This window comes from Taudactylus pleione, unplaced genomic scaffold, assembly GCF_031769625.1.
Source record: "Taudactylus pleione unplaced genomic scaffold, aTauple2 ptg000462l, whole genome shotgun sequence".
NCBI classification, from domain to species: domain Eukaryota; kingdom Metazoa; phylum Chordata; class Amphibia; order Anura; family Myobatrachidae; genus Taudactylus; species Taudactylus pleione.
Window position 1 is genome coordinate 246037 of NW_028284864.1, and position 72089 is coordinate 318125.

Sequence of the window (72089 nt, forward strand, 5' to 3'; positions counted from 1 at the left end):
GGGGGGGGGGTGAGGGGACTAACCTTTTACCATACCCTTTTGTGAGGTTCAGATTTTCAAAACCGGTGCTTTCCCCTAAAGGGGTTGCACGTACCAGTTACCTGTATTACACACAACTGCTTTTGATGATGATCAGACCAGGATAGACTTCAGAGAACTCCTTACTTGGGATTGTCTTACGGCTAATTGTGAGATCGCTGTCCAAAAACAGCAGCCAGAATTGACCACAAGGTTTTTGTACTTTACCAATCGGGGTTTTCTGATTGCAAAAACGGAATCCGTATGCATTTATGGGTTTAGAAGTGGGACAGGCTCAGCTGTTTCTGTGTATATATACTGTATGCTTCTTTAAGTCCAGCCTAAATAAATATGGCAGTTTTTTTTTTTTTTAATTCTTGTGTGTACTAACAATGTTGGGTGTTCTGTAGGTGTCACAAGTGGAGACGGGGCGAAACCACAATTTATTTATTTTATTAACAATTCTTTATATAGGGCACATAGTCCACAGCGGGTTACAGACAATATATTCATTCAAATCGGTCTCTAATTGCAGACCCTGTTACCTGCCTCACCTGGGAGGAGGCAGGCAGGTCGGCACTGCAGGGTCAGAGCGGGTCTGGGGCGGCAATGGTAGGCAAGTATACATCCATATATATATATATTATATATATATATATATATATATATATATATATTACCAGCGCAGCTCTTATAGAGTATTTTTGTATGTCCATATAATGAAGTGTAAATACCATAGGAAATGTAATACAATTTATTAAAATGATAATGAGTTAAATGACATTAAATGCATGGGTCCCAGCATAAAAAATATATATGAAATAGCATAACCAATATGTGTATATAAACAATAAATACACAATAATAGTCACAAAAGAATAAGAGACCCTTTTTAAAAACTCCAAGGGTTAGGTTTATTTACTATTTATTAACAGTTTCTTATATAGCGCAGCATATTCTGTTGCGCTTTACAGTTGTAAACATTAGAACAAACTGGGTAATAGATATATAGGTAGGAAGGCTAGGGGAAGGGGGGCACCCCTGGGGGTAGGTTAGGGTTAGGCACCCCCCGGGGAGGCTTGGGTTTAGGCTGCGGGGAAGGGGGGGGGTTAGGTTTAGGCACTAGGGAGGGAGGTTAGGGTTAGGCACCCCTAAAGGAGGGTTAGGGGGTAGGGGGGGAGTAGGGTTAGTAAATACTTACCTTTTGCAGCTGTGGGGATCTTCACTGCTGCCTGTCTCCCGGCATCAGGTTTTGAACATAGGTCCCGTTCCAATATAAGTATGTGGGGATACAGAGTTAGTGGATGTGCATTCCAGGTAGCTTACCCCGATACTTGTAATGTGGTGATCACTCGGCTCTCTTCCGTCTCCTCATTGTCTTAAGGACTTGTGCTGTCTCCGGGGTCCAAGTATAACGTGGGCGTCTCTGTCTGTTCACTTGGATGAGACTGCCGTCTCTATCCTGTTGGAGCAGGTGAATGCCAAGTAAGCACGTATTCCACCAGAGTTCCCGACACGGGAAACTGATAAGGTCCATAGCACAGTGGGCTAGACGGTTAGAAGATGTAAGAGCTTGTATGTATCATGGTGAATCCACTTAGTGCAGGCTTCCTGGGTCCCCGTAGTCTGTAGCCAAGTAGTACGATTTCACAGTATTGAAGGGCTGCTGAGCTAGGTGTACGCGTTTCTTTACACCTGGTAACTTCATCAGAGGATGCATCAGTCCCTGCCCCCACTGGATCTTAAGATAGATACCCACCTGAAAGATTTCACTCACAATCTATGACATTGAGAGATGAAACAATATGTCTGGCAGATCATATACAATGTGCAGGATTAATGTTTGTTGTTTCTCACAAATGTCATGTACCAGACCCAATCAGCAGATACAACTGTTTTAAATGATGTTTCGGTACTTGTGTATTTTACGGACTCATTGCAGAGAGAACCCAAATGTCCTACACTCATTATTATTATCCATCATGGTAATGTCTAAATCCCCTTCACGGAGAGGACCCTGACGTCATTCCCAGTGTCCAGCGTCATTCCCTACCAGCCAAGTGGGCATAGAGGGGGAATATAACCTTGTAGAGAGCCACTGAGCCCGAAGCGCAGCGAGCCCGCGAGGGGACAACTTTTGGTGCTTACCATTTAAAACATTCATTGGGTTCTCTCTGCAATGAGTCCGTAAAGTACACAAGTACCAATGTTTTTGAATGATAATTCACCCATGGTACTGTGTACACACTCTGGGACTAATCTGATAGGGATGGACATTGGAAGCCGATGGTTAGCAACCATCGATGTTTCAGGTTTGATGGAAATACTATTTCCATCAAATACCGGGAATTCTATGGTAGTCAGCCATCCGATGCAACATTCCGATGCTTGGCTGTGGGAGCGCATACCGCTGCACAAGCAGCGGGAGAATTGAGGCCTCTGTGTAGGTGGAGCTTGGGGGCAGCCCAGCATCGCTGAGAGCGGGCAATGATCCTCTAGGGACATTGGGAGATCTGTCGGGGCCCAGTACTAGGTAGCTTGGCTCCGCTCCCTCAGTATCCATTGTTTTGGTTTTGTCTTATACCAGGTATGATCACGCTTTCTGTTCACTTGCATCCACCAGCTTGGAAGGAATATACAGTATTTCTAAACCATGAACTTGAAAAGAAAATGTGATATTCTTTAACCAGCAGAAAACAGATGCTCATTCACAAGCAGTTAGAAATAGTGGTGGGACCCCAAAATTGTTTGGGAACTTAAAGCTATTGGGGTCATTCGATATGTGATAAATATTTGTCAAATAATAAAAAAAAAATTGTGGATAAAATAATTATTGCTGTACTAACTAAATTGCTTAAATGGCTTCAATACGGGATTCTAATAACTCCATTCTTCAAATGACATGTAACTGGCAAGATAATAACTGTGCATTGATAATAGGTAGGAAAGTCATCCATAATTAGCTATGCATGAGGATCCAATATATTACTGAATAGATCACGTTATTTTCTGCTTCAATAGTCCATGGCAGTCCTTACAATGCGTTAGCTCCCTCCTAGATTAGGTAGAGGCAGGTGGGGGAAAATGCCCTCATGGTCTTTCCCTGGCTGTAGGTCAGACGGGCTGGTAGTGTTTTTTTTATTTCTGCTGCAAGGGCTTCCTTTCTCTGTAGGTGCCAGGGACTCCCCAATTCTGCTGAACCACAGTTGGGCTGGCACCCTGGGCACTGCCGTCTGCTTCTTCATGGGCATTTTCTTGTTAAAAAACTAAACGTGAAATTCCTGCTTTGGAGACTGTCGTCTGCGAATGAACATAAACCCGTCATGTCAACGCTGATAAATGGCCAACTGTAGTTTAAGAAGGAATAGTAACTGCTGTACAGTTCCACGTTCTCAGTGAGACACCTGCAGTGGAGTCGCAGCCAGAACCAGAGCCCAAACTGCTGAAAGCCTCCTCGTGTGCAGTAAACCCTTTAGTTAGGAAAACACTTTGGACCTGATTGGAAACACCTGCCGACCGATATTCTGATTCTATCGGAACCGCCAATCGGCTGCCATCGATGACCGCCAATCCATTGGGAAATCTGTGAAATTCTTCATGTTCAAAATCCCTGATTTGCCCAATGGTTAGCGTACATCTTGCATGTTTCTGGATTTGCGCATATGCAAAATGAGTCCTGCGATCACGTTTGCAGACACCCCCAAAGCCGCAACGTGTTTGGGGGGGGGGGGCTGAGCGCGGTCGTGGCCGTTCCCGGAAATGGGAGGGTGTCGCCCCTGTTTTCTGAGAGGGACGAGGCCAGGGTCTGCATCGGCGGACGCAGATTTCTGGCCTCTCAAGTGACCAAGGACCCCAGCCAGGCTCCGGGAAGCTTCAGCTCCCGCACTCTGACCATAGAAGCGACCATTGGTTGCGATGTTAATCCCAGGCTGCGGCCTCGATTGCAGCTCTAGGATCGTAAATGCAGCAAGAAGGTGTCTTGACACCACCTGCTGAATTTGCATTTTAGAGGGACAGAATTGCACAGCCGCTTGTGTGTGACACTGCTATTACATCCATCTCTGAATTAGGCCCATGGTTTGGTCGGGATCGGCATATCGGGGAATGCCCTGGCGTCTGGGGAGCAAGGAATTGGCCCTCTCCATCTGGTGTCTTAAGTTGGGAATAAATCAAGAGTAACTGCACGTGAACAAACCATGTTGCAATTCAAGGGGTGCAAATACATACATACATTGTTTTTGCATGCAGGGTAAATAAATACTGACACACCCCTCCAAAATGTAATTCTCTCTGCACATTTTAAGCCTGCTCCACCTACATCTTTTTTTTTTGTTTTGTTTTTTGCTCCCAACTCAGAATTAGCCCTTTAATGTGCATCATAGACAAAGGTGTTTAATAGGTAATTTTCTATAATATTGTTACGGGCCCTCCAGCATGCACAATATCTTTGCATAAAGTATGTGCTCCTCGGCCTAACCAAACAGTTCAGCCTCCAGAACAGTCATTGCTTGGAGGAAACTATCGTTTGATACGAGAAAGGCAAAAAATGCAAACAAGGGGTTAAACAATAGGCCTGTTCCGCAAGCTGACATGAAGCATAATAATTTTTGGAAAAGAGAAAAAGAAAAGACTCCTATCCGGGCACACTCCTGCACTGTATTGCTAGCTACAAATTAGTAATAGAGGATTGGACAAACAGGTGTAGAGGTCATTGTCACATGCGAAAATTACAATAGTGTCTCAATTGGCGGATAATCCACCATATATTAACCTATTGCTGTTGTTAATATATCAGAAATTGATGTATTAATAATGTTAAAACTCAAGTTTATTAGTATCTTTTAAAATTGAAACATAGGCACTCAGGATAAACCTATATAGACATGAACAGCATGAAAAAAATAATGAAACATAAATAGTGTATAATATACTAAATCTATTAACAGTGATCCACTGTGTTTATACCTATATAGCAATACTGAAGGTATTAATTGATAATATACACAATTGAAATAGACAATTCATCAATATACCACCCTAGATAGTATACGTATCTAAATACAATATCTCAATAGTAATGAACCATACATATGGTATATCTAGTGAAAAAGGTCCCTCAATGATCTACCAGAACCAGTGAATTGATTGAGGTAGAACTGACTCAACCTTCTAACATGGTATTGGTAATGGTGTAATACACGATTGTCTAGGATAAGATGTTCTGATATTAAGTGGATCAACCTGTACATTAAATATACAGATAACGTGTGAAGATAAAAACATATATCACAATTTACATATAAATGCAAAAAAGGAAACAAAAGGCGAAATAATAATAAACAAATACATAGAACATGAAAGAGGTATAATAATACCTCAATGTTAAAATGCTGAACACCACGGATACCACCTATATATGTAATATGGTGGTGTTTAGAGGCGTCCCTCTATTCCAGTCTGGGAGAGTACATATGGTACTAAATATTTTCCTGATGGAGATACAGGTATAGAGTGGTGTACTAATATGCCCGGGATCTGCTGTTGCCTGTCATATATATTAGAGGACAGGGAATGAGAGTCCTAGGAACTAGGAAGCAGCTTTCTATTTTCTGGTGCCAGTTCCTAGGACTCTCATTCCCTGTCCTCTAATATATATGACAGGCAACAGCAGATCCCGGGCATATTAGTACACCACTCTATACCTGTATCTCCATCAGGAAAATATTTAGTACCATATGTACTCTCCCTGATTGGAATAGAGGGACGCCTCTAAACACCACCATATTACATATATAGGTGGTATCCGTGGTGTTCAGCATTTTAACATTGAGGTATTATTATACCTCTTTCATGTTCTATGTATTTGTTTATTATTATTTCGCCTTTTGTTTCCTTTTTTGCATTTATATGTAAATTGTGATATATGTTTTTATCTTCACACGTTATCTGTATATTTAATGTACAGGTTGACCCACTTAATATCAGAACATCTTATCCTAGACAATCGTGTATTACACCATTACCAATACCATGTTAGAAGGTTGAGTCAGTTCTACCTCATTAATCAATTTACTGGTTCTGGTAGATCATTGAGGGACCTTTTTCACTAGATATACCATATGTATGGTTCATTACTATTGAGATATTGTATTTAGATACGTATACTATCTAGGGTGGTATATTGATGAATTGTCTATTTCAATTGTGTATATTATCAATTAATACCTTCAGTATTGCTATATAGGTATAAACACAGTGGATCACTGTTAATAGATTTAGTATATTATACACTATTTATGTTTCATTATTTTTTTCATGCTGTTCATGTCGACTCTATATAGGTTTATCCTGAGTGTCTATTTTTCAATTTTAAAAGATACTAATAAACTTGAGTTTTAACATTATTAATACATCAATTTCTGATATATTAACAACAGCAATAGGTTAATATATGGTGGATTGTCCGCCAATTGAGACACTATTGTAATTTTCGCATGTGACAATGACCTCTACACCTGTTTGTCCAATCCTCTATTACTAATTTGTAGCTAGCAATACAGTGCAGGAGTGTGCCCGGATAGGAGTCTTTTCTTTTTCTCTTTTCCAAGAACTATGACGATATATACTCCTGGGATGCACCTCCAGTTTTGAAATATACCTAGATATGTGTATCCAATTACATCATACTAATAATTAGATCATCTTATTAACTGTTTATTTCCTGTGCAATCATTCTTTTTCCAATCTTCCCCTTCCTCCTGTATGATGAAGCATAATAAAAAAGGTCACCTAGTAAGTTTGTTCTTGATAATGGAGACATTTTTTTATTTATGTAAATTTTATATATATATCTATATAATACATAAAATATTATTAGAGATTAGCACTATTCCAAATAGTGAGCCTGTTAGTAGTCCATTAGTAGAGTTAATATGAAGCACAGTCCAATACGATGAGAATGAAACGCCTTTATTGGTTTACGGGGTTGCCGGATTACCAACCAACTAAAGTGTCTTCCTTCATGTATTTCTAGAAATAGATGTGGAGAATAGCGCCATCTAGTGTATATAGGGTTGAATATTTAGCCGTATATTTACTAATGTTCGATTTTAGTGTGATTTGAAAGGCAAAATCAAATGTCAAAATCGAACATCTGAAAATCATCGGTACATTTATATAGACCAACATACAAATCCCACATTTACTAAGATTCATTTTGAAAAGGAACGCCAAATCGAACTTAAAATCTCCAAATAGACCTGCTTCATGCTGTAAATTTTAGCATGCGCAGGTATGAGACAGATGCATGCATAGATCATTGAGATTCATGCATGCATCTATGTGTAAAATGCTTGTAAAGTGTTAATTTAAAAAAAAAAAGGACATGGGGTACCCCCCTAAAATCACAACCAATCTAAGACTTTTTAGAGCCAGTCCTGGTTGTGGAAATACAGGGGACAAAAGACGTAGGGGTCCCCTTTATTTTGCACAACCAACACCGGACTCTTTCTGATAGGGATGTAGCCATCTGGGCTCAAGCATTGATATCCCCAAAACCTGGACTGCAATGGCAGAGCCTGGGAACCCCCGGCCAAAGCATTACCCTTGACCATTAGTCAGCCCAGGCTAGGGATCCCGGGGGGGGGGACCCCCTCCACAGGGCACCCCAGGCCTGGGCTATCCCAGGCAACCCTGGGCGGTGAGTGCCGGGTTGATTATGTAAAGTGTGGTGGAAAAATAGAAGTGATAACATTGTCTTTAACAGTAGATCTACAGGTCCCAGCAAGCCTTCCCCGCATGCTGGTACTTTAAAAAACCACAAGTACCAGCATGTGGGGGCCCGCTTGTACCTGTAGTTTACCTGTAAAGAACTGTTTAAATAAAGACAACACTCACACTGTGAAAGTAAGTTTATTACACACATACGTACTCACACATCTGGGCAGGTCCTCGTCTCCAAATAGGCATCCAGCTTCTTCTTAAAATAAAAAAACGAGCCCGAACCGCGAACTTTGTAACGTCCTCTAAGGAAAGTACTTCCCGAATGACAGGTCAGCTGCAGCATTTCTCTTAGAAATGCCAGGGCTGAGCGTTCATTGGCTGAGAGGCCAGCCTCCGCCTCTGCCAATGAACGGTTCCCACCATTGACTTCAATGGTGAGAACCACTAGGTTACCAAAGATTATCTAAGAGAAATTTAGTGGCTGAGACTGTCATTCGGGTTTTTGAGTGGGATTTGGTGTTCGATTTGTACATGGGCATGCAAAAATCGAACATCAAATCACTCTTCAAAATTCATTTCGATTTAGAAAAGGCTTCTAAAAATCAAATTTTAGTAAATGAATACATTCGATTTGAGGTGAGCTAAAATCGAACATCAAATCGAATGCAAAATCGAACTTTGATAAATATACCCCTTAGTGTACAAAAAAAAATCTTTAAAGTGCAAGCGTACCAGATAAAAGAAATCGTAAAAGTATTTGTATCTGTAGAATCCACATGTCATTTAGCAGGAAACAAACAATTGTTTAAGAAAAAAATTAATTATGGTTAGAAACTTACCTTTGTTAACTCTTTCTTCAAAGTCCATAGGGTCCACAGGGAGACCTTGGGGTGTAGGTGATGGAACTGAATCCGGGTACCACGCAGTTAAAGCTTTCAGCTCCCAGGATACACTGGGTCCACTCTCCCTAAACCCCACCCCCGAGGCACCTCAGTTCGTAATAAGCCAAAGGCCGGAGGAGGATAAGAGAGAAGGAAGACTGGTACACTCAAGAATCACATTCTCACACAGAAGGAGACGGAAAACCGGTGACCAGCAACATAGCCCATATGAAGCCAGGTGCATCAGAGTAGGTGCCCTGTGGACCCTATGGACTTAGAAGAAAGGGGGTTAACAAAGGTAAGTTCTTACCATAACTCATTTTCTTCTTCAGGGTCCATAGGCTCCACAGGGAGAACTTGGGGATGTCCCAAAGTAGTCCTTTTAAGGGTGCAGATGCTCCTGCACTGAGAGGAGAATCCGGTGCCCAAAGGAAGCATCCTGAGAGGCGAAAGTATCAAAGGCATAGAACCTTAGAAAGGTCTGGACAGAAGACCACGTGGTCGCCTTACACAGCTGAACAGTCGAGGCGCCACGGCGAGTTGCCCACGAGGGACCCACAGACCCGAGTAGAATGAGCATTAACAGAAAGCGGAACAGGCAGGCCAACCTGCATGGAAGTCTCTGAGAAAGTCATACGAAACCATCTAGCCAAAGTTTGCTTATTGACTGGCCATCCCGTCTTTTAAAATCCATAGAGCACAAACAAGGAGTCTGATTTCTGAAGGGAACTGGTACGGTCCACATAATCCTGAGGGCGCGGACCACATCCAAGGAGGCCTCACCTGCCGAGAGGTCGGGTTTTTGAAAGGCCGGGACTATAATTTCCTGATTATTATGGAAATTAGAAGCAACTTTAGGAAGGAACTCAGGTGAGTACGAAGCACAGCCCTGTCCTGGTGAAATATCAGGAAGGAGGAGCGACAGGAGAGCGCCCCAAACTCCTACACTCCTGGCCGATGCAATCGCCAGAAGAGAGTCTTAGCTGTAAACCACTTAAGGTCTATCGAATCTAGTGGTTCAAATGGAGGACCCTGGAGGTCCCGAAGAACTACTGCCAAATCCCATCCGGAGGACACCCTGGAGGAAGGTGTAAATATTCAGAAGAGGAGCAATTCTACTGTACGTTGGAACCATACTGACAGTGCAGAGATATGCACTTTCAGCGAGACCAGGGTCCAATCCCGCTTGAAGGAAGGCCGAAACACCTTGGGGTCGTAATTCCTAGGACGGCTCCTCTGGAAATATGTATGCCACACTTTGTGGTAGATCCTAGCAGAAGCCGGCTTACACGCTCTAAGCATCGTGTTGACGACAGCGAGAGAATCCTTTGAACCTTAGGAGGGATGTCTCAAGAGCCGTGCCATCAAAGACAGACAATCCAGATCCTAGTAAAGGCAAGTACCCTGACACAACAGGTCCAGACGTTGAGGCAATAGGAACAGTGTCAATGGAGAGACTCCGAAGATCTGAGTACCAATGACGCCTGGGCCAGGCCGGAGCCACCAGCAGGACAGTGCCTCCGTCTTGTTTGAACTTCCGAAGAACTCGAAAAAGGGAGACTGGAGGAAACAGGTACGCAAACTGGAAGGTCCACTTCACTGACAGAGCGGCATCTCTTGTTCTGGACCTGTACACTGGTAATTTGTGATTGTGTTGAGAGGCCAAGAGGTCCACCCCTAGGAGGCCCCATTTGTCCACTAGGAGTTGAAACCCCTCTTGGTGAAAAGACCATTCCCCTGGATGCACGTCATGATGGCTGAGGAAGTCCGCTTCCCAATTGAGAACTCCCGGGAATGAACACTGCTGAAACGGCCGAGGTGACACTCTGCCCATGTCAGAATGCGTGACACTTCTGTCATTGCTGCCTGACTTCGAGTACCTCCTTGATGGTTGATGTCTGAACCTGTACGGGTTTTCCGTGAAGTATGTGCTGTGCCATGTTGAGGGCCCTGTAGACAGTTCGAAGTTCCAAAATGTTGATTCGACCAATGTCCAACGGTCCTGAAAGGAGTGTGGAGCGGTCACTGCACCCCAGTCCCAAAAACTGGCATCTGTTGTTAGAATTACCCAGTCCGGGTTCCAAAAGAGGCGACCCTTGGTTAGATGATATGTCTGTAGCCCCCAAGAGAGACAGACGTACCACTGGAGAGAGCACCATCGTCTGAACGTTGATCCGATGGGGTAACCCATTCCACCTGGAGAGGATCATCCTTTGCAAAGGCCAGGAATGGAACTGAGCTTATTCCACCATGTCAAAGGTGGACAACATGGACCCCAGAACCTGCAATGCTGTGTGGATCAACACTCGGTGACTGTGGAGACATCTGCACACTCGTAGTTGAAGTGTGGAGATCTTGTCTGATGTCAGAAAGATTCTCTAATCCTGAGAATCCAGCAGGGCTCCCAAATTAATCATTCTTTGTGAGGGTTTCAGGGAGGACCTTTTCCAGTTGATTAACCATCTGTGCTTGTGCAGGAAAGCAATGGTTAACTGCAGATGCCGGTGAAGCACTTCTGGGGATTCTGCTAGGAGCAGGAGGTGGTCCAGATATGGTAACAGTCTGACACCCTGACCACGTAGGTGGGCCGCCATGATAGCTATAATTTTGGTAAACGCCTGTGGAGCTGTGGATAGTCCAAAGGACAGAGCCTGAAATTGGAAGTGTTGCTGTAGTATAGCAAACCGGAGATGATGTGAGGGCGCTATAGGTACGTGTCCTCAATATCCAGAGATACCATGAAGTCCCCAGGCTCCATAGCTAGGATGATGGAGCGTAGGGTTTCCATCCTGAACCTGGGCACCCTGAGGAATTTGTTCAAGGATTTAAAGTTGAGGATAGGCGGATGAGACCCATTCGCCTTCTGAACCAGAAAGAGAGTAGAATAATAACCAGTCTCTCGCTGAGATAGTGGGACTGGCACAATTACACCTGCTTGCAGCAAAGACTGTATGGCTTTCTGGATTTGTAAGGCCTTGTTCAGGTCTGAGGGAGGGCCTTTGTAGAAAAACTGGTGGGGAGGAAATGAAAGGGTGTACCCATAAGAGACCACTTCTCTTACCCAAACATCCGTGGTGATTTGACACCAGCACTGGGCGTACTGAAGAAGTCAGCCTCCCACTCTGGGAAATCCCAGAGGGAGGCCCGTCCCGCCAGGCTGAGGGTTTACCCTCGGGTTTTGAAGCAGGGCGTCTTGCTTGGTCCTGGGCTTGGCGGACCTAGTGGAAGCCTACTGCCTAGGAAAGGACTGACCTTTAGGTTTTTCCTGAGGACAAAGGACTTAAATAATGTAGTCCGAGGCCTAGTAGAAGTAGTTGCTGAAGGCAGAAATGCAGTTTTTGATGCTGCCAACGTGGTTACAATCTTGTCAAGGTCTGGGCCAAACAAGATCTCCCCATTGTAGGGTAACCCTTCTAGGCCTTTCTTAGAATCCGCCTCTGCCTTCCAGGAGCGTAGCCCCAGGCTACGGCGGGCAGACGCGGCCAAAAATCTGGAGGTTAGGAGACTAGCATCCAATGTCGCTTCTCCAATATAGGAAGCTGCATCTCGAATGTGAGCAACAAAAGACATCTGATCCCTAAAAGCATTTGAGGGAAAAAAAAAAAACTACAAGTGCGTCAGCCAAGCTCTCTATAGCTTTAGCCACCCATGCAATAGCCATGGTTGGACGGGCAACAGCCCCTGAAAGAGAGTACATCGATTTTGGGCAAGCTTCCACTTTCCTATCCGTAGGATCCTTCAAGGAAGTAACAACGTAGCGCTGTTAATTAAACGCGCAACATGTGAATCCACTGCAGGGGGTGTTTCCCATTTTGCACAAAGAGCCACAGGAAAAGGGTAACATGAGGTCAGACGTTTTTGTGGTTGAAACCTCTTACCATGCAGCCATGTGTTCAGCTAGCTGAGCCGATAGAGGAAAGTTTGCTGAAGACACTTTCTGTCGTTTAAACAGAGGGTGCTTAGATTTATGGGCTGGCTCATCATCTTCTAAGAATAAGATGGATCTGACGGCTCGTACCAAGGGAGGAATATTAATTTTTGACCGATTCTCATCCTCCTCTTGAGGGGAGTCAGGGTTAGAGAGATCAGCATCTTCTGCCTCCTTGGATGATAATTCAGAATCTGAGAGTTGCGTGGACTGTGACCACCCGCGCACACAGGGGGGGTTTCCGAGTCCCTGGAAACCCCCCCTGTCCGACCCGGCGAGCAGCGCTGCTTAACAAATGTTGTTTTTTTTTTTATTACACATACTGACACTGCCTGGGCTGGCTGTAGGGGGAGCTGCAGCGCGCAAGCCCCTCCCAGCCAGTTCCCAGGGCAGGCACCGTGACGTCAGTAGCGCCTCTCATGCCGCCCTGGACACTATCGGCGGCGTGCTGTGTGGACTGCGCCAGGCTCCGGAGCTGTTGAGTGCGGCCGCAAGAGGTAGGTGGCCGCCGGGTGCGGGGGGGATAATGTCTAACTGTTTGAGCTACTGCTGTGTCGGGGGGAGCGCCGGGAATCTTGCGGGCGGGCGGGCGGCGGGGCCTGGGAGTCCTAATAATATTTTTTTTGAATGGTGCCATTTTCTACTGCGGGGGGGGGGGGGGGGGCGGCGGCTTAGTGGTGTGGTGTGTAGCGGAGAGAGGAGAGGAGAGGCACGGGCGGCGGGGCAGCCAGGAGGGGTTCATGATATAATGTTTTAAACATTACATTCAACTGCTCCATGTATACGGTGGGGGGATGAAGGGGGGAGGATAATATTTATTACATTATGCCAGCTGTCCTCTGTATGTTATTCCAGGGGGGGTGGGGGAATGGGAATAGCAGACAGATGGCATAAACTCATAAATATTATCCTCCCACCCCCCCACCCCTGGGAATAGCTGACAGCCTGGCATAATCTAATAAATATTAACCCCCTGGCCCACCCCTGGGAATAGCATAACATATCAGGTCAGATCTGCAGCACAGATAATGTACAGGGACTGCCGACACTGACATAAGAAATGGGCAGGCAAATTGAAATGCCCGCCCAGTTCTGATGTCAGCACAGACATATACAGTATAGCAGCTGATTGGTAAGTGTGTATAGCTTACCAATCAGCGCTCTGACAGTGGATCGCTCTGTCGACCAAACCGTCATCTAAATGCGTTCCCAGCATTATTTTCATAGAATATAAGGGTGGGTTAGTAGAGTTTTACAACATGGATTTATTTTTTACATTAATCTACAACTTTTTATGCCTCTTTTTAATTCAACATATGTTATTAAATTTAAATATCTTGTACATTTCTATTTCTATTATTTATTTTATTTGCTCTGCACAGAAATTAAGCATTTGGAAACCCCCCTCTAGAATTCCTGCGTTTGCCCCTGACTGTGACGATAATACAGGACGCTTAGAGGGCTTACTAGGTAAGGGCATCTCACCTTGCAACATGGTTTGAAAGGCATTAGATGGAGCCATTAGACTCTGCACAGTATATCTACCCATGGTGGGGGCACAGGAGGTACCTGTATTACCCTGGTGTGGCAACCCCAAAGGAGGAATTACGGCCTGCTGTGATAACTCCATTAGGGGTAATGATGGCCGGAACCGCCAGGCTGTCCACAATAGTGGCCAGAACCTGAGAAAATGAAGCCATGGGGGGGTTCTAGTACAGGCGCTGGGTTGTCTGATGGGCCTGGTGGAGTATAACACTACTACATAACCCATCTAGTATCAAATCCTCCTCACTTAATCCTGCAGCACATAATTTGCATGATAGCAGTATGGGTGCAGATGCCTGTTTGTTACTTTTGCCTTTGCTAGACATAGCTACAGAGTAATGTGGCACACAATATGGCACTGGGTTTAAGGCAACCATCGTGTATGTAGGATACTAGTAAGAATGCAATAATACTGGTCCTGTCTTATGCTTGGGTAAGCTGCAGGTGCACACAGCCCAAATATAGCACAGTCCAACAAATATATGTGACAAACCTCACAAATCCTTAGTTCTATATATGTGAGGTACAGGAAAACCCCTGAATACACCTGTATGTTAGGGTAAAGTCAGAAAAAGGGAAAGATATATGCTGCCAGTAGAATAGAAAACAGGCAGCGCTAGCATTTGTCACATACAATGCAGAAAAAACAAATAACTGCAAACTGGCACTACAATCAACTACACAGACTAAGTGTTTGTAGCCAGACACTGACTCCAGGGAGAGGTATGTAGGGGGACCGGACCCTACATATCCCTGTGCCTTAGTGAAAATGGCCGCCGGAGACCTCAGGGGACGTGGTAAGAGGAGAACGGCTCAGGGAAGCGAGACCTCTATGGAATGGATGCCTGCCGAGATCCCCAGATCTGTACTAGTGTCGTGGCACCGGAACGGCAGCGCAGACGTCCCACGGACAGTCTGCTGCTGCGCACTCTAAGCTAGTAAAAAATAAATCATAAAATAAAAAGCTTTACGGCTGCCTAAGCAGGTGCCTCTGGGGTATAGGGAGAGTGGACCCAGTGCATCCTGGGAGCTGAAAGCTTTAACTGCATGGTGCCCAGATTCAGTTCCATCACCTACACCCCAAAGTCTCCCCGTGGAGGCTATGGACCCTGAAGAAATAAAAAATAAGTGTAATAATGATAACTCTTAAATACAGATAATATATTTCTTCTTCAGGGTCCATAGGCTCCACAGGGAGACCTTGGGGTGTAGGTTGGATCTGGATCCCGGGCACCACGCAGTTAAAACTTTGCTCCCAGGATGCACTGGTCCATCCTCCCTATACCCTGCCCCAGCCAGAGGCACCTCAGTTTGAGTAGGAGCCCGGCCGGAGTCAGGTCTGTTAACACAGATGGGCTACTTAGCAGCCCCTAAAGCTATTTTAATTTTATGATTTGGTAGTTTCTGAAGCGCAGGAACAGACTGTCCATTGGACGTCTGTGCTGCCGTTCCGTCACCCAGCCGGCGCCGCGATGCCAGTGCCGATCTGGGGATCTCTGTGGGACCCCAGGGTCCGTGCTAACTGGGCCCCGCGGACTTCCCAGACTGCAGACGGACGTATGGGGATAGGTAAGGCAGGTCACCCGCGTATTAGTAGTCCTTGCCTCCGGTCTCAGGGGACAGACCGGAGGGCGCTGAGGTGGACGCAGACCCCCCATACTCTGCGCTTCCACTAGACCACCAGGGACAGTATCGACGTGGGAAGCCAGCGTCGCAGGGGTTAATATTCAGCCAGGAGAGTCAGCCTTCCCTGTTGTAGCGGGCTCCTCCCCTCACAGCGCCTTTCCACTGCGGTCTGGCTTAGCTCCCTCCTACAGCCATGCCCCCTCTAAGGTCTCCGGTGGCCATTTTCTTGTATGGTGTATCACAGATCTCTTGGGATAGTGTTTTGGCCAGTCCCCCTGCGTAACTCTCCTTTGGATCAGTGTACACAGTGCTATAACCTTCTCAGACACTGAATCTGGGCAGTTGAATGTAGTGCAAGTTTTATATTTAATGTATATTTCTGCATTGTATGTGACTTATGCTAGCGCTGTCTGTGCCTTTTCATCTCAACTGTCAGTTTATATCTATCCCTTCACTTTACACCTGTATTAGGGCAGATTGTAGTTAGGTGCCCTAATATAGGTGTAGTTAGGGTGGTTCTTAGACCACGTGTGTGTGTGTGTGTGTGTGTGTGTGTGTGTGTGTGTGTGTGTGTGTGTGTGTGTGTGTATATATGGATGTCGAGTTCAATGCTGCACCCACTGTACTATCCTGCAAGCTATGTGCTGCTGGGTAAATAAGGAGAATTTATCTCCAGGATGGGTTATGTATGAGAAGCTATCAGTTCCCTATCCCCTCAAACCCCCAACTACGGGATAGGATCCCCCTTGGGCGGGGTTTTCTCAGGTACTGGCCTTCATTGTGGGCCACCTGGCGGTCCCGCCTATTTTACCCCATATGGGGTTTCCTCAACAAGCCATCCTTCCCCCTCAGGGTATCCTGCATTTTTTGCACTTTACTCCTGTGCCACAGACTGTCACTCCTTACCAGGGATTACCGCAGTACTTGCAATCTCCTCTGGTACCACAAGTCTGTCATTCCCTTCCAGGGACTGCCAATAACTGTACAGCCACACTGGGTGGACATTTTATCTAATTCAGTACAGAGTTTGGCAACTTCCTTCACGGCCTTTCAGACCATGTTGCAGAATGAAAAACCTGTATTGTCGTCTCAGTCTACATAACTGTCAGACAAAGATGTGTCATCAGTTGAAGGGAAGGTGATGCATCTGATTCCGATTCCCCTCCAAAGTAGGTGGACCCTGTGAGGATACGGGGTTCTCTCAATCACCCAGACACCGAGCAGATGAAACCAACGTGATGGTTTATTTTTCCACAGCACACAGCAACAGATAATATGTAAGGGCAAGGGGTAAATACAGAGAACAGGCAATAAACAGGTAGCAGTCCAGACAGAGGCAGTCCCAGTAGAGTACAATGTCCCAGAACAATTCCACGAAATAGCTAGAGACCCTCAGTCCTCACAGTAGAAACTATCACTGATCACACAGCAGTGAATAGTGCATAAGTCCACTCAATCGTTTCCAGGACCCCACACGTAGAAGCTAATCACAGAACACACAGCAATGAATAGCGTATTGGTCCTTGCAGAATTTCCAAAGTATAAATCCACAGAACTGGTGATGCGTTCCACTAGCACCTTAGCAGAGCGAGGCCTCTTAGCCAAAGTCAGCGACTAACATGTGGAGTTACCTTCAGTGACCTGTTATAAAATCTTCCAATTTCCCACGATATTGTGACCTCCCAGGGGGGGTTGCACCGTTTCCTGATTGGTGCGAGTCCCTTATGCTGTCACTTTCTCCTACCTCCTCTGGGTATTACTTCCCTGACGAACACCTGCTGGGATGGTTCCGGTGAGTCTACCAGGTTCACGTGAAGCACAAAACAGGCAAATGGAAGGAGGAGTAAATCCTGAGCGTCCCCTGGGGAGGTGGGAATTAACTTAGAGGGTCTTTTGTTTTGGGAGGTGTCACCTTGCTCTAACACAGACATATGGACCAGGCTAACATCAAGGCTTATCCAGTATTAAACATTTCAATAACTTACATTATTACAGTACATAATAGACATGCTAATGAAAATCCTGAGAATGATCACACATACACTAGGAGACGGATGGGGGACACAAAAGGACTAAAAAGTAAATTGATCTCTGCAATGACTGAGATGCTGCCAGTAAATTTGTAACACACATCCCATGTCCTCACAGACCCTAAATCAAGTATCAACATTCCTGCTTTGGTGCGGGCGGTCCGATCCATTCTAGTTATAGAAGAGGACGAGCCTGTCCCTAAATCCAAATACCCTTAGTTTAAACAAATAAAGTTGACTTCGGCAGTTTTCCTTCTCAATGACCAGCTGGTAGACCACATGGCGGAGGCCTGGCAATAGGTATCAGCCGCAAAAGTGTTTGGCCTCATGTTATCCATTCCCTGAGGGTCACTGCAAGAAGTGGGAATCACCGCCTGCGGTAGATTCTCATGTTACTCATTTGATAAAAAGTGCTACGTTACCTATGCCTTCCATTTCTTCCCTGTAGGATTCTACAGATAGGAAGGTGGAGATGTGCCTAAAATCAATTTACTCTCTCTCAGGAGCTGTTGCCCGTCCGTCCGTCCTTGGCTATCTCATGGGTGGCCAAGGCGCTAGAGAGCTGGGCAAATGTTCTGGAGGACACCTTCCCCGAAGAAGCTCCTGAGGCTCTGAGGTCTTTGGTGGGCCACATGAGAGATGTGGCTGCTTATATTGGTGAGGCCGCTTTGGATGCCAGTCTCCTGACCCCCAGTCTTGGCTGCGGCCGTGTCTGCTCGCCGCTCCCTGTGGCTACACTCCTGGAAGGCGGAGTACTGATTCCAAAAAGGGCCTAGAGGCCTTGCCCTTTAATGGGCAGATATTGTTTGGCCCGGACCTGGACAGAATTGTAGAGACACTGGCTAAGTCTGTCAGCTTTTCTGCCATCACCCTCTGTGCCTTCTAGGGCTAGAAACTCTTCCCTTCGTTCTCAAGGAAAGGCAAAAGGAGTCTTTTCCTAGACAATCGGCGGCCAAATCGACCTCCAAACCTAAGAAACAGGCCTGGAGCGCCAGACACCCTACTTCCAAGTCAGAGGATAGACCTTCTGCCTGATGGGACGGGCCTCCCTCTGGGGGATACTCTTCAGTTCGCCCAGTGCTGGTGTCACACCAAGGATGCTTAGGTAAAAGAAGTGGTCTCGCAGGGGTACGCCCTCTCATTCCATCGAAGACCTCTCCTCCAGTTTTTCTGCACAAGCCCTCCCTTGGACAAGACCTTGCAGATCCTGGAGGCCATATAGTCCTTGCTGAAAGCAGGGGTAATTCCACTGTCTCAACGCGAGACTGGTTACTATTCTACTGTTTCTGGTTGGTCTCATCGGCAAATCTCTGAACAAGTTCCTCAGGGTGCCCAGGTTCAGGATGGAAACTTTACAATCCATCATACTGGTTATGGAACCTGGGGATTACATGGTGTCCCTGGATATTCAGGATGCATACCTTCATGTCCCCATAGCGCCTTCTCACAATGTGTTGATTGCAGTTTGCTATTCTGCAACGACACGTCCAGTTTTGGGCGCTGCTCTTTGTCCTATCCACGGCTCCATAGGTCTTTACCAGAATTATGGCAGCCAATCTACGGAGTCAGGGTATACGACTCCTGCCTGGATGACCTCTTCTTTTGCTGGCGGGTTTTCCGATGGTACTTCAGCAACACCTGTACCTGACGATCGCTTGTCTACAAGCGCACGGGTGGTTGATCAATTAGAAAAAGTCCTCCCTAATTCCCTGATGGTTCACTTGGGAGCTTTCCTGGATTCTCATCAGCAGAGAATCTTTAACTCCAGAGAAGATCTCCTCCCTACAACGGCGAGTGCGCAGTTGCCTCCAGTCGACGTGTGTCAGTTGAACTCAGCGATGCAGGTTCTAGAATCCATGATGTCAACATTTGACATGGTGGAATATGCTCAGTTCCATTCAAGATCCCTGCAAGGCTGATCTTCTCCAGGTGGAATGGATTACCCCACCGGATCAGAACTCAGATGCTGGTGATTTTTCCAGAGGTGCACCTGTCTCTGTCTTGGTGGCTACAAACCGCTCATCTCAACAAGGGTCGTCCCTTTTGGATCCCGGACTGGGTACTCCTAACAACAGACGCCAGTCTCCAGGGGTGGGGCGCAGTGACCAGTCCTCACTCCTTTCAGGGCCGTTGGACAGCAGAAGCAATCCTTCCAATCAACATATTGGAACTTCCTCAGCCATCACGACGTGCATCCAGGGGAATGGTCTTTTCACCAAGAGGTGTTTCAGCTCCTAGTGGACAAATGGGGCCGCCCAGAGGTGGACCTCATGGCTTCCTGTCACAATCACAAATTGCGGGTGTACAGGTCCAGGACAAGAGGTGCCAAAGCAAGATTGTTGGACGCTGTTAGTGAAGTGGTACCTATTTCCTCCAGTATCCCTGCTTCCTCGGGTTCTTTGGAAGTTCAAGCAAGATGGAGGCACGGTCCTTTTGGTGGCTCCAGCTTGGCTCAGATGTCATTGGTACTCAGATCTACGGAGTCTCTCCATCGACACTCTATTCCTATTGCCTCAACGTCCGGACTTGTTGTCTCAAGGTCCTCACATTTACCCGGACCTGGAGCGTCTATCTTTGACGGCATGGCTCTTGAGACATCCCTCCTAAGGTAAAGTATTGGACCTCGGCCTACGACTGGCCTCATTGAAAGTACATGTCTCTGCACTGTCAGTGTGGTTCCAACAAAGGATAGCTCTGCTCCTGGATATCCACACCTTTCTACAAGGTGTTCTCCGTATTCAACTTCCCTTTGTACCCCCAGTGGCTCCTTGGGATTTGGTGGTTGTTCTTCTTCAGGCCCTCCAGGGTCCTCCATTTGAACCACTAGATTCAGTGGATCTCAAGTGGTTAACAGCTAAGACTCTCTTTCTCCTGGCTATTGCTTCTGCCAAGAGGGTGTCAGAATTGGGGGCGCTCTCCTGTCATCCTCCTTTTCTGATAATTCACCTGGACTCGCCCTGAGTTTCTTCCTAAAGTGGTTTCTAATTTCCATATTAACCAGGAAATTATTGTACCGGCCTTTCAGTTACCTGACCTCTCGGCAGGTGAGGCCTACTTGGATGTAGTCCGTGTTGCCAGGATTTATGTGGACCGGACCAGTTTCCTTCGGAAATCAGATTCCTTATTTGTGTTCTATGGATTTCACAAGAAAGGATGGCCGGCCAATAAACAAACATTGGCTAGATTCGTATGACTATCTCAGAGGCTTACACACAGGCAGGCTTGCCTGTTTTGGCTTCTGCTACTGCTCATTCTACTCGGTCTGTGGGTGCCTCGTGGGCAGCTCACCGTGGCGCCTAGGCTGTTCAGCTTTGTAAGGCGGCCACTTGGTCTTACATTCAGACCTTTCTAAGGTTCTATGCATTTGATACCTTCGCCTCTCTGGATGCTTCCTTTGGGCGCTGGATTCTCCTCTCAGCGCAGGAGTGTCCCCACCCTTAAAATAACTGCTTTGGGACATCCCCAAGGTCTCCCTGTGGAGCCTATGGACCCTGAAGAAAATGAGTTATGGTAAGAACTTACCTTTGTTAACTCTCTTTCTTCAAAGTCCATAGAGTCCAAAGGGCACCCACCCTGACTCACCTGGCTTCATATGGGCTATGTGGCTGGTCACCGGTTTCCCGTCTCCTCTGGGAGTGTGATTCTCGAGTGTTCCAGTCTTTCTCTTTTTCCTCCTCCGGCCTTTGGCTACTTACCAACTGAGGTGCCTCTGGCTCGGGGGTGGGGTATAGGGAGGATGGACCCGTGCATCCTGGGAGCAAAGCTTTATCTGCCTGGTGCCCAGGATCCAGATATAACCTACACAAAGGTAAGTTCTTACCATAACTCTCATTTTTAATACCAGAAAGTGCTAGTGCAAATCACCCTTAGGGTGGCTGTTAAATCACACTTCCAAGAATTGTGTCCACCAAAGGTCATGCAAAATAAACAAAGTGCTTTCCAATAAATATTACACTGACTGGTAAAACCCAGCCACCACAGGAGGCGTACCAAATATAGGGCCTGATTCAGCATGGATCGCAATTGCAAACACGTATGCAGATCAGCTGATGGTGCGTACTGGGTATGCACTGCGATCACGCACTCACAAATGAAGCCATTGCAGAGTGAGTGACGGGATGTCAGTGTTTGGAGGTGGTGACGAGGGAGTGGTTGGAAAAACACAGGCGTGCCAATTCGTTTGAATGCCGTTACATAAGCGTGCAGAAATTAGCCACTGCGACAGCATACGCAGCTTGAATACTCCCTGTATGTGAGGAGACTTGATGGGTCAGAGCTGCTGTAATTGTGCGTGATTGTCCGAAGTTACCGAAGTACATGCAGGAATGTGAGGTACACATTACGGATGTGCAGTTGCAAGCATTAGCAAATTTTTGTAGCAGAACTGTGTGCCATTACGTAGAGAATGGCCCAATAATGTAATGGTTTCATCAAATGTATTACACTCCATAAGATGAAAAAAAAACAGAGAAAGACTAGGTATTTCCCATACATTAAATATAAAACTTAGGAGCTGATTCAGACCCGCTCGCTATGATGCGATCGCTCGTAGCTGGCCGATATTTGCAATTTGCACATGCATCGTGTGTGAACCAGTGCGAGAGATCGGGATGCGTTCGCTCGCTGCGCATAGACTGCCCAGAAGAGTGAGTGACAGGAGAAGCCATTTGTGGGTGGTGACAGGGCTGACCACTAGAAACGGGGGAGTGGAGGTGCAAATGCAGGCGTGCCTGAGTGCTTCAGCGCTGTTTCAGAGGCGTGCATAATTAAAATGCAGCGTCATAGTACACGTCTCTGAAGTGATCGCAGTGCTTGCGGCAGGGTATAGTCAACCTCAAGCGCTGCGATCACATCCGATGGCGCTCGATGTACCAATGTTTTCATGCACTTCCAGGAGATGACGTGCACAAGTGGGCGTCTTATGAATGGCTGATGGGCGTTTGCATACACTAAGTGATCGCATGCCAAGATATAGTGGGCGTGCTAAGGCTTTGCCGTGTGATCGCCTGCCTTGCTGGGCATGTGCTGGATTTGCATACGCAGGGTGCGAGCGACCGCATCTAAATGAGCTCCTCACTGCTTGTCTGTCACCAATTCAGAATTTTCATGTGGTGCCAGAGAGAGGGTTACACAGGTCTCACAAACTTATCCATACACAGCAGTTTAAACTAAAAACCAAATAGGTTTACAAAGCTCAATATAACACTAAAGGTGCATACACACAATGATTTTTTTTATAGATATCGTTCAATCGTTGAAAAAATCGTTCACTTTCTGAGTTAAAACGATGAACGATACTTTTTCATATGCTATCCCCCCCCCCTATTTTCCAAAAACTGTGCCAGTGCTAAGTTGGATGTGCAGTTTCATCCCACAGGAGGACAGCATGCTACAGTACAGTGTGGCCTAACAGATGGAATGTGATGTGTTATACTCATCTTAGTTGTTGTTTTTGTCTCACACCTCTCCCCTGCTGCAGTCGGATAGTCTCCCTCTTGAATGGCACTTACATGGGGCAGACCTTGACTGACGGATCATATCCTTCTGCAACTATAGCTGCGGATAAAGAATTTACTGAAGACAAATTTAGGAAATAGTCCATACTCTGAGCACACAACCCATTGCCCGACCACTGATACATGTTACTCACCGAGCTACAATCCTGCCCAGCCAACAATCCATCTTGGGGGTCACGTCCTGGATTGGAAGGTTTCTCTGAAGTCCAGGAAACATCGGTACAGGCCCGATCTTTGGTCATTGCAAGCATCCTCCAGTTAGGTAGCCCTAAACAGATAAATAGGAACAAAAAAGGTAAACAGAAGGCAGCTGAGCATGACAGCACTCTACTGTAGTGGAACTACACATCCCAGCATGCCTTCTATTCAGTGTTGAGCAACTGTTGGTGGTCTTTGCTGCAATATAGTTTCACTACAGCCGGGGCTCTCAAGCTAAGGAATAGTGTGACCTAAATGGAAGACTGAGAGTGTGTCGTACTTTACCCTTGTTGTTGATCTTGGCAGTCGGATAGCCTCCCTCTTGAACGCACTCACATGGGGAAGACCGTAACTGATGGATCACATTCTTCTGGAACTGTAGCTGTGGATAAAGATTTAGGAAATAGTCCATACTCTGAGCACACAGACCATTCCGCAACCACTAACACACGTCACTCACCAAGCTACAATCCTGCCCACCCGTCAATTCCATCTTGAGGTCACGTCCAAGAAGGCACCTTCTCTGAAGTTCAGGAAACATTGGTGCAGGCCTGACCCTTGCAAACATCCTCCAGAAAGGTACCCCAAAACACATAAATAGGAAAAAAAGGTAAAAAAACAAGGCAACAGAGCAGGTCAGCACATCACAGCATGTCTTGCCTTCAGATGTCATTAACTGAGGCATGGCCTTGCTGGGCTGTGGAGTTTCTCTGCAGCAGAGGACTAACATGCTAATATAGTGTGCACTAAAGGGCATAGTGAGATTGAGTAATACTTCTCTTAGTGGTTGTTCTTTGCAGTCGCATCACCGTGGCTGCAGTCCGCATAACTTCCATCTTTTCAAGGGATTCTCAAGGGATAGACCTTAACTGATGTGTCATATCCAAACATAACTGTAGCTGTGGATATCTACTGTATGCAATAGGTTGAAGAAAAGGTAGAAAACAATTGTTAAGTTTCAGCACAGAAGCTTTCTCCAGCCACTGACATGTCGAACTCACCTTGCTACAAGCCCTTCCAGTTGCAAACCTTCTTGTTGTCATGTCCTGGCTGGACGGTAGAATGTCCAATGGAGAGTCTGCACTAAAAAGATAAACAGCAATAGAAAGGTCAGGACAAGGCAATTAAGCATGTCAGCCCCTGCTGTAGTGGAACTATACTTTCCAGCATGCCTTCCCTTCATATGTCATCAAGTGAGGCAGCGCGTTGCTGGGCTGTGGAGTTTCAATGCAGCAGAGGACTAACATTTTAAGAATAGTGTGTCCTAAAGGACCAAGGTTTTCATGGAGTATCGAGTGGAGGGATCCCGATGAGATGCCTATTGCTTTCTCTAACTGGGCCACAGTCACTCTGGTATCCACCTCAACTATGGTAGACGAAATCTGTATAGGATTGAGGATAGATAAGATTGATGGTTTCTGCAAGGTGTTTGGTATATGACAGCCTGTTTGCTGAGTGAATGGTTTGTGTCAGGTGGTCAGTTCATCCTATGGGCAGAGGGAAAGGAGGAGTTAAATTGAGGATATATAAGGCAGGGTTAGAGGGCAGCTCAGCCTCTTTTGCAGTGGAATTTCGTAAAGGCTGAGTATCTCTTGCATATTTATCCTATCAATTTATTACCTGCTGTCTCTTTCACCATGTCCCGTCCTCGTCGCGATGCCCCCCCTCCCTGCCGGCTGGCTGAATTTGCGTGCCCGCCCGCTTATCTCCCCCAACCTCCCCTTCCCAGTTTCATTTATCAACCCCGAGTGGCTCTGCCCCACTTGCCATCGGCTCCCCAGCGGCTGCTGGGTCCGCTCCCTCCTCTCCCCGCACTCTTTCCCCGGGCGCTTCAGCATCTGGCCCGGCTGCATCCCCACCACGCCCCGGCGCCAGCTCTTCTGGCATCATCGCGGACCCTGCTTCTCCGGCGCGTGACGCGTCTACACATCCCCGTCCACTCACCCCACTCCGGTCAGCGTCGCATCTCCTTTGGCGCCGCTGGGGTCCCCTTGCATACCTGCTTTGCCCGCGGCTCCTGCGGGGGCTCTCGGCGGCGTCGGGGACGTGCGCGCGGCGTTTTCCGCGGGTCTGCCCCGTTCAGTCAGCGGGGGTCACCTGACCTCAGCCCCGTCCTGGCCTTATGTTGGGTCCGGTGGGGTCGTGGCCACCGCGGCTGCGACCTCCGCCGCTTTGATTTCTGGTGGCCCCATGCTGCGGGCCCGGCGGCCATCTTGCCTCAGGCGGCCATTTTAGGTGCGGGTTCTCCCTATTTCCAAGGCACCTTTTCACATTTTTCGGGGGGTTTACCGCAGCGTTTAAGCTCCCCAACTTTGCCCGCGACTCAATTCGCTGGAGTATCATTTGGGCACATGGTGCCGGTTTCGATTCAACCCCCATGGTACACCCCAGCCGGCAGCCAGGCACCCTCCTTTAATGCGCCACCCCCCCTTTCTATGGCAGGCCCTTCTAGGGGTCAGACTTCTTGGAGCTCAGGTGTAGCTCCTCCGATTTTTACATCTTCTGTTGCTGTTCCTCCTGCCCCCTTTTATTCTCCCCATTTCACGGCCCCTCCTTCGGCATATCCTCCTGCTTTTCAGCATGCGCAATTTCAGTACCCTTACCTGCCAGCTTGGCAAGTTTACCCACCTGCCTCGGCCGCGCCCCCGCCTTTGCCCTCAGTTTCATCTTTCAGCACGCACTCTGGCCAAACTGCCTCTTCTTTGCCCCCGCCCAGTTTGTCGCCTTTTCCACGGGCGCCAGCCATTCCTCCTCCTAAGCCGGTCACCACGTCTCTTCCCGCGTCGGAGGTTTCCAGGTCTGTTTCTGCGGTGGCTCACACGTCTTCCTTAGTTCCAGGCCTAGAAGTATCTGATGGTCCAGGTGGTGAGGTGTCCGCAGTTCTTTCGTTGCCTGCTTCGGCACAGGAAGATTCGGCACCGGTATCCGAAGCTGTGGCGTCGTCAAGGGAGAAGTCTGCTGAAATGGGTCCGCTTCCATCTGGTTCCGGTGAGTATGAAACTCCTTTGTCTTCTTCTGACTCTTCTTCTTCTTCATCTCACTCTTCTGGTTCCCCCGCTCGCCCCTGTAAAATTGCTAGACTGGTTGCGCTGCGGCTGTCGAAAAAGTCAGGTAGCGAGACTAGGAAGTCTGATGAGTCAGGGGCAAAAGCGCAGGAGGCAGGGGCAGATACAGTGCATTGCGCGAATACTGCGGTGCTACGAGGCTTGCGGAAAAGTGTAAAAGGCAAGATTCGCAAAGGGAAATTTGTAGACCTTTTTGCACTCACAGATGACATGAAGAAAGGCTTGGCGCAGGCTAAAAAATCGGGAGGTATAGGAGAAGATGCTTTTTGCAGCTTTAATACTTGGTTGAAAGGCATGCTCATATTTGCGACATGTTATTTGGAGACCAGGGCGCAGGAGCACGTTAACATTCTCAGGTATCTATTTTTGGTGCTCGACATGTTCGTCAGGTCTCGTAACTTGGCATGGCGTGAATATGATTCACAATTTAGAAAAAAACATGACGGTTCTTCAGTTATTCCTTTCGGGGTTAAGGATGTGGAAGTATGGTTAGAGGTCTCACAACAGCGTCGGCCTCCCTTGGACGGTGCGCCTCCACGGAAAAGCTATGCTACCAACAGGCAGGGGTCGACAGGAGTGGGGAGAGGGAAATACTTTGCCTATAACGACTCCAAATGTACTAGGGGGTCGGGGTGTCGCATTCGCCACTCCTGTCGTCTCTGCGGAGGTGAGCATCCGGCCAAGGACTGTCGATGTGGGGCGGGAGGTATTTCCCAGGACCGTGCTGAGGGACTCAAGAGTGCTAGTTAAGGCTTGTTTTCCAGTTCGTTTAGATTCTCTTATTAGATGGTTACATTTATACCCATGTAGAGAGGATGCACTATTTCTTTTCGAGGGTTTTTCAGTAGGTTTTCGTTTACCCATTGACAGGCAGTTGATAGTTAGGGCGTCGCAGAATTTGCGCTCTGCCAGGGATTTTCCGGGGGAATTGAGGGATAAAGTGCATGCGGAGGTTTTGCTGGGGAGGATGGAGGGTCCTTTTCCTTGTCCTCCTTTGCAAAATCTCTGTATTTCTCCGGTGGGCGTGGATCCTAAAAAAGTGCCGGGCAAGTTTTGTTTGATTCAACATCTGTCGTATCCGCAGGGAGGTTCTGTTAATGATGCCATACCGGAGAATTGTCGTAGGGTCGTTTACCAATCATTTGACGATACCTTGAATTTAGTTCATAGTTTTGGTCATGGCGCTTTGTTGGCAAAATTAGATATAGAATCAGCGTTCCGTTTATTACCAATGCATCCTGAGGCCATGAGATTTATGGGTTTTAGGTTAGATTCGGGTTATTTTGTAGATAAGTGTTTACCTATGGGCTGCGCGGTTTCCTGTGCCTATTTTGAGAAATTCAGCTCCTTTCTGCAGTGGTGTCTACATGCCGGGACCGGACAAACGGGCATAGCACACTATTTAGATGATTTTCTCTTTATTGGTCCAGGAAGAAGTGACGTTTGTTCTGACCTCCTTTTTTCTGCGGTGTTCCCGTTGCTAATGAGAAGACAGAGGGTCCGTCTTTTTGTTCATCTTATTTGGGAATTGAGATAGACACGATGGAAGGCTGTTGTAGACTTCCCATTGATAAGGTCGAGAAACTGCGTGGTCTTATTGAGGTCTGCTTAGCAGAGGATTCGGTAAGGTGACGTAAAGTTCAGTCTCTCCTCGGCTCCTTAAATTCCCGTGGGTAGGGTTTTTTGCAGAATATTGGAGAGGGCAACAGCTGGAGTGGTTCGGCCGCATCACTACGTTCGCCTGTCCGCGGAGATAAAGGAGGATCTTCGTATGTGGAATAGGTTTTTGATGCATTTTAATGGCGAACGCATTTGGCCTTCACCTCCGTTAGCGAACAGCTCATTGCAACTTTTTACGGATGCGGCCGGATCGTCCGGTTTTGGGGCCTTTTTCAATGGGGGATGGTGCGCGGCTCCGTGGCCGATAGCTTGGCGCGAGGAGGGTTTGACGGACAACTTGTTGCTGCTGGAACTTTTTCCAATTGTCGTATCAGTTGAACTCTGGTCCGTGCGACTGAGCAACTGTCATGTAGTATTTTGGTGCGACAATTTGGGTGTGGTTCATGCAATCAACAACCAGCGTTCGTCTTCACATTTTGTTTTGCGTTTGCTCCGGCATTTAGTTTTGCGCTGCTTGGAGTTTAATATTAGATTCAGGGTGAAGCATGTGCCAGGTATGTGTAATGACATTGTCAACTTTAGTCAGAGATTACAGTTCACAAACAGACAGTGAGATTGTGTCTACTCTAGAGGGTCGTACACACTGAATGACAAAAGTGAACGATAACGATATAGTTCAAAGATATATCGTCCAGTGTGTATGCCCTGAACGATCAATGATGCCCACTCCGACGGGTCATTAACGATATCCCCAGTTGGCTGTACATGCAGCCAAATCTGGGGATATCATTAATGATGCCATGCTGTCCCCCCCCCCCCCCCCTGCCGAAAAAAAAAGTACAAAAAAAAAACATATTAAACCCCCCCCAAAAAATACCCACTAGAAACGCCAACGTGCACGTTTTCACTGTGTAAACAGCTTCATCTAGGCTGAACACTGCTGACTGCTGAAAAATAAAAGGAGGACCCTGGGAAACAGGCATTTACATTGAGAATATGAAATTTGGCATCACATACCATCTAAACGTTAAGAGTGGAAGTGCTTCAGATTACAAAATAATTCTTCTATTCTGGCCGGTGTTTTAAGTTTAGTGCAATCGATGGCACCAAGCACATATGGGAAATGCGCTAAAGCATAGAAATCTGATTTGAGAATGTGCCATTCTGCATCACTCTGGGCCTGATTCAGAGACGCTCGTAAGCGGACGCTCGTTCGCTCTGAGCGATGTTCGCACAACTGCGCATGCGTATGGGTCATAATGCGCATGCACAAACCAGTCAATGCGGTCGGAAATCGTGCGCTCGTAAAACAGCGCGGGGCTGTTATTTTGATTGACAGAATGTACCGTTTGTGGGTGGTAACAGGGGAAGGTGCTTGAAAACGGGGGAGTGGAGATCCGAACGCAGGCGTGCCAAACGGTCAAAACGGTGTTTAATGGGTGTGCATAATTAACAAAGCAGCGTCATCGACCATGTCACTTGGTTGTCTTTTAGCCTGAACTGCTCGCAGTGATAGCGGGAAGTAAATCCTACCACAAGCACTGCGAGCAGTTCAGATGCCTTTCGATGTTCCCGATTAATCTAATAAATACAGGAGATGACGTATGATGCGAACAGCAAAGGGGCGTCTTTACAAAATAGCGAGCGCATTTTTCGGACGCTCGCTCAGACATAGAGGCGTCCACAGACTGCAAAGAGTGAGCGCTCAATTTAAATATCCGGCCCCTTTTTCAGAACGACCGTCCGCAAATAGCGTCCGGCTCAGAATCAGGCCCACTGTTAGAAAGTTAATAAAAGTTGCAGAGTGCTTACGCATAGCCTTCAGACATAGCACGTCAAATTGTGGCTTGGGAATACCCAGCAATTAAGGCTAGCATAGACTGAAAAGTGCCTGATGCTAAAAAATACAAAACACATAGTAGCTCGGCTAGTCCAGGCACTGCTTAGTAGGGATGGACAACGATGGTCGATGTTTGCCGACCATCAATGTTTGTCTTTCTATGTTAGTGCTTTTACTATTTGATGGCAGCATTACGATGTTTGCTGCCATCGAATGGTAATCGTGTTCCGATGGTGACTTATTTTCATTAAATCCTAAAAGCTATGCCTCCCCTGGCTGCTGTGTGCTGTGTGTCTGCATGTGAAAAGCTTCATAGCTCATGCTGCTGGGATCGTTGGAGGCTGTCTCTCACTGCCTCAGATATGACCCTCAGTCCCTCCCCACTCCCTCTAGGCTGCTGCTAGGCAACTCAGGGCATATTGCTAGCTCTGATTGGCTTTCACTGTCTAAAGCTGGCCACACACAGCGATTTTTTTACCCGATTTGGACGATTTCGATGAATCGTGAGGACAAATTGTGTAAAATATGGGCAAATCGTGAAGTTCTACTCCTGATCCCAATGCGCGTCCCCGCTCGTTGTACCTCGCAACTTCAGATCTGGCGTGCTGTAGGCCAGATTTGCCAATCTAGGACACGATTTGATCCAAATTGTGAGGTTTTTTTTACTCACGATGTATCTCATGATTCATCGTACGTTGGGGAATTTGACGGACAGGACCCTGGACATGCCCAATCGCCATCTTGTGCAGCATCATGGATAGTGGAAGATGGAAAACACGATAGAGCCTGCAGGATTACCGCAGTTTGGTGAGTATTGGTACTGTATTTAATGCAACCCCACTGACCACCAACGTGTGCCAGCCACTTCTAAATGCATGAACCAGCCACCGTGGGTGGTGGCTGGGCCATACATTAACCTCCCACTGCCCACCAATGTGTGCCACCCACCTACTCACCAATGTGTGCCACCCACCTACCCACCAATGTCACATGACACCTATAAAATAACCTTGCATTAAAAAATCACTCAAATTTTTTTAATTGATTAAAAAAAATGTAGTTTAACAACAAATATTAAAAAATTACAATAACACAATACATATATAAAATTTGTTTTTGTTGCTGTGATACATTAGTTTGTGATGTTTGAATATACCACCATAAACAAATGTATGTCAACAACATAAACAAATACATTGCAACAACAAAAATAAAACGTATTACAAATCATATAAAAACGCAAAACATTCCTGTAAAAAAAACAATTACAATACCTATAAAAAAAAAACATAACATTCCTGTAAAAAAACAGATTACAATACCTATAAAAACACATAACATTCCTGTAAAAATATAATATATAAAAATTTGAAAAAGGTAAAAATATACATAAAAAAATTTACAAAACAATTCACATTTGTAGATTATTAAAATGTCCTTATTTTTTCCTCCTAGCAATGTCCGTGGATAGTGAACGGGAATTTGTTACCGGTTTCCTAGAGATCCTCCAGGAAAAGGAGTGTCTTTGGAGGATATCCTGTCGACAGTACCACCACAAGTCGGCAAAATTTGCAACTTTGAATGTCCTTTTGGAATATACAAAAAGGTTCATTGCGGATGCTGACCTTAAAGCAGTACGGCACACAATACGGAATCTGTGTACCGTGTGTATAAAAGAAAAGTGAAAATTGGATGAGTCCAAAAGTTCAGGGGCTAGCAGTGACGACGTGCACCACCCAACACTCTGGTACATGAGACCTTATAAGTTTCATAAGCGAACAAGAGCCACAACGCCAGTCATTGGTCCTGATGGGCGAGCGAGAGGGAGAACAGGAGGCGGCAGAAGTGATTGCACAGTCTGAGGATTTGTTGGTAGGTAGAGACACAGTTCATAAGTTTTTTTTGTTGCTCAATCACAGTTGTCTACTATAGTCATTTATCTCACAGACAGTCCTCCTGCCATGGCACCACACCTGGTCCGTTGAAATAGGCCATATACTCCTCCCTCACTTCTTTGGCACGTGCTGTTGATGTTGTTGCATTTGTTGGTGCAGACACTGATGTAAACTGGGCTATCTCCTCCGGAGGTCCTACATTTTCTGGTATAGCTGGGACTGGTTCTCGTTGTGTAGTTTCCCTTCGCAGAAAGTTATGTAGCACACAGCACGCCAACACGACCCAATCTATCTTCTCCACACGTAGGTTTATGGTGGTGTGGAAAATGCGGAACCGGTTGCTGAGTATTCCAAACGCATTTTCCACACTGCACCGTGACCGGGATAGACGATAGTTGTAGATCCTCTTCTCTCTGGTCAGGCCCCTGTGTGCAAATGGCTTCATCACAAGTTCATGTACTGCAAAAGCCTCGTCTGTGACAAAAACGTAATTCAGGCCGTGCTTTGTCTCGTCCAGTGATGGCAAGTGGAGGGTTTTGCTGGTGAGTCTCTGGTAGAAAGCAGTCTGTTTGAAGGACCCACCATCTGAAGCACAGCCATTCTTGCCGACATCCACAAACAAAAATTCATAGTTGGCATTCACCACTGCCATGAGAACGATGCTGAAGAAGCCTTTGTAGTTGTAGTAATATGATCCGGTGTTGGCAGGTGGGTTGATGCGGATGTGTTTTCCATCGATGGCTCCTCCGCAGTTAGGGAAATTCCAACGTTGTTCAAAATTTTCAGCGATGCTCTTCCACGGTGTTAGGTAACCTTAAAAATGTCCTCTGATCGGGGATAGCGAGGTGGAAAACTTCACCACAATGACCACACCCATTGAACCAGGAGCACCATCTTCCTCGGTACCACCCCAAAAAAAAAAAAAAAAGCAAAAGCACACAGAACAGGAGGAGTTGTTTCTACAAAAAGCAGAAGGCATCCTTCAAAAAGCCCCTGATGCTATTGACGACTTTACTGCTCACATTAATAGTCAGATGAGAAAAATGGGATGCGGTAACTTCCAAAAATTTCCATAGGCTCGTCTATGAGCTTCTCATTCGATTCCTCAACAGTAATTTACACGACTCCACCTATATTACTGACCCTATGCTTTATTCTCCTGCTCCAAATGCCTATGTCAGCCCCCCCCAGCCCAGTTGGAGATTACTCCCCCACCCAGCACCCCAACCACAAGCAGGACCGTTTACAATGCTTTGCTGGAGGCAGAGGAGGATTTGCCACGTTACTCTTAATGTTTCTTTTTTCTTATTCTTCTGTACCATCACCAAATTTCATCCCTCCCAATAGGTGCAGGCTGTATGCTATACGGTGGTGATGACACCAATTGGACAAGGTCACTACACACATGGCACAAGTACACATTGCTGGAAGCCCGGGGCCACAATCTGTATTTGTGCCATGTGTGTATTGGCCTGTTCAATCTGGTGTCTGACCCGCGTATAGCATACAGCAGGCTACCTATTGGGATTGATACAATTTGGTGATAATGCTGTTTTGTTCTGTTATACACATGTTTATGTAATATATTTAAATTTACATAGTCTTGTGTTCTTGCCAGACAAATGTTCATGACTGCTATGCAGCACAGTCTTGTTAATGCAGCCTTCTTGGCTGTCACAGTTATATAAAGAGTTAAATTGAACAAAAACAAAACAAAAAAAATAAAAATAAAAACTTTTTTTCTTTCACAAGAAACAAATGTGTAGTGTGTATTTTTTTTCTTACCTTGCAATACTGGTACTGCAGCACTTTAACGATAGCCTTGCAGGTCTCTGGAATGATGACGCCCAAGGGCTGAGGTGAGATGAGTGTCCCAAACTTCAGGTCTTCAATGACCTTCCTGTAGCCAGGTACCTCAGGGTAGCCACCAGCCTCTCTTCAGCAGGGATCGCCCTCCGCCACCTTGTATCTTGCCTCCGGATGTGGGGGGGTCACCAGATGCAGCAACTCCTGGAAAGTGGCGTCATCCATGCGCAGGTAGTTGCGGTAGTCGTCCGGGTTGTTGTCCTTGATCTCCATCAGCAGGGACATGTGAGAGCGGGTATCCCTTTGCTGCAGGCACTCTTTGGTCCAGCATGTTCTTCTCCTTCGCTGGGCCCTCTCCTGGATCAGCTGGACCCCAGCTTGGGCGACCACTTTATACTGATAGGGATGCATCAGCACAGAATTCAGGAAGAGGATAGAATGCAGTTGCACACACTTACAGGTAGATAACACACTTTGTAAAAGGTAAAAGCCAAATACAAAGCAGAGCACAGTAGCAATGTACAGGTTTCAGATGGTATACACCAAGCCTCACTAGTATCAGAGAAGAATGTGCACAGGGTTAAAATGGTGGCTGCTTTTTATACACCCTGGCTAGCCCCTCCCTTTGTTATTATTTAAATTTCCCACCAATCATGAAGAGCCTCTTCTCTTGTTTTGGGACAGTGAAGATGAAACTCACGATTCGTACGATCCGATGGATCGTGAGATTGGAAGACAAATTTGCAGGTTTTTGGACCAAATCGTGCTCACGACTGCCGGGGAGCTCCCGTGAAGAGTTCACGGGAAAACGTACACATCGGCTGATCGTCAGCACATCGCTATGTCTGTGGCCAGCTTAAGAGAGCCAATCAGTGTGCAGCTCTGGCCCTGCAGCAGCAGTCACTCACACAGAGACACACAGAGACACTAGAACCTATAAGGAAGCAAGCCAATTCTTTTATATATTAAGTGAACTATATTTGTTCTTTAAGTTATCAACAGAATTTTTACTTGTTTACAATGGCTCCTCTAAAAAGTAGCCTGTGGAAGTATTTGATCAAAATCCTGACAAATCAGGTACTTGTCATTTTTGTGGGAAAAGTATAAAAACTAGTGGCAACACTTCCAATTTAAAGTGCCATCTTGACAGTAAGCATGTGCTGCAGACTCCTGTTCCTGGCTCATCTGCTGGGAAAATTAGACTTCTGAGTAGTGCTAGCACCAGCCCCAAGGGCGCGGCCATGTCCACAGCCTTAGAAAGTTGTACATCAATCTACCTTTCAGATGAAGAAGCTTCTCCTACTGTAAGGGAACAACAGGCAGAGACAGGGCCAGTAGTACCATCAACACAGAGCCACGTCCACAAATTCAGCTGCCGCATTAAAATCCAACAATGCGCGCCTTTAAAAAAAAAGTCGTTTTAGTTTGGTGGTGACGACAACAGGAAATTGACGCAGTCAATTATTTATATTGTATGTAAAGATAGTCAGCCATTTCAAATAGTGGAGAACATTGGTTTCAATTTTTTTTTAAATACGTGGTTTCCCCATTACACCATTCCAAACAGAAGCACAATAAAAAGACAAGTAGCTGAAAAATATGACGACATCAGTCAATTCATTGAGGGAAAGACTACAACAAAACAAAAACTACACTTTTACAACCGATATTTGGACTGATAATCAGATGCAGAGCTATCTTAAGCTGGGTACACACCTATAATCGGGCTGTTCATCCAATATCGAGAGATCGGCCTTTGGATTGTCTAGGTGTGCACCCGATGCAGGATCATTAGCCGATAAACGGTCGGGATCGGGAGGTCGCATCATATGTACAGTTTAATATTCATCGGTTCGACCTCCCGATCCCATAGAAGTCGGCACACACTGTGCTATGTCTGCAGTGTGTATGAGACTCACAGGCAGCTGACAGGAATCACACTGGGGACAGACTGCGCGGCTGATCGGGACAGTCTTACCCGATCAGCCTGCAAACGTAAAAGTGTGTACCCAGCCTTAAGCTGGCCACACATCTAAAGATTTTCTGTCCAACCAGCCAACTAGTTGATTGGTTGGAATGAAAATCTGGTAAGGTATGAAAGCAAATGACAATCAGCAATTTGCTCCCAAACGCCGGAAAATGGACAAAAACTGTTGTTTGAACAAAATTGTTTAGATCAAACATTTAACAAATTTCTTTGAACGTCCATTTTCATCTGTTTTCTGGCATTTAGGAGAAAATGTACTCCCATACGTTACCAGATTTACATTCCGATCAACTAGTTGGCTGGTTGGACAGATAATCTTTAGATGTGTGGCCAGCTAAAGTCGAACAGCACATTTTTTTGTGTCACAATGAGCCAGATAAATTTTTTAGCGCTACTCTTGGGGTCTTACCTCTTGAGGAAAGACACACGATTAAGTATCTTGGTGAGCAGCTGCAAGCATTGTGTTTGGAATGGGGTATAACCCCACAATCAGAGGATGTAACTGCTATTGTTACAGACAACGATGCAAATATAAAAGTCGCCGTGGAAAAAGCGTTTGGCAAAAAACCCCACATCCTATGCTTCACCCACACTCTCAATTTAGTTGTCAAAAAATGTCTTCACATTGAGAGTGTCACGACTTCTTTCTAAAGCAAAATCACTTGTCACTTGGTTTAAACAAAGTGTCGTGGCCAGTGACGAACTCAGAAAGGAAACCGAATTAAAGCTAATCCAATCTGTCCCAATAAGGTGGAACTCAACATATTATATGTTGCAACGCCTTATAGAGCTTCGACTTCATATAAATGACATCACAAATAGACACAAGTGCACCACCTATGTTGACCATTCCGAATTACAGGATGTGACAGAATTGGTTAAAATGCTAGCACCATTTGAGGAGGCAACCGAACTGATGAGTGGCGAGCAGTACCTGACAAGCAGTATGGTGATCCCTCTTGTTTCTCTGATAACGGACAATCTTCAGAACCTCCACCCAAACAAGGAGATTGGAATTGCTGTTTTAAATGAAGCCTTGAAAGAGATGAAGAAATGATTTGGCCACTCAGAGGGTGTTTTCTTATTAGCAATTGCCACCCTATTAGATCCCTGCTTCAAGAAACAGTATTTTAAAGATCACTGCGCATTGGCGCAGCAAATAGCATACTTGAAACAGTTTCTGCTCAATTCAATGCAGAGTTCCAGAAGATATGACTCAGGTCCGCAATCAAAGACCAAAGGTAAGTTGCATCCTTTTATTATGTATGCCCAATTATTTTATATATATATATATATATATATATATATATCTCAGGGGTGTATCTAGAGGTCCAAGCACCCCTGACAAACTAAGGGACTGGCACCCCTATCCAATGACTGCTTCTGCTAAAAAAAAAATAACACACTCTGGGGGTAGTTTAATTCACACACATGAAGAAATAGGGAGAGTATAATTTTTATTTCTCTTTTTACTATATATATATATATTATAGAACTTACTCTATTGCAAACCACTATATATAAATTTATTTATGCAAAAAAAACACAGGAAAAGTTTGAAAACATTGAATCAAAACAAACAAAATGCATTATGGGTAACATAATTTACATATATTCAAATTGGGCTATATATACTGCATTACTTTTTAACAACTGATAACTACACTCCACCACTAATTTACTGTGATGATAAAAATCACAACCCTAACCCTATGAACCCCATGAATCTATTATATTATCCCACATAAGACAGAACACAGTCCATTTGGATCATGTCATATTTTCAAAACGGGGTTAACCACAACCTATAAAGCTCAGTCCCCCAAAACTAAGGAAAAGTTAAATTTATTACTCTGACACTGGAGGTAGTTCAATTAACATGCCTGTAGAAATAGGGAGACTATATATATATATATATATATATATATATATATTTATATATTTTTTTTTTCAGTAGTAACACTTACTACATGAAAAGCACTGTTTATTAATTTCTATATGTCAGCAACACAGAAAAAGAGGATAACAATAACAAACAAGATGCATTGTGGGCAAGATAATTTGCATATATGCAAATTACCTTGCGAATAGAGCTTTGTTATTGATGTGGTGCTTGCACTCTTTTCCTCCACAGTTGACATATTGGAATTAGTGAGTGGTGATTGGTATGTGTTGGGTATTGTGGGGGAAGAGATATATTAGGGATAAAAAAAAAAAAAAAAAAATTACTCTCCCTAATTTTAAATGTTTCTGATATTTACTAGCAATCAATGGAGAACACTGGTAAGAGCAGAGGAGACAGAAGGAGATTCGGGGTCTTTGGTGCAGATGACTGCGGGACACTGCTAAGAGCAGAAGAGAGAGGTCATGTGCTAGTGAAGTTGGGCTGGAACAGCGCCCCACCTCGGCCGGCGCCCCTGGCAAGGACCATCCAGGCCAATAGGAAGATACTTTTGTTGCATCTACTACTGCAAAATGATGGTAATGTAGCAGCTGATGAGATGACTAATGCAGAGCTCGACAAATCCCGGGGGCCAGGTCGCCATGGTGACTATACTTTGTTGCCTGGCGACCAGATTTTTCAGGGAGGGAGGATTGGAGGAAGCAGTGCCCCAGCGGAGATTCATGGGCTGCCATTTCACAGGAGTGCATGCGCTGACTCCTCTGCCTGCGGTGACACTGCTCTCTCCTCTTCCATCCCGGCTGTCCAGCTGCATAGACCTCCGGTAAGGTTCTATGCATGGCTGGGGATTGTGGCTGTGGAGGGTAGCGATGGGGGGGTGATTTGGTGGGGTAGTGGCACTGAAGGGGTTAACCTTCCCGTGCAGTGGCACCATATTCAAAGGGCGCTAGGCACCATGTTTTAAATGTATTAACGGCGCTAGGCGCCGGGTGTTTAAAAAAAAGTTTTATTGCTGCTGCGCACGGCCCTCTCTGTGGCCACAGCAGCACAGAGTGTTAACCCCCATCATCTCCAGTGGCTGTGGCAATGGGCGACCATGTGGCTGAGCCGCTGCAGCCGAGACAAATGTCCCGGACTGCAGGGCTAAGTGGTACACAGGGGGACCGGTTAGCCGGCTGCCTGTGTAGTGCTGGGAACCGGGAGCCTAGCTCCCGGCGCCCCCAGCTCCACAGCGCAGCGATGCAGAAGGGGGCTGTGAGCGGGCTGCTGGGGAGTGGGAGCTTAGCTCCCGGCGCCCCAGCATTAAAGGGCGGCCAATTGAGTGCCACACTGGGGGTGGGAACTGGGTGCACGAAGCCGCTCTGCGCTCCCAGCTGGGGACTGGGTCGGGAGCCTAGCTCCCGCGCCCTCAGCTCCACAGGGCTGGTTGTGCACACGCTGGGGGAAAGGGAGAGCCTGCTTCCCCGATCCCCAGTGTGGAAGGTGGCAGGAAACCGCTGCTGCTAGCACGAATGTCCCAGCACAGCAGGACTGAGAGCCGCACACAGGAAGACTGGACAAGCCGGCTTCCTGTGCGGTGAGGCAGGGGCTAGGTGCCTGCATGCCAGGGGACAGGGAGAGTCAGCTCCCTGTACCCCCAACACTAAGAAGGGGAAGCTGCTGGGAGTAAGGGTACAGCTACAGCAGCTGGGGCATGGTCCCAGGCTGCAGAGCTGAAAGCCCTATGCTGGGGACTGGGAGCTCGGCTCCCAGTGTCCCAGCACAGCAGGGCTGATTTAGTAAATGATTCACTTTTTTTTTTTTAGAACCGGTTGTCTGGCTCCTACACTTTCATCCTGGCTCCTAGATTGTAGACAAATTTGTCGAGCCCTGGACTAATGAGACACCCACCAGCTGCAGCTGTAATTCGCCGTGGTCCGCACAAAGGCATAACATTGAGCGGACATCGGTCGCACCAACTCTATGGTTGCTCAAAAATTCCTTTGGTATTTGGCTGCTGATGTCAGAGGAACTGCATCTTTCAACGCAGGAACTGACACTGGCACGGCTGCTGACTCATGCCACCCCCCGTCACCACCAAGGAACGCCTATCTTAACTGTATGGTTCTCCATGCAGTTCCAGTCTGCATCCACCATTGGGACATTCAATGTTTTACTTGTGTCTACCTCTGAATTAGGCTCATTATTAGCTATAAAGCTTAGATTGTTAAGCTCAATCAAAATAAACTCTAAAAATGTCAATATTATTATGTATTTCAGATTCTGAAATCCAACGATGAGTATGCAATTCGGCAAACAGCACAAAAGAGCACAGAAAGCATCTCAGCGACGCCAGATGTCTTTAAGTTCATCAGGGATACCTCAGGAAATGGTTATGTATTTTGGTAAGTCTTTTAAAAATATTTATATGAAGAAGTTAGGCAGCAAAGAAGTCTTGCAAGTGGCAAATCAAGGTTTCAAAACCTTGTTTCAGGTGCTCCGTTGGTGAACCTAATTGATAACCCCTTAGTTTTTGGAAAGAGCATGAAAGAATGTACTCTGCCTTATGCAAACTGGAGAAGAAACACCTATCAACCATGGCCACTTCAGCTCCATCAGAGCGGCTTTTCTCCAAGGCTGGAGAAATCAAAGCAAGACACGAAACAGATTGAGGGGAAGATGCTGTCCAAATTAATATTTTTACAGAATGCGGACGATAGAATTTGCATTCATTTTGATGTTACCACTGTCATACCGAATGGCCCTAAAGGTCAGTTTTCTTCCCCCACAATATTGATCAAGAGACCTCTTCTCTGGTCCTCTCTTCCCTACCACTTCAGTTTAAGTGCTCCCCCGTTGTTAATTGCACTTTGTTTAATGATTCCACTTTTTTTAAGATTGCACATCTATTATTATTCTTTTATATCTTATCAGGTTATTAATAATGTTATGTAAAAACAAAGAAACAAAGTTTTAAAGCATTTAATGTTTATTCATTCTTTCATCACTGTGCAAAGACTTTCTGAGAATATTATGTTATGACTATTGGAGGTGATGCAGAAAATACAGCCCAGGAGTTATGATGGGATAGTCGGCATCCCGGTGTGCGGGATGCCGACGGTCTTAATACCGGCGCCGAAGTCCCGCCATGTTGAGATCCGGGCACCAGTATCCCATCCGTCTGCATCCCCAAGGTAAGTATCAGGGTGTTAGGGGGAGGGTAGCGTTACCTAGTGGAGTTAGGCACCAGGGAGGGAGGGTTAGGTTTAGAGTGTGGGGCGGGGGAGGTTAGGTTTAGGCACTAGGGGGGGAGGTTAGGTTTAGGCATCGGGGAGGGGGTGTTAGGTTTAGGGTGCGGGGGAGGTTAGGTTTAGGCACTAGGGGGGGGAGGTTAGGTTTAGGCACCAGGGAGGGGGTGTTAGGTTTAGGCACTAGAGGGGGAGGTTAGAGTTAGGCACCGGGGAGGGTGGGTTAGGGTAGGGGTTAGAATAGTACTTACCATAGCATCCTATGGCTGTCGGTATTCAGGCTGTTGGAATGCCGCCGTCCGTATTACGAGCAGCAGCATCCCGACAGCCGGGATATCATACCCAACCCCTTATGACGTGTACATCTCTAATTCAATTGTCAAGGGGTGTGCCTACATCACCCCAACTGTATGCCACCACTGATCAGGGGGCATCATGTAGGAGGGCTATAAACAAAGACCTTGTTTGAGTATGTTATTGGACTGTGGGAGAAACCTAGATAAACACAAGGAGAACATACAGACTCCACACAGTCATCATCAGTAGCACTGAGCCAGCTGCCTCCAACTTTTTTTTTTCTATAAAGCTGCATCCTCATAAACATTACTTTTGGGTGTGGATAATTAAGTAAAGTCAGCAGAAAAATAGTGAACATTATACAATTTTTCCCTCATTTGTGTGTAATTTCACTTCCCTTAATATAGACATTTTCCTATAAAAAAATAAATAAATCATAAAGCATATATAAGTAAATATATATACTGTTCCAGCACCACTGGGAGCACCCTGTGTATATAGTACTTCATCACTGAGCATTGTGTTTGTATATAAATAAATATTGCACTGCAGGTACTCCCAATGATGGAGTAGTATATACAGAGGGTCCTCCCAGTGCTGGAGCAGTATATATAAACCATACGCGGTCTGCACTGTAAGCCAGCGCTTCTTTACATTATTTATCCTCCTTGTCCTAAGCGCGTTGCCTGCCTTCAAGCCCCTCCCCTTGAGTATTCATAAGAATAGTTTTTACCATCGAATTCTATCGATGTGATGGTTAGTTACCATCACATCAAAAGATTCAATGGTGGAAGCACTGCCATCTTTTGATGGTGGGCTTCCGATACCCATCCCTACTGCTTAGCTGCTAAGGTATTTTGCATGAAGATCCTCTTTTACAAGGCTACATAAAGCATAACCTGCAGAAGAGGATAGACTGTAACATTTTACTACTTGATCGTCTGGAATACCATCAAGCAAACGCCTTTCACAATAAAGGCGTGGCCTGGGGATTCAGCATACAGTAACTGGTGGAGCCATTTCCTGGGCACTGTTGGACCTGTCATCCACCTCTGCCGACTCCACACTTTGCATCCAATTGCTTCTGCTTTTTTCAGCACAAGCTGAAAACATGACCATCCACACAGTGGGCCTGATTCAGACCCGGTCGGAAGCTTTGAGCGCTTGCAACCGGGTCAATGGTGGCCCAGAGAGCATGCGCACGACAGAGTCGGCTCCATCATGCGCGAGACCCGGATAGCGACGGGCAGTCCGTCGCTGGTGGGTGGGCCGGCCAAACGGAGGCGTTCCTATGAGAACGCCTACCGTTTGGGGCCGGCCCCAGATGTCAGTGGAGAGATTCCGGATTTGTTAGAGCCGAAATCTCTCTGGGGCTTGCGGCAACGAGACCCTACCACAAGGGTCTTGTTGCAAGCCCGATGGTCGCGATGATCTTGACCACCGTGACCATCATCATGGCCGCTCGCTATAGCTGTGGGTGGTCTCCCACAGCTATGCAAGTGGCCAGGAGGCTGTTCCAAAAAAAAAAAAAAAGACCGGCCCTGATTCAGATCGAGCGCTCTGTCAGAACGACCAGCTCTGAATCAGGGCCAGTGTGTGGAAATGACTCATTTTTAAAATTAAAGACAAAAAAATATAGGGAACCCAGAAAAAAGAAGGCAGGTGATAGCCCAAACACAATCAAAGAGATTACCTTTAGCGATATTCCATGTCAGTGTCTATCGCTGATCCATGGTGCGCTTTGATTGCTGCCAAGTATTTGGACACAATGAAGATAACAATTTATAAATGTTCTCTTCATTGTGTCCAAATACCTGGCAGCAATCAAAGTGCACCACATATTAACAGATGAAGGACACATGATCGTTTGCATGCACAACACCATATAGTAGAATATTGCAGAAATTTGTGATAATCTTTATAATTGTATCATTGGAAGTAAAGCCTTTCTTCTTCAGGGTCCATAGGGAGACCTTGGGGGTGTAGGTGGTGGATGAGGACACCGGGCACCACGCAGTTAAAGCTTTAGCTCCCAGGATGCATCGGTCCATCCCCCTATACCCCACCTCAATTTCGTTGGTGCCCAGCCGGAGTCGGTCACCATTACGCGTTGGGCTGCTCAGGCAGCCCTAGAAGATATTTATTTTAAGTTACTCTTACTTTTTTTCTGTTAAGAGCGCGCAGCGACGTCTGCGCTGCCGCTCCGTCACCCCTCAGGTGCTGCAACGCCAGTTCAGGCTGGGGATTTCGACGGGCATCCCGGGGTCCCGCTAGCCGGCCCCGTGGACGGTCCAGACTGCAAGCCGGACGCCAGGGGACAGGTAAGAGTGGGTCATCGCTTGCGGTGACCCGCACTGCAGCAGTCATACTTCCAGTCTCAGGGGACAGACCGGAGGTGCAGAGTGTGGACGCTGGCTCCAGCCACCATGGTCCACTAGACCACCAGGGTACACATGGTGTGGGAGTAGATAATCGGCAAGGGGATGTCAGCTCATTAACACGGCCCCTTCCCTCAGGGCGCCATTCCACTAAGGTCTCGCTTCCCTGAGCTGTTCTCCGACCGACCACGCACCCTCTGAGGTCTTCGTCGGCCATTTTCTCTCAAGTGCACAGCCGCAGCTCTCTCAGGGATACGCAGGGTCCGGTCCCCTTACACACCTCTCCCTGGAGTCAGCCTTTGTAGTGCTATAGCCTACCAGACACTGAGTCTGTGTAGTTGATTGTAGTGCCATTTTGCAGGTATTTATTATTTCTGCTTTATATGTGACTTATGCTAGCGCTGCCTGTCTGTTTCTCTCATCTACTGTCAGCTTATATCTTTCCCTTTAATCGTAGTATGGGGGAGAAGAAGAAAACTCTCTTGTTGGGGGCACTCGAATGTAAAGGTTATAATAAGAATAATATATAAAAAATAACTTTTATTAGATATATTTTAAAATACCAAAAACAAGTCTGAGCCTGTTACTTATTGGCATTACTGTTGGAATAACAGCTATAAATTATCACAAGCAGAACACGAACATACATAGAACATAAGACAACATATAATACAATACTTATCACAATTATGTGAAGCTAAGTGAAATATTACAAATAGGTCTAGAATTCTCTGTCTCATACAATATTGAGACCTATATAAAACATATACTAGTTCAATGACCTCATAATGTCGTCATAGCACAATGGCTAATCAGAATTACGGCAGAAGCATACAAGGAAATCTTCTAGAAAAGAATGTGATAATAACCATACAATATTCAATATAGGTTACGTGAGATATTACAGCACAATAACACTGAACAGTAATCAGAGAAATACAATGATAAGGGGGTCAGATGAAATAATAGCTGACCCTGCAAATATCAAAATGAATATAAGTAAATCACAGGTTGTAATGAGAGGCAGATCACACGTAGGTCGCCTGTGATGCCACCCAGGTACTTGTAGACAGTAAGGTTATAGGAAAAAGTAAAGCTACTCCTTTATGTGGAGTTTACAAAATAGCAGCTGCTGCATGCCATTGTATAACCATTGAATGGCATGTGAGCGTACTATAAAGGTACTCCCAGGGTAGGGAATAAGTACAATGAGTATCTGCTGTTGGACTGCGTTAAAAAGAAGGTCCTGGTGTAAACATTGCAGGAACCTCTAATAGGCGCACCCCAATGAGAGTACTCATAGAGACAATAGTTATCGTAATGAAATAACACAGCATAGGTTTGCGATCTGTGCTGCTGCCAGTCATATACCAAAGGTAGTGGTGAGTGGTGGGAAACCCAGATCGCATATGCAGTGATAGGAAGAAAGAGTATGAGTGTAGCTGCACTATGGCTAGTACAGGACAAGTGGAGCTCTGTTGCCCTAAAGGTATTGCAGGGTCACAAACTTGTCTCTGTTAAATAAAGCCACTCAGTGCGCTAAAGAAAGTGTAGTATGAAAAGTACCTGAGCGCTCACCTCCAGGGAGCCGGTGTGTAGTATAGAAAATCTGCCACTAGAAGAGCCTGTCAGTATGCTGCCATGACGAATCCCGCCTGTACACAGCCGGATTCGCGGGTCTGAGACACGCGTTTCACTGTCGCTTCCTCAGTCAGTCAGTCTGTATGTTTGGTATTAGCATTTAAAAAAAAAAGTAGTATGGGGGAGAAGAAGAAAACTCTCTTGTTGGGGGCACTCGAATGTAAAGGTTATAATAAGAATAATATATAAAAAATAACTTTTATTAGATAGATTTTAAAATACCAAAAACAAGTCTGAGCCTGTTACTTATTGGCATTACTGTTGGAATAACAGCTATAAATTATCACAAGCAGAACACGAACATACATAGAACATAAGACAACATATAATACAATACTTATCACAATTATGTGAAGCTAAGTGAAATATTTCAAATAGGTCTAGAATTCTCTGTCTCATACAATATTGAGACCTATATAAAACATATACTAGTTCAATGACCTCATAATGTCGTCATAGCACAATGGCTAATCAGAATTACGGCAGAAGCATACAAGGAAATCTTCTAGAAAAGAATGTGATAATAACCATACAATATTCAATATAGGTTACGTGAGATATCACAGCACAATAACACTGAACAGTAATCAGAGAAATACAATGATAAGGGGGTCAGATGAAATAATAGCTGACCCTGCAAATATCAAAATGAATATAAGTAAATCACAGGTTGTTGGGTGTGTCATGCATCTGACTGAGGAAGCGACAGTGAAACGCGTGTCTCAGACCCGCGAATCCGGCTGTGTACAGGCGGGATTCGTCATGGCAGCATACTGACAGGCTCTTCTAGTGGCAGATTTTCTATACTACACACCGGCTCCCTGGAGGTGAGCGCTCAGGTACTTTTCATACTACACTTTCTTTAGCGCACTGAGTGGCTTTATTTAACAGAGACAAGTTTGTGACCCTGCAATACCTTTAGGGCAACAGAGCTCCACTTGTCCTGTACTAGCCATAGTGCAGCTACACTCATACTCTTTCTTCCTATCACTGCATATGCGATCTGGGTTTCCCACCACTCACCACTACCTTTGGTATATGACTGGCAGCAGCACAGATCGCAAACCTATGCTGTGTTATTTCATTACGATAACTATTGTCTCTATGAGTACTCTCATTGGGGTGTGCCTATTAGAGGTTCCTGCAATGTTTACACCAGGACCTTCTTTTTAACGCAGTCCAACAGCAGATACTCATTGTACTTATTCCCTACCCTGGGAGTACCTTTATAGTACGCTCACATGCCATTCAATGGTTATACAATGGCATGCAGCAGCTGCTATTTTGTAAACTCCACATAAAGGAGTAGCTTTACTTTTTCCTATAACCTTACTGTCTACAAGTACCTGGGTGGCATCACAGGTGACCTACGTGTGATCTGCCTCTCATTACAACCTGTGATTTACTTATATTCATTTTGATATTTGCAGGGTCAGCTATTATTTCATCTGACCCCCTTATCATTGTATTTCTCTGATTACTGTTCAGTGTTATTGTGCTGTGATATCTCACGTAACCTATATTGAATATTGTATGGTTATTATCACATTCTTTTCTAGAAGATTTCCTTGTATGCTTCTGCCGTAATTCTGATTAGCCATTGTGCTATGACGACATTATGAGGTCATTGAACTAGTATATGTTTTATATAGGTCTCAATATTGTATGAGACAGAGAATTATAGACCTATTTGTAATATTTCACTTAGCTTCACATAATTGTGATAAGTATTGTATTATATGTTGTCTTATGTTCTATGTATGTTCGTGTTCTGCTTGTGATAATTTATAGCTGTTATTCCAACAGTAATGCCAATAAGTAACAGGCTCAGACTTGTTTTTGGTATTTTAAAATATATCTAATAAAAGTTATTTTTTATATATTATTCTTATTATAACCTTTACATTCGAGTGCCCCCAACAAGAGAGTTTTCTTCTTCTCCCCCATACTACGTTTATCTATACTCTCATGGGGAGCACCTCCACACTTTACAATATTTTTGCTTGACACCTATACTAGGGTTTGATATTTATAATTGTGGATTTTCATTATTCTTTTGACTAATTATATCCAATATATTATATCCTGTGCTCAAACTATATCCCCCTATTCCCCCCTTCCCTGGTCATTTATATCTTTCCCTTTAATCTCTGACTATTGCCCTAACATACAGGTGTATTCAGGGGTTTTCCTGTACCTCACACCATAGAACTAAGTATTGAGGGTTGTCACATACAGTTGGTCGTTGCACTGTACCATATTTGGGCTGTGTGATCCTGGAGCTCCCAAGCATTAGACAGGGCCAGTATATTGCATTCCTACTAACATTCTACATACACAGTGGTTGCATTATACCCAGTGCCATATTGTGTGCCATATTACTCTGCAGCTATGTCTAGCAAAGGCAAGAGTAACAAGCAAGCACCTGCTCCCATACTGCTATCATGCAAGTTATGTGCTGCAGGCTTAAGTGAGGAGGATTTGATACAAGATGGATTATGTAGTAGTGTTATACTCCACCAGGCCCACCAGACAATGCAGTGCCTATACAAAAGCCCAACCCTCCCCCCATGGCTCAATTTCTCAGATGCTGGCCACTATTGCGGACCGCCTAGCGGTTCCGGCTGTAACTCCTCCTATGGGGTAATCGCAGCAGGCCGTAATGCCCCCTTTGGGGTTGCCACAACAGGTTCAGGCAATACAGGTACCACCTTTACCCCCACCATGGGTAGACGTACTCTATAACTCAGTGCAGTCTGGTGGCTACATCTAATGCCTTTCAAACCATGTTGCAAGGTGAGAAGCCCCTACCCAGTAAGCCCTTTAAGCATCCTGTGTTATCATCACAGTCCACGCAACTTTCAGATTCTGAGGTATCAACCGAGGAGGCAGAAGATGGTGATCTCTCTAACCCTGACTCCCCTCTGGAGGAGTTAGTCAAAAATTAATATTCCTGCCTTGGTGCGAGCTGTCAGATCAGTCTTACTAATAGAGGATGATAAGCCAGCCCCTAAATCCAAGCACCCTCTGTTTAAATGACAGAAAGTGGCTTCAGCAGAATTCCCTCTATCGGATCAACTAGCTGAACACATGGCTGCAGCCTGGCAATCGCCTGGTAAGAGGTTTCACCCACAAAAAAGTCTGACCTCATGTTACCCTTTTCCTGTGGCTCATTGTGCAAAATGGGAAACACCCCCTGCGGTGGATTTCCATATTATGCGTTTAATTAAAAGTGCTACGTTGCCTAGCCCTACAGGTACTTCCTAGACCTATGGATAGAAAGGTGGAAGCTTGCCTGCAATCGATATACTCCCTCCAACCATGGCTATTGCATGGGTGGCTAAAGCTACAGAGAGCTGGGCTGATACACTTGAAGACTCTTTTCCCTCAGAAGCTTCTAGGGTTCAGATTTCTTTTGTTGCTCACATTCAAGATCCAGCTTCCTATATTGGAGGAGCAACATTGGATGCCAGTCTCCTAACCTCCAGAGTTTCGGTCGCGGCTGTGTCTGCGCTCATGGAAGGCAGATGCGGATTCCAAGAAAGGCCATGAAGGGTTACCTTATAATGGGAAGATCTTGTTTGGCCCAGACCTTGCTAAGATCATAACCACATTGGCAGCATCAAAAACTGCTTTTCTGCCTGCTACTACATCTTTTAAATACTTTCATCCTCAAGGAAAGCCTAAAGGCCAGTCCTTTCCTAGGCAGTCGGCCTCCACGAGGGCTAACAGACCCAGGACAAAGCAGACCTGGAACACCAGACGCCCTGCTTTAAAACCTGATAAACCCTCAGCCTGACGGGACGGGCCTCCCTTTGGGGGATCCCAGAGTGGGAGGCCAACTTCTTCAGTTCGCCCAGTGCTGGTGTCAAACCACCACGGATGCTTGGGTAAGAGAAGTGTTCTCTCAGGAGTACGCCCTCTCATTTCTCAGCCGGCCTCACCACCAGTTTTTCTACACAGGCCCTCCTTCAGACCCGAACAGGGCCTTACAAATACAGTCCTTGCTGCAAGCATGGGTATTTGTGACAGTCCCACTATCTCAGGGAGGGACTGGTTATTATTCTACTCTCTTTCTGGTTCAGAAGCCGAATGGGTTTCATCGGCCTATCCTCAAATTCCTTAACAAATTCCTAAGGGTACCAAGGTTCAGGATGGAAACCCTACCCTCCATCATCCTAGCTATGGAGCCTGGGGACTTTATGTTAATCTCCGGTTTGCTATACTGCAGCAACACTTTCAGGCTCTACCCTTTGGACTGTCCACAGCTCCTCGGGTGTTTACCAAAATTACAGCTATCATGGCAGCCCACCTGCGTTGTCAGGGTGTCTGACTTACACCATATCTGGTTGACCTCCTGCTCTTAGCAGAATCCCCAGAGGTGCTTCAAAGCCATCTACAGCTAACCATTGCTTTCCTTCACAAGCACGAATGGTTAATCAACTGGAAAAAGTCCTCACTGAATCCCTCACAGAAATTGATTCATCTGGGAGCCCTGCTGGATTTTCAGGATCAGAGAATCTTTCTGACATCAGACAAGATCTCCACACTTCAACTACGAGTGCGCAGATGTCTCCACAGTCGCCAAAGGCTTATCCTCTCTAGATGGATCAGGTTAACCCATCGGATCAAAGCTCAGATGATGGTGCTCTCTTCGGAGATGCGTCTGTCTCTATCTTGGTGGCTACAGACATCTCCTCTAACCAAAGGTCCCCCCTTTTGGATCCCCAATTGGGGAATCCTAACAATGGACGCCAGTCTCCGGGGCTGGGGTGCAGTGACTGGTCCGCACTCCTTTCAGGGCCGTTGGACATCGGTTGTATCAACCCTGCCAATCAACATATTGGAACTTTGAGCTGTCTACAGGGACCTCAAATTGGCCCAGCACATACTACACGTAAAACCTGTACAGGTTGAATCCGACAATGCCACAACAGTGGCTTACATCAATCATCAAGGAGGCACTCGAAGTCGGGCAGCAATGACAGAACTGTCATGCATTCTGACATGGGCCGAGGGTCACCTCCCAGCCATCCCTGCAGCGTTCATTCTGGGAGTCCTCAATTGGGAAGCAGACTTCCTCAGCCGTCACAATGTGCATACCAGGGAATGGTCTCTTCAAGAGGTTTTTCAACTCCTAGTGAACAGATGGGGCCTCCCAGAGGTAGACCTCATGGCCTCCCAACACAATCACAAACTGCCAGTGTACGGGTCCAGAACAAGAGATTCACAAACTGCCAGTGTACGGGTCCAGAACAAGAGATGCGAGGCAACCTTTGTAGACGCATTATCAGTGATGTGGACCTCTCCCTTCTTCCTCGAGTTCTTCTGAAGTTCAAACAAGACGGAGGCACTGTCCTGCTGGTTGCTCCAGCTTGGCCCAAACGTCATTGGTACTCAGATATTTGGAGTCTCTCCATCGACACTCCATTCCTGCTGCCTCAATGACGGACCTGTTGTCTCAAGGTCCTTGCCTTTACCCGGACCAGGGTCGTCTGTCTTTTATGGCGTGGCTCTTGAAACATCCCTCCTGAGGTCCAAAGGATTCTCTAGCTCTGTAGTCAAAACTATGCTCAGAGCGCGTAAGCCAGCCTCTGCTCGGATCTACCAGAGTGTGGCACACATATTTTCAGTGGTGTTGTACCAGAAGCTACGACCCCCAGGTGTTTAGGATTTCCAGAGTACTGGCCTTCAAGCTGGATTGGACCTTGGACTCCGACTGGCCTCACTGAAAGTGCATGTCTCTGCTCTATCCATTTGGTTCCAGTGTAGACTTGCTCCACTACCGAATATCCACACCTTCCTTCAGGGTGTCCTCAAGATTCAACCTTCCTTTGACCCTCCAGTGGCTCCATGGGATTTGGCAGTAGTTCTTCGTGCACTCCAGGGTTCTCCATTCGAACCCCTGGATTCTGTGGAACTCAAGTGGCTGACAGCAAAAACTCTTTTTCTTCTGGCTATAGCATTCGCCAGAAGAGTGCCAGATTTATGGGCACTCTCCTGGATATTCCACCAGGACAGGGGTGTATTTCGGACTCGCCCTGGTGTCCTTACTAAAGTTGTTACTAGTTTCCACATCAATAAGGAAATTGTAGTCCCGGCCTTTCAATCACCAGACCTCTCGGCAGGTGAGGCCTCCTTGGATGTGGTTCGTTCCCTCAGGATATATGTGGGCTGTACCAGTTGCCTTCGGAAATCAGACTTCTTATTTGTGCTCTATGGATTTCACAAGAAGGGATGGCCAGCCAAGATGGCTTTGCATGACTATCTCACAGGCTTACACGCAGGCAGGCCTTCCTGTACAGGCTACTGTTACTGCTCATTCTATTGTTGTGGTTCCTTCATGGGCAGCTTGCCGTGGCACCTCAGCTAAACAGTTTTAAGGCGGCCACGTGATCCTCTGTCCAGACCTTTCTGATGCCTTTAATACCTTCACCTCTCAGGATGCTTCCTTTAGGCGCCGGATTCTCCTCTCAGTGCAGGAGTGTTCCCACCCTTAAATGACTGCTTTGGGTCATCCCCAAGGTCTCCCTGTGGAGCCCTATGGACCCTGAAGAAAATAAGAGTTATGGTAAAACTTACCTTTGTTAACTCTCTTTCTTTGAAGTCCATAGGGTCCACAGGACACCCGCCTTGACGCACCTGGCTTCATATGGATGATGTTTCTGGTCACTGGTTTCACGTCTCCTACTCCATAAGAGTGTGATTCTTGTGTGTACAAGTCTTCCTTCTCTCTTCTCCGGCCTTTGGCTTGTCACGAACTGAGGTGCCTCTGGCTCGGGGGCAGAATATAGGGGGAAGGACCGATGCATCCTGGGAGCTAAAGCTTTAATTGCGTGGTGCCCACTGTCCTCATCCTCCACCTACACCCCAAGGTCTCCCTGTGGACCCTATGGACTTTGAAGAAACTTAACAAAGGTAAGTTTTACCATAATTCTAATTTTTTACATCATCTCCTCTATCTGTTCATTCTTATTCTTAGCTACACACAGGGTTCTGATCACCCACCCACATCCAATATCCTATCATTTACCTCGCCCCACTCACAACCCACATAAGGGTCAGAGCGCAATAATTTATACCATTTACTCACTGCTAGGTGTCACAAACCTATCAGAAACCTCAGTACCAAACCCCACAACTTGCCTGTCAGGAGTATGTTCTGGCGTGTCAGGAGATATCAGCGTCTCCATTCATCATCCGCAGCCACAGCAGACCCCGCTGTTCCAAACCACTGGCTGTCACCAGCTGGAGCAGCAGCAAGTCTGAGCGCTGACCACCGCTGTCCCATGGATTGCATCATCCTGCTTCTCTCCACTGGCAGCCATGCTGCAGTTTCTTCGGTGTCCCACGTGGATTCTTTCCTGCTTTCTGTTCCCAATCAGGCGACTAACTCTCCACTAATGGACTCCTAATCTGCTCTCACCTGACTCCATCACCAAATCTCTGGCTAGCACAGGTTATTTAAGGAAGTTCCCAGGACTGTGCTGACAGATACCATCTAAGCTCCTGCAGAAATTTCTGTTACTCAGTGCAGATTCCCATCTCACTGCACCGCTGGACCCAGTTGCTATCCGGTTCCATTCCGGTAATCCTGTCCGGTTCTATCCCAGTGTTTCCAGTCCGGTTCCATTCCGGTGCATCCAGTCCGGTCCCATACCGGTGCATCCAGTCCAGTCCCATTTCGGTGCATCCAGTCTGGTCCCATTACGGTTGACACATACTCACAGCTATCCAGAGTCTTCTCATTGCTTCAACCACAACCCAGTATAGGGAAACCCAAACAGAGGACTACGACCTGCACGTTGGGTGCAGCCACTCCCAAATTCCATTGCGGGGGTCACTGGTGAACACCACCGGCGTGTAAGATTCCACACCTCTGACTTGGGTCTCAGCCAACTTCCCTAGTACTGGTCATCTGATTCTATCTCTCTGTTCCCAGTCCATGAGTCAAAACTACATCAAACCTCCAAGTTTCACTGTACGCACTCCCGAACCCTCACCTACCAGTGTCTACAGCTCGGGTTCACAAACAAACCACACAAGTGTGACACTAGGTCGGGCTCACCTATTATCAGCAGCACTACCCTAACCAATAGGTCTGACAAAAATTTCCCAACATATTAGAATGCTTTGCGGTACCTTCAACTGAAGCATAATTTTAAATGTAATGAAAGCGTGGTGCTATTTTTTTTCCCTTAAGATTCAAGTTTACTTTTCTTTTGCCCAGTGGACTGTTGAGAAGGGATGCTCTTTCGAAGACTGCTTTCATCATCCTCCTCCTCAGTACTACTGTTGGAAAACATAATTGTAAAATATATAAATTTAAAATGTTACATTTGTAATGTAACATAAAAATCAGAACTAATGAGGTGGCCAAGCTGCACAGAAGCATCTCACCACAGCTTCTGCAGCCATTTGCCATATTTTTGACAACAGTAGACTTTTCCATACTTTGGCATCACAGCCTTTAGATGGAATGTCTCTCCCCAGCCACCACTATCAAGTTTGGCTTCCATCTGACCAGGCCATGATCTCACTGCCTTACAAGCAGCTACAGGTGAGCCTGCTCCCTCTATACAGGTTTCCCTTTAAAGCCAGACAAGGGGCCTTAATCCAGCTCCCTTTGCGGCTCCCCACTGCTGTATTTTACTGCTCTGGCCCAATGAAATGTAACAGGGCAGATATCCTTCTATGCCGCAAACTACTCGTAATACTGGATTCCACAGTCACTGACAGCAATAGGTGCTATATTATCTTCACTGGCAAGCTGGGTCAGGTCGACGTTACTTTTGCTTTTCTCTATGCACCAAATTCTGACCAACCTTATTTTAACTTTCTTGACTCAATAAAACCTACAAGGGGTACTGGCTGGTAGGTGAGAACTCTAATGTTACAGGACAGTTCAACCATCCTCTCTCAAAGACAGTGTAATCTCTGAATATTATAACATGCAGAGATTACACTTTTTTTAATGCTCACATCAGACGTACTCAAGGTTTTCACAAGATTCTGGGCTGCAATCTCATTTCCCGTAATTGGACGATTTGTCCATCCACAGCAATCCCTGGTCAGACCACTTGCAGACCACCATGAAGGATGAACGAAACCCTCTTGAAACTCCCCCAATTTCAAGATATAATAAAATTAACACAATCTGACAACATTTCACATAGTGTACAGGACTCCACATGCTCGCCTCTGGTCTAAGAAGCCCATAAAGCCATCATCAGAGGACATGTAATTAATTACAAATTGCAATAAACAACAAAATCTAATGCTGGGCATACACTATACAATTATCTGTCAGATATCTGTCCTATCTGGCTGGTTGGAATGAAAACCTGGTAATTTATAGAAGCAAATGACAGTTGATCATATGGTCTTAAACACTGGAAAACAGACAAAAATGGTCGTTCAGACAAATTGGTTAAAAAACACGAATTTAACCAATTTGAACAATTGTTTTTTGTCCATTTTTGTCTGTTTTCCAGTGTTTGTGAGCAAATGGTCGATTGTCATTTGCTCCCGTATATTATCAGGTTTTAATTTCAACCAGCCAGATTGGGAGATATCTGACAGATAATTGTATAGTGTATGCCCAGCATAAGACACACGAATCTCATACAATCTGTTCACCTCCTGGAACAAACCCATACACAAAAATAAAACCCTACACCATTATGCCTCTTCTACTGGGCTAGCACAATGGTTACAGCAATTTCCTGCAATTATGGCTAAGGATCTGCCTACTGCACTTCACCCGTCTCGTAATATTCTTCTGTCTTCTGCTATGTACACGGAAATGTTTTTGAACATTTTCCATAGAGCATACCTGTGTCCACATAGAAGTTTTCTACTGGGGCATTCCCCTTTCCATTCTTGTTATTGGTGTGGGGAAAGTTATGCGGATCTATATCATTGCTTTTGGTTGTACCCTCTAGTTAGATTTTGGCTTCAAGTTAAACATTACACTGAGGCTCATCTGCTTAATTAAGTCCCTTTCACTGCGGAATGGGCTGTATTCGGTCTTGCGCCAACTAATGCGATGGTGAACAAAGGGGAAAGCTCTTAAGGTCCCTATACACGGCATGATTTTTTACACGATATGGCCATTTTCGATGTATCGTAATGACCAATCGTGTAAAAAGTGGTGTTTTCATACTCGATTATGATGCGCGTCCCGGCATTGTGTATCGTCATTGTAGATCAAATGGTTTTGCAGAAAGATTACGGCTGATCGTGTACGATGTGATACACATCATTCGCACTTTTGCTGATGTACGATGCGATGTACAATGCCCCTGGCTACTCCCCTCCTCCATTTTGTGATAGACAACATGGGAGAAGAGACCAGCAAGTAGCAGCGTGAAGATCATCTGTCTGGAGTTGTTTCTGATCTTGTGAAGTGAGTATATACATCCCTGCACCACCAATGTGTATTAACCCCTGCACCATCAATGCATACCACTGACCCACCAATGTGTATTAACTCCTGCACCACCAATGTGTATTGCCCCGTGCACCACCAATGCATACCACTGACCCACCAATGTGTATTGCCCCCTGCACCACCAATGCATACCACTGACCCACCAATGTGCATCAACCACTGCACCACCATTGCATACCATAGACCCACCAATGTGTATTAACCCCTGCACCACCAATGTGTATTAAATCCTGCACCACCAATGCATACCACTGACCCACCAATGTGCAATGTGTATTAACACCTGCACCACCAATGCATACCACTGACCCACCAATGTGTGTTAACCCCTGCACCACCAATGTACCTTACACCACCAATGTACAATGCCATCAATGTTTCAAATCCATAACACCCGCATTGTGCCCAAGCTGTTACGACAGTGTTAAACAATGCTTGTTATACCCATTTTATAAATGAAAAAAAAAAATGTAAGTACACTTCATGTATTTATTCAAACGCTAAAACATTCAAACTTAAGCATGGTTTAAAATGTATTATTTACACATTAAAACATATACAGTAAACTAATTAACATTTTTTCAAACACTAAAACATTCAAACTTATACATGATTTTACTGATTTTTTTTAAATCTGTTTTCCCAACAGGAATGACTAGTGCAAGAGAAAAGCAGTTTGTGTTTGAGTTAATGGAGCACTTCCACGCTCATGACTGTTTGTGGCGAGTAAAAAGTTCGGACAACCGGAATAAAATTAAGAGAGCTGCTGCAATCGAGATGCTTGTCCAGTTTGGCAAGCCCTTTCATGATGGGGCGTCTCCGGTTTGAGTGAAGACGAAAATCCAAAATCTAAAGAACTGTATATGTCAAGGAGAATAAGAAGCAGCAAGACTCGCGGGCATTCGGAGCGGGGGCAGATGACATATACTGCAGTACACTATGGTACTTTGACCTCCTGAAATTCCTGCATGAGCAGGAGCCACAGGGACCATCACAGGCTTTAATGGTGGAGAGTCTGCCAGAGGAGCCTGTAGTGGACAACCCAGACATGGAACAAGCGTCCTGTTCTGAAGCAGTAAGTTTAGTGGATACTGGGCCTGATTCAGACCCGCTCGCGAGCGCTATGCGCGAGACCCGGCTAGCAACGGCCGCTCTGTCTCTCCAGGTCTTGCACAAAAGGGGGCAGCTGTTGATTTTGATTGACAGCTGGCCCCGTTTTGGAGGCGGGCCGGGGGGGTGGCTGGCCAAACGGAGGCGTTCCCGAAGGAACGCCTGCCATTTGGGGGCGGCCCCACTGACATCATAAGGGTCTCATCACAAGCCCCGATGGTCAAGACCATTGCGACCATCTGGCCGCTCGCAATAGCTGTGGGTAGTCACCCACAGCTATGCGAGCGGCCAGAAGGCCGCACAAAAAAATAAACGCCCTGATTCAGAGCGAGCACTCTTTCAGAGCGTCCGGCTCTGAATCAGGCCCACTGTCCTCCTGCCATGATACTGCCCCACTCCGTTGAAGTAGGCCATATATTGCTCCCTGACCTCTTTAGCCCGCCCAGTCCCTGTTGTTACCAACACTGAAGATGGGGCCGCAGACAGCATTGGCACTGTCTCCTCAGGATGTTCCGGGTCATCAGGCACAGCTGTGTCTGATGTCCTCTGTTGTATAGTACTTTTTTTCCAGAGTAAATTGTGGAGGACTGTTTGGAAGGTTCAGGAGAACAGCAACAAAGTGATATATAAATGACACAATACACACACAGTTTTAGTTAAATAATTAATTAAAATGATTTGCTTAGTTTTCTAATTAATTCCAATAATGGTCCAATAAAGTCTATCTTTCACACCTGTTCGGCACGCTCACCTCTGTAGATAGAGCCCATATCTCTCGGCAATTTCTTCCTGTAATTCCACAGTTGACGTGTCACATTTTTCCACAATTTCTCTTGCCATCTGCTATGTCATTTGGATGCCTTCTCCCTGTGCCCAGGCATAGGTTGCTTCAGCTTCTCTATGTCCACTTTGGACATGGGTCCACTTTCCCAAGTTGTATAGTTCTGTTTGCTCTTCAGGGGTAAACACCACTGCTTCGACTTGGACCATTGCATCCACCACTTCATTGCCTTCTAGTCCAGTGTGGGCATTGCCATGACCCACCGACACAGGCCTCCTGTTGCATTGATTCCAGATTTCGTTCCACAGGACGGTGTCACCCCAGATCACCTTGCCATGTACTTTCCAGTTGTTCTGTTTCCATGTAGGCAACCAGGTGGTTAGGCCTTGGAACACAGCCCAGTTTTCTGCGTAGATGACCTTTGGTTTCTTCTAGCACCATCAGCATAGCTCGCAATTCTGAATATTGGTTTGATCCACTCATGAAGCAGGTATATTTCAGTTGCTTAGTGGTACTCTCCATATGTTGCATGGCTTTATAGGCTGCTAGGAATATCTTCTGCCAGTAGGTCAGCTTCGCTGCATTGATCTGTACTAATGCATTTGCGATTTCATTGCCTTCTAGTCCAGTGTGGGCATTGACATGACCCACAGACACAGGCCCTCATTCAGACACGCTCGCGAGCGCTGTACGCTCGCAAGCGGGTCGATGGTGCCCAAGTGCGCACGACGGAGGGAGCTCCGTCGTGTGCATGCGCGAGACCCGGCGAGCCACGGGGAAGTTGTTGCTCCAGGTCTCGCACCAAAGGGGGCGTGTTGTCAATGGTGAGTGACAGCACGCCCCCTTTGGTGAGCGTGCCGGAGGCGTGGCTGCCCAGACGGAGGCGTTCCCATGGGAATGCCTACCATCTGGGTCCGGCCCCACTGACATCACTAGTGATGTCAGTGGGAGTGATTTTGGCTCTGATAGAGCCAAAATCTCTCCAGGGCTTGCGGCAACGAGACCCTACCGCAAGGGTCTCGTGCAAGCCCGATGGTCTTGACCATCATCATGGACGCTCACATAAGCTGTGGGTGGTAACCCACAGCTATGCGAGCGTCCAAAAGGCCGATTCGGCCAAAAGGCCGGACGCTCGTTCAGAGCGTCCGGCTCTGAATCAGGCCCACAGGCTGCTCATTGCAGAAGTTCCAAATCTTGTTCCACATCGCTGTTCTTCCCCAGATGATCTTGTCATAGGTTCTCCAATCATGTTGCTGCCAGGTGGGCATCCATACCGACAGACCTTCTTGCCTGACCCAACCAGCTACTGGCATCTCAGTTCTTATGGTAACTGGCTGTTGTTCGGTGGTACTTTCCACATGTTGCAACACTGTATATGCTACCAGCATTGTCTTCTCCAAGGAGGTATATCTGGATTGTGCTGAAGCAAACTGCTTGTCCCAGACCCCAATGGGAATCTTCTTCTCTCCACTGTTTGCGCTCTTCTGCCATAGGCCCCAGGACATACCCTGATTTGTTACAGTCACATCCAGGAAGAATGGCAAATCTCCATGGATGGGGCCCAGGGCATTATGCGCCTGGATAGCTTGCTTGGCTGCCTGAAAAGCATCTTCTTGTTCAACTGTCCAAACAAATCCAGTCTTCTTGCGGGTCACATTGTAGATGGGCCTTAGCATAAAACCCAAGTGAGGTACAAATGATCTCCAGTACTCCAAAGTCTCTTGAATTTGTACCCAGCATCCTTGCACCTTCATTTTAAATTTCACCAACCCAGCTTGCGGTCGCAACATAAAAGGTACAACATAGATTTTCACACGTCCTCTTTTTCGTGCGCACCATTCTCTGTCTATGAAAGTCTCTTTTTCCTGTGTTTCTTGGTAATCCACAATCAAATGTTCTGCTGTGATCTCTGCAGCAATCAACATCTCAGCTTGTAAATGTGGGTCTTTCAGCTGTTTCAAAGCTATTGACTGATCAGGTTTTGTCAGGAAATACATTATGGTCTGAATTTCATTACCACTCACAAAATCTGTGTCACATATTCCCCCTATCAGTATGTCTGTTGTTAATGCATGTCCCTTATGCATTGCTATGTGTGATGGCCCATTGGATATCAGTGTCAGTGTGTTTTTCCCAACCACTGTTTCATCAGTAACTGATAACCTATAAACATCAGCGGCAATGGATGCTTTCCCATCACAAACACTCTGGGCCTGATTCAGACCCGCTCGCAAGCGCATAGCGCTCGCAAACGGGTCGATGGTGGCCCATCGCACAAGCCACGCAGCGAGCACAAAAAGCACTCGCTCCGTGGCTCACTACAAAAGGGGCGGCTGTCGATGTCGATCGACAGCTCGCCCCATTTTGTAGGCGTGGCCGGGGGGTGGCTTCACAAACGGAGGCGTTCCCAAGCGAACGCCTGCCGTTTGTGGGCGTCCCCACTGACATCACCAGTGATGTCAGTGAGAGAGCTTCAGGTTCTATTAGAGCCACAGAAGCTCTCTGGGGCTTGCGGCCACGAGACCCTACCATAATGGTCTCGTCGCAAAGCCCGATGGTCACAATGGTCTTGACCATCGCGACCATCATCCTGGCCGCTCGCAATAGCTGTGGAATCAGGCCCTCTGTTCAGTTTTGTCATTGTTACATTCTAAAAGTACAGTAAATGTGATTTTGTCATGGGGGCAGTCTCCTGTCTCATCAGGCAAGGCAGCATCACTTGGCTCCACTTCCTGATTCAGTGTCATTTCATTACATATTCCTTCTAGCAACGGGCTCTTATCTTGTGTTTGCATTCTCTCGCTCTCCACACTATAATGATTTTCCTCACACCCCCTTGCTGGACAATGTAAATCAGTACCTGTCACTACGATTTCACCTCTCCCTATGAAATCTCTTAAAGGAAAGCTCTCAAAATTTTCCTCATCCGAGGACTGTTTATATCCTCTATCCAATATGCTATATACACCCCATTCACTTCAGAAACATACTCTTGTTCTGCCAGTGTGTAACTAGCTTGATCTTTTGTAATGTCATTCAGTGCTTCTATCTGAAAATATTTTCTCTCAGTTTGGGCTGTGTAATGAATTTCATCATCAATTGATTCAGAATCAATCCCTTTTTCAGTCTTCCCATCCAAGTTTACTACAGACGTCTCCATAGAAAACGGCAATTCACTCGTATCTCTCAAAACCAGCATATTGAACATTCAATTTCTGCTTTCTACACCCACGCACACCTGCTAGGAACCCAGCCAAGTGACTGTCCATCTTATCTCTCGCAAGTGTAACATTTCTCCTAAGAAGTTTAAACATTTCTACTTCTCAGTAAGACAAAACAAAACATACACTGTGATTTTTAACACATAACCTCGCTCATATTGAAAGAGACCGAGAAACAAACAACATCTAGTTTACGCTGCGGACTTGCAGTTCAAAACAATAGACAAAACAACATACAGGCTGTATTTAACCACAAGCTAGTTCCACTCATGCCAGCCCAGGGTCCGGTTCTAAGTCAGGCATGTAGGATACTTGCTTTCACATTCTAACTTAAACATTTTCTTAAAGAAAAACATTGCGTCACAGAATCGGCTCCTCTGTCCTCCTGGCTGGCTCGCCAAATATGTTTCCGGTGGAAACAGAAGGTTCAGGAGGACAGCAACAAAGTGATATAAATGACACAATACACACAGTTTAAGTTAAATAATTAATTAAAATGAATTATTGGTACTTAGCTTAGTTTTTTTATTAATTCCGATAATGGTCCAATACAGCACAAATCACACCTGGGAGCCTCGCCCTACACCGGACCCAGCACTTTCTGCAGTCAGTCTAAGAGTCGGGAGCTAAAGGCTCCAGACTTCCACATTTCACACCTAATTATAGGGCTCCTCACAGAGACCGGATACTATATACCTTATATGGTCATAATGGTAGAACAAATATTAACAATAGGGGGCAGCCTTGCCTCAAATATAATGAATAGCGCAATATTATTATAGTAAATGACAGTGACATTTATATGTTCAAGGCTTATTGCCAAAAGCATTACAACTAGTCATAACATATAACTACCGCACATTTCATATCAAATAGCAACTTCTAATAAAACAATAGTTAACATAGTTGAATATTAGTATCAGACTGCATAGCTGAATTAGTAGAGAAACATTCAATATACATTAATACAATCACTAATATATACATTAAAAGTACTCTGAACAGTTTAACAACAAAATAGCGAAACAGCCACTTTGTATCACCTGTCACAAGGACACAGCAGGCCAAAAATAAGAGATATGGTAAGAACTTACCCTTGTTATCTCTATTTCTACGAAGTCCATAGGGTTCCACAAGATACCTTGGGGTATAGGCGATGCGGCAGCAGCATCGTGCACCAGAGTTAAAACTTTAGCCTCCTGGGATGCACTGGGGTCCCTCTATACCCCGCCCCCCAGCCAAGGCCATCAGTTTTGTAACAAGCCATAGGCCGGAGGAGGAGAACAAAGAGAGAGAGAAGAAAGTCTGGAACACAGAAGAATCACATTCTCACTAGTAGGAGACGGAAAAACCGGTGACCAGATTAAAACCCATCTGCAGTACAGGTGCGACAGGGCGAGAGTCGTAGAAATAGAGATAACAAGGGTAAGTTCTTACCATCTCTTATTTTCTACTTTAGGTTCCATAGGGTATCCACAGGATACCTTGGGGATGTCCCAAAGCAGTATCCTTTTAAGGGATGGGGACGCTCCTGTGCTGGAAGGATAATCTGCCGCCCGAAGGAAGCATCCTGAGAGGCGAAGGCATGAAATTCATAATACCTTACTAAGGTATGGACAGAAGACCACGTGGCTGCCTTGCAAAGCTGAACAGCTGAGGCACCACGGCAAACTGCCCACGAAGGACCCACGGACCGAGTAAAGTGAGGATTAAGAGAGGCTGGTTTAAGAAGGCCCTTATGAACGTAAGTCTGAGAAATGGCCATGCGAATCAATCCTGCCAAAAGTTGTTTAGTGGCAGGTCAACCTTTCTTATGGAAACTATAGAGGACAAAAAGGGAGTCCAATTTCCTAAAGGAACTGGTACGGTCAACATAAATCCTTAGAGCACGTACCACATCCAAAGAGGCCTCACCAGCAGAGAGGACTGGGGAATTAAAGGCCGGTAATAGGATTTCCTAATTAAATGTGGAAACTATATACCAACTTAGGTAGAAAACCAGGGCGAGTGCGAAGCCCCGCCCTGTCTTTATGAAAAATCAGAAAGGGAGGACTTGAGAGAACCCCCAAATCTGACACCCTTCTGGCCGAAGTAATGGACAGAAGAAACACAGTCTTAGCTGTAAGCCATTAGAAAGCCACTGAGCCCAGAGGTTTCAATGGCAGTCCTTGGAGAGCCCTCAGGACCACAGCCAAATCCCAAGGCGCCACTGGCGGGAAAAAAGGGAGGCTGAATACGAAGTACACCTTGCATAAAGGTGTGGACATTAGGAAGTGTAGCGATCCTACGCTGAAAACTAGACTGACAGGGCAGAAAGTTGCACCTTCAGTGAAGCAAGGCGAAGACCGTGATCTAAGCCCGTTTGTAGGAAAGCCAAAACCCTGGATATCCTAAGGACCTGAGGATCAGAACCTCTAGGACGACATCAGTCAAAGAAAATATGCCTCACCCTGTGGTAAATCCCTGCAGAAGTAGGTTTCCGAGCTATGAGCATGGTGTTAACAGAGCTGGAAAAACCCCTGGACCTTAAGAGGGCTGACTTAACAGCCATGTGGTCAAAGCCAGACGACCGAGGTCCGGGTGCTTGAAAGGACCCTGAGACAACAGGTCCGTATGCAGAGGGAACAATATCGGGGTGTCGACTGAGAGCCCCCGCAGATCTGAGAACCAGTGCCGCCTGGCCCACGCTGGAGCTGTGAGCAGAAAAGTGTCACCTTCTTGCTTGAATTTGCGAATAATTTGAGGAAGAAGGGAAAACGGAGTGAACAGATATGCAAACCTGAAGGTTCACCTGACCCACAGAGCGTCCACCAGAAGAGCCCCTTTGTCTTTTGTGATTGAACCGTACACAGGCAGCTTGTTGTTGTGTCAGGAGGACATGAGGTCTATTTCTGAAAAAGCCCCATTTGTTCACCAGTTGGTGAAATACTTCCTGGTGAAGAGACCATTCCCCTGGATGCATGTCTTGACGGCTGAGAAAGTCTGCATCCCAGTTGTGGCCTCCTGGCATGAACATTGCTGAATTATGGCAGGGAGATTGGCCTCTGCCCAAGCTAGAAAGCGGGACACTTCTGTCAGAACTGCCCGACTTCGGTTTCCCCCTGGGCGTTCCATGTAAGCCACCGTGATGGCGTTGTCTGACTGTACCTGCACAGACCGTCCGTGGAGGACATGTGTTACCTGCTGAAGAATTTTGAATACTGGCTGAAGTTCCAAGAGATTTATTGGAAATGCAGATTCTGTTGGCGTCCACCGTCCCTGAACGAAGTGTGGACCCGTCACTGCTTCCCAGCCCTGGAGACTTCCGCCCGTCATTAGAAGGACCCAGTCCGCAATTGAAAAGGGGCGCACCCTGTTTAGGGAGCAGTTAGTAGCCAGCAGGCTAGAGATAGACGGACCTCTGGGAAAGCACAATTGTCTGTGTTTTTAACCGATTGAGCAACCCATTCTATCCATTGAGGATTAGCTGCAGCAGAAGTCTGGAGTGGAACTGGGCATATTCCACCATGTCGAACATCGACACCATGGAGCTCAGTAACCGCATTGTTGAGTGCACAGACACTTGTCAGCTGCGAAGGCAACTTCTGTAATGCAGAGATATTGTCCTTTGTCACAAAGATCCCCTGATGGAGAGACTAACAGGGCTCCGAAATGGAGCATCCTCAGTGAGGGACCCAGGGAAGACTTCTCTCAGTTTATCAGCTAGCCATAATTGTGCAGCACAGATATTGTTAGGTGCAGATAGCGCTGAAGGATTTCTGGAGACCCTGCTAACAACATGAGGTAGTCCAGATAGGACAACAGGCAGACCCCCTGCATTCGAAGGTGGGCTGCCATAACCGCCATGAGTATGGTAAATACTCGAGGCTCAGTGGCCAGAGTAAAGGGCAGTGCCTGAAACAGGAAATGGTGGCTTAGCATCGCAAACCCGAGGAATTGCTGTTGCGCCAAGATAATAGGTATATGAAGGTAGGCTTCACAATTGTCCAGAGACACCATGAAATCCCTAGGTCCCATTGCCAATATAATGGAACGGAGGTTCTGTATCTGAACCGAAGAACCTCAAAGACTTGTTAGGCACCTGAGGTTTTGGCCGGTAAAACCCATTGGGTTTGTGTACCAGAAAGAGAATCGAGTAATATCCCGTTCCCTGTTGGGATAACGGAACAGGCACTATAACTCCAGCCCGGAGCATAGAGTGCAGCTTTTCTGGAGTTCCATGGCCTTGACGGATGGAAGACCTGTAGTGAAAAACCGGCTGGGAGGCCTTCGCTGAAATGAGAGGGCGTACCCCAGAGAGACCACTGCTCTGACCCAAGTGTCCACGGTAGTCAGATACCAGCACTGGGCGAACTGAAGAAGCCGGCCTCCCACTTTGGGGTCCCCCAAGGGGAGGCCTTAGGCTGAAGGTTTATCGTCCGACCTGGGAGTAGGACGTCTTGTGCTCTAAGCCTGCTTGTTTGGCTTGGCAGATTTTCTGGTTGTTGACTGCCGAGGAAAGGACTGCACTTTGGACTTACCCTGGGCACCAGAGGCCTGAAAGGACGAAGCACCAGACCCTGATGGGATCGGAGCCGATGGCAGACACGCAGACTTAGCTGCTGCCAGAGTCGCCACAATGTTGTCCAAATCAGAGCCAAAAAGGACCTGTCCATTAAAGGGCAAGCATTCCAAACCTTTTTCGGAATCTGCATCCGCTTTCCAAGAGTGCAACCCTAGGGTGTGGTGAACTGCCATGGCTGGCGAGGAGATACTGGAAACGGCTGCCTCATTAATATACGTGGCTGAGTCTCTGGGATTGCCTACCAACTTCGCCAGTTCAGGCGACGAGTCAGAGTCCAGAGACAATTACAAATTATCAGCCCAGCGCTCCATGGCTGTGGTCACCTAGCACAAGGCCATAGCCGGTCTGGACGCCCCTCCAGCAAGGGAATAACTGGATTTTAGGCATATTTCCACCTAATGATCCGTGGCATGCTTGAAGGAGGCATGGAGGGCATGGTGACGTAGTACTCCACACTAGGCGTGTAACATGAGAATCCACCTGCGGAGGAGTCTATTTAGTTTTGGCCACGGGGGGGTCGCCATCCTCAATAACCAAGACCGCACGGACTGCCCGTATAAGGCTTGGTATATATGTTTTTGACTTAGACTTCTGGTCTGAATGGTCAAAAAATGTCACAGTCATCAAATGTCATGACATCACCATCATGCAGAACATTCTGAGACACTACAGACCGCTTAGCAGACTGCAATGATGACTCCCCCTGTAACACGACCGATAGGCTCTGTACCGAATTGGACAGTGAACCCACACACGCAGGCTCATGCGAGACATAGGTGGGCAAGAGCAGGAGAGACTGGGGGCGACTCAGCTTCCTGGGGAACCCCTATATGGGTGAGGACCCAACCGACTGCCGTGATAACCCCTATGGGGCAACGCAGGGGGTGTGGCCAGCTGACCCAAGCCCAACAAGGCCAGGGTGTTCCTGTACAGGCGCAGACACAGTAACTGGGCGTGGAACACATGCCCTGCATAAACTCCCCGTGTTACATTACCCTCCGCTATTAGTACATTACTAGTGGTACACTTTAGCAGTTGGGGAAAATCACGATCACTCTCAGACATGATGAGTGTAACAGAGTGTATGTGACTTTCCTCACAAATAAATACTTTTATAGTGAGGCAATGACGACCCTGCAGCACCGCACCGGAAGGGCTTTAGGAGAGGAAAAACAGGGATAGAAAGTATGGCTGACAGTCAGAAGTGAAAGTACAGGCAGACAGCGCTAGCATTAAGTCACATACAATGCAGAAATAACTTCCTGCACTACCAGCGCTGAGATCAACTACACACAGAGCCTGGTAGGAAACAGCGCAGCATACACTGACCTTAAAGTTGCTCGAAGGAGAGGTATGCAGGGGGACCCGGACCACACAGCCACCAGCATCAGCGTCCAGCAGCGCTTGCACATTATTCATAAAATGGCCGCCGAGGAGCAGAGTGAAGGCGGGCCCCGGGGGAGGAACGCTGAACGCAGCCCGCTGTGGAGATTCACTGTGCAGCGGGGGAGGCGCGCTCCCCTGGCATGCATTTAACCCCAGGGACGCCGGACATTTTCCGCTCAGTCGCGGCCCGCTGTCCCTGGGGCTTGTGGAAGCGCAGATTAATACCTGGCTCCACTCGCATGCCAGTCCCCAGGGAGACCCCTGCCTGGGGACTGAGGACTGTGTCTTCCGGTGGGTTCCCTCCGCGGGATCCGCCGCTTACCTGGTCCCCTTAGATCCGGCCACAGTCCGGGTGGTCCGGGGTCACCGCTAGCCGTGACCCCAGACCCCCACCACCAGCGTCCCCAGACCGGTACCGGCGTTCTGAAGGAGCGACAGCATGGACGGACATCTGTACAGACTGTCCATGCTGTACTGCTCTAGATGTGCAGCCACAGCTGCTTTTGGAAAGTCTTCAGGGGCTGTAACAGCCCCACTCTGCTACATGTGCTCCGACTCCTGGCTGGGCACCGACAAAAACTGATGGCCTTGGCTGGGGGGCGGGGTATAGAGGAGGGACCCCAGTGCATCCTGGGAGGCTAAAGTTTTAACTCTGCGGTGCCCGATGCTGCTGCCGCATCGCCTATACTCCAAGGTATCCTGTGGATACCCTATGGACCCTAATGTAGAAACAACTGAATCAATTTTGTCCATACGTAGATTTAATAATGTATGGAAAATCCGGAAACGGTTGCATAGAATGCCAAATGTGTTCTCAACTATTCTCCGTGCCCTGGATAGACGGTAGTTGAAGATGCACTTTTCTTTTGTCAGGCCCTGTTGCGCATACGGCTTCAGCAAATGCTTATGGAGAGCAAATGCCTAATCAGCCACAAAAACATAGTTTAGGTCGTGCTTCGTTTCCGCTATTGGTGGCAAATTCAGGCGTTTGGAGCTAAGTCTCTCATAGAAGAGTGTTTGCTTAAATGACCCCTCCCATCTGAAGCACGGCCATTTTTGCCAACATCAACAAAAATGAACTCATAATTGGCGTTCACCACCGCCATCCAGGAGCACTATGCTGAAAAATCCTTTATAGTTATAATAAAAAGATCCGCTGTGGGCAGGTGGAGTAATCTGGATGTTTTCCGTCTATTGCTCCACCGCAGTTCGGAAAGTTCAATCTATGTTCAAAATCCTCAGCAATGGTCTGCCACTCTTCGATCGTTGTTGGGAACTAGAATAAAGGAAGAATAAAAGAAAAGATTTGTAAAACATGTTATTAACATTAATAATTTCTCTCACTCCTCCAATAGCCTTCAACAACTAACCTGGATCTAAGGGTCAGCCGGCAAATTGCCGCCCAAAGTTGTAGCGAGGTAGAATTTTCCCAGCCTGCCCCCAAAATGCCGGAGATACCAGCATTAAGACCCAGGTTCAGCAGGATGATATGTTACATCAGGTCAAGTAGGCATTAAATAAACTCCCGGACATGTTCGACCACCTGGGCACACACTTAGCTAGTAGTCTGAGGGAAATGGAGGAAAGCCAGAAAATCCATGCCTAACGAATTCTATATGATACAGTCATCCAGGGGAGAATGAAGCTCTCCACCACTACAAGGCTCACCGATGACCCTCTCCCCCTGACGGTGCAGCCATTTAGCTATGGCCCATCTACATCCCGTAGTTACCCTCCACCAAGCTACCAGGCCACACCACTAATGGGGCCAACCCCATCCCAATTATCCTACTACTCAAACCACCGACCCCTCCACATCCTGTGGCGTTCTGTATAGTGCCATGTTGGAGGATGATGAGGATCTACCATAATTTTATGTCTGAATCTAGCTATTGGGAGACATAAAACTTGTGGATATAACGCTTTTTATATAGTTAATAAACTGTTTTGGTTTTGTAAAACATTAAAAAAATAGCCATGTTGGTTTTGCATTTATGTACAAAAAAACTTTATAGGTATATACAGCCATGTTGGTTGTTTTCCTAACCCACAGTGTGCTAAAAAAAAAAAAAAAAGTAAAACGTTTTTCTTTCAGAAGATAAAAATGTGTAGTGTTTTTACTTACTTTGAAGTAGTGGAACTTCAGGACATTGACAATGGCATCACAGGTCTCCGGGATGATACGCCCCAAAGCCTGGGGGGAAATTAGGGTCCCAAACTTCAGTTCTTCAAACGACCTCCCTGTAGCCAGGTAACTCAGCGTCGCAATGAGCCTCTCCTCAGCCGGAATGGCCGTTCTCATATTGATGTCCTCCTGCCACTGGATATAGGTGGTCATCAGACGCAGCAACTCCTGGAAGGTGGCGTCATCCATACGCAGGTAGTTACGATAATCATTTGGGTTGTTCTCCCTAATCTCTATCAGCCGGGGCATATGGGAGTGGCTCTCCATCCTCATTAGCCACTCCTTGCTCCAGCAAGACCTCATTTTCCTCCTCTCCTCAGCTCCCTCACCTTTCAGCTTCAGATAGCCAAGCTTATAGCGATAGGAATCCATCAGTAGACAATAGAAAGCAGAATAATCACACTTTGTAAAAGGCAAGCCTTAAAACAAAGCAGAGCACAATAGCAATGTATAGCGTTCAGCGGGTTAAAACCAAGCCTCACTAGTCACAGAGCAGTGTGCCCAGAACTATAATGGATGCTGCCTCGTAGATAAGCCCTCCCCTATTGACATTCCAGGAAATACATTGTGTGGTTATTTGCTGCATACAATATATCTTAAACGATTTGCAATCGTTTAAGATACATCTAATCGACTTCCGGCTCCGCTCCTAAACGGAGATGGCCGCAGGGTAATGCTAGGAAGCCAGCAGCTACAAATCCGTTTTCGGACCCTCCGCGGGTCTTAACAGCCGGAATATCGCCGCCGCTAGTGCAGGGAGAGTCAGGCAGTGCATGGAGAGGTATTTCTCTCCATGCCAAATAAACAGCAGCGCCAGCGCTCAGATCGGGAGAGGCACGAATCCAAGATGGCGGCCGCGACCTCCCTGCAAACACAGCCCCAAGCTTCTCCTTCACCTCCATCTGTGTCATCATCTGCCCCTCAGAGTGGGGAAACTCCCTGTCCCTGTATTAGCCTCCTATGCTGATATAGTGAAGGCTATAAGAGACTCCTCTGATGCAGGAACAGGCAGACTCATTCAGGCAGGCACTGCAAGAGTCAAACAACAATATTTTAAAGCTGCAGAAAAAGGTGCAGGTTAATGAAGCTAAAATGGGAGAAGTGTTCCAAGATGTGTTCACACTGAAACAACAGTATGATACCCTCCATAAACAGCATCTCCATACTCTTAATAAATTGGACAATTTGGAGAATCAGTCTCGGCGGAATAATATACGCATTGTGGGTCTGCCCGAAACCGTCAAGGGTGAGTCCCTTACATGTTTTATTACCACATCATTGCTGGAAATTGGTGACTCCTGTACCGATATGATTGTCGAACGAGCACACCGCCTTGGACCGCCACGTGACAAACCAGACGCCCGGCCGAGAGTGATGATATTTTGTTGCATGAATTTTCTGCACCGTGAGGCTATATGGCAAGCATCTAGGAGAAGGCATTCTCTGGTGTGGGAAGGTCATTAGCTGTTAATTTTTCAAGATTATTCTGCGAAAGTAACTAGGGCTCGCAAAGCTTTTTCTTCGATTTGTGCTGGTCTAGTCAGAGACAATAGGCGTTTCGCCTCAATGTACCCAGCAAAACTCTGTCTGTTCACTGAAAATTCCTATTTGGATTTTTGAACACCAGATGACGCAACGGCATATCTTCAGGAAGAAGCTGAAGCTGTGATGGGTGATTCTTTTCCTCCTCGTGTGGAATCCTAGGGGTGTCTGTTAATTTCAGACTAAGTAGTCTGATATTTGATATATCCGTTATCTCCTATGATTTATGCATATGCTCCTAATCCACCTTTCTCTCATATAAGTGTGGATATATTTTGTTGCATTTACGTATAATTAATACTATTTAGATCCTTAAAAGATCTTTTGTTGTATTATTTTACACTGTTGAAATTTTCTAAAATGTTGGGAGTGACTGTTTAGTTCAGATTATCTCAACTGATATTTGTTCTATCCATTATATTCTATGTTTTATACATATGTTCTTAATCCATTTTTCTCTCATATAAATATGGAAATGTTTTGGTACACTTAAATATTTGTACTATTTTCATCCTTGGAGATCTTACGTTGCATTATTTTATAATGTTGAATTTCTATATTGATGTCGTCGGCGGTGGCGACTATTCTGTCAAAATGTATATATGTATGCATTCCACTGATATCTATTTGCTGATATATAGCACTTGGTTGCCTATTTAATATGGAATGCGTTCAATAGCTGCGGCACCTTAGCGACTTGTCCCCGTGATAACTATATTGTTTGTTGTAGCTTACTATTCTTAGTGCTAGGAAGTCCCAATTGTGGCCTGATGGCCTGCAAGGTTATTCTTGCTTTGCTATGTTTCTTTTTCATTATTCCTTTTAATGAAAATTGTACTCAGTTTTATTTCCCCCCTTTTCTTTTTTGTAGTTTTTTTTTATGCAATTCCCCAATTTTTTGCTAATTTTATTTAAAAAATGATAGTGTTTTCTCAAGATACCTACGCTTTCAGTAATGTATTCTCTATGGTAGTGTTTACACTATTTACTATTCTCACTATAAGATATATATATATTCTGATATTTTTGTATTTCCTCATTCTCTGATATGGCCCCTTTGAAGTTTGGTTCATGGAATGTTGGTGGGATTAATTCCCCCATCAAACACAAGAAAATACTCCCCTATATACGTAAATTGAATTTAGATGTTATTATGCTGCAGGAGTCTCATTTGATGCCTCCGGAAGTCCTTAAGCTTAACTGTATGGGGTATTCAGTATTTTGTTCAGCCTCGTATTCCTCTAAAAAAAGAGGTGTTGTCACTTTGGTTAGGAATCAACTCTCTCCCACACTCCTTTCTTTGTATGCTGACCCCTCTGGTAGATATACAATATCTGAGGTGAATATCTTGGGTGATAAGTTCGTTATATTTAATTTATATGCTCCCAATGTATACTCCAAGAGTTTTTTACAAGTATTATTAGCGAAGTTATCTTTACATTTGGACTCATCTATTATATTTGCGGGTGACTTTAATATGGTATTTTCAGAATACATGGATAGACAGCGACCTCCAACTCGTATACGTAACCCCCCATCACTAGGTATTCCTTTAATGGCCTCGGAATTGCGGTTAATGGATGTTTGGAGAGTGGTACACCCGACTGACCGGGAGTACACCTGTTTGTCAGCTGCTCATTCCACGCTGTCTCGGATTGACTATATATTATTGTCTAAACCACTTTTAACTAGAGCAGAGGACTCCGGTATTGAACCAATTGGAT

The 72089-nt window shown here is 46.1% G+C and overlaps 3 protein-coding genes across 3 annotated transcripts in view; all 3 read left to right on the forward strand.

The window, feature by feature from the left end:
- DDB2 (damage specific DNA binding protein 2) overlaps positions 1 to 392 on the forward strand; it is a 26833-nt gene extending 26441 nt beyond the window's left edge. Inside the window, exon 11 of the mRNA XM_088448619.1 lies at positions 1 to 392. This exon is cut by the window's left edge and continues 1328 nt beyond it. The gene's annotated coding sequence lies outside the window, so the exon portion shown is untranslated.
- A 24299-nt stretch (positions 393 to 24691) lies between these two features.
- On the forward strand, positions 24692 to 33374 carry LOC148504663 (uncharacterized). Its single transcript, XM_088448613.1, has 3 exons — positions 24692 to 24848; positions 25940 to 26452; positions 31445 to 33374. Exons 1-3 carry the CDS (start codon positions 24692 to 24694, stop codon positions 31672 to 31674), a joined length of 900 nt encoding a protein of 299 aa, XP_088304739.1. The 3' UTR covers positions 31675 to 33374.
- Positions 33375 to 39845: 6471 nt separating this feature from the next.
- Positions 39846 to 56404, forward strand: LOC148504664 (uncharacterized). The gene is made up of 3 exons (XM_088448614.1): positions 39846 to 39964; positions 40054 to 40329; positions 56226 to 56404. Exons 1-3 carry the CDS (start codon positions 39856 to 39858, stop codon positions 56402 to 56404), a joined length of 564 nt encoding a protein of 187 aa, XP_088304740.1. The 5' UTR covers positions 39846 to 39855.
- Positions 56405 to 72089: the final 15685 nt, after the last annotated feature.

What these genes read in the sequence shown, in the direction of transcription:
- LOC148504664 (XM_088448614.1), top strand. Translation starts at nt 39,856, where the DNA reads ATGAGTATGCAATTCGGCAAACAGCACAAAAGAGCACAGAAAGCATCT. An exon ending in GGAAATGGTTATGTATTTTG is followed by an intron (nt 39,965 to 40,053) that starts GTAAGTCTTTTA and finishes ACCTTGTTTCAG; the next exon opens with GTGCTCCGTTGGTGAACCTA. An exon ending in CATACCGAATGGCCCTAAAG is followed by an intron (nt 40,330 to 56,225) that starts GTCAGTTTTCTT and finishes TTTTCCCAACAG; the next exon opens with GAATGACTAGTGCAAGAGAA.
- LOC148504663 (XM_088448613.1), top strand. Translation starts at nt 24,692, where the DNA reads ATGCAGCAGAGGACTAACATTTTAAGAATAGTGTGTCCTAAAGGACCA. An exon ending in AACTATGGTAGACGAAATCT is followed by an intron (nt 24,849 to 25,939) that starts GTATAGGATTGA and finishes CTTGGAGCTCAG; the next exon opens with GTGTAGCTCCTCCGATTTTT. An exon ending in TCCGCTTCCATCTGGTTCCG is followed by an intron (nt 26,453 to 31,444) that starts GTGAGTATGAAA and finishes TTTTCCTCCTAG; the next exon opens with CAATGTCCGTGGATAGTGAA.